At 34.5% G+C, this 72,089-nt stretch overlaps 3 protein-coding genes across 6 annotated transcripts; 2 read left to right on the top strand and 1 right to left on the bottom strand.

Annotated features, from left to right (window-relative positions):
- Positions 1-14,938: 14,938 nt before the first annotated feature.
- On the bottom strand, positions 14,939-31,927 carry LOC106766785 (E3 ubiquitin-protein ligase UPL1). 3 transcript variants are annotated; one of them, XM_014651542.2, is made up of 15 exons: positions 31,698-31,927; positions 28,709-28,804; positions 28,421-28,627; positions 20,350-28,248; positions 19,943-20,254; positions 19,538-19,739; positions 18,858-19,431; positions 17,557-18,685; positions 17,254-17,400; positions 16,738-16,818; positions 16,323-16,548; positions 16,098-16,237; positions 15,777-15,883; positions 15,500-15,670; positions 14,939-15,285 (listed from the first exon to the last, which is right to left on the bottom strand). In XM_014651542.2, the coding sequence occupies exons 1-14, from the start codon at positions 31,728-31,730 to the stop codon at positions 15,568-15,570; spliced, it is 11,256 nt and encodes a 3,751-aa protein (XP_014507028.1). In that variant the 5' UTR covers positions 31,731-31,927; the 3' UTR covers positions 14,939-15,285; positions 15,500-15,567. The 3 variants fall into 3 exon arrangements, with proteins under 3 accessions (XP_014507028.1, XP_014507029.1, XP_022639014.1); XM_014651543.2 differs by having other exon boundaries at positions 14,939-15,282; XM_022783293.1 differs by having other exon boundaries at positions 14,939-15,282; positions 20,350-28,245.
- A 2,792-nt stretch (positions 31,928-34,719) lies between these two features.
- LOC106766228 lies at positions 34,720-35,076 on the top strand. The gene has a single exon (XM_014650975.1). It carries the CDS (start codon positions 34,720-34,722, stop codon positions 35,074-35,076), a length of 357 nt encoding a protein of 118 aa, XP_014506461.1.
- Positions 35,077-58,726: 23,650 nt separating this feature from the next.
- Positions 58,727-66,066, top strand: LOC106765608 (6,7-dimethyl-8-ribityllumazine synthase, chloroplastic). Of its 2 annotated transcripts, XM_014650286.2 has the most exons (8): positions 58,730-59,041; positions 59,148-59,269; positions 61,437-61,532; positions 62,418-62,513; positions 62,639-62,717; positions 63,123-63,169; positions 63,264-63,323; positions 65,776-66,066. In XM_014650286.2, exons 1-8 carry the CDS (start codon positions 58,897-58,899, stop codon positions 65,812-65,814), a joined length of 684 nt encoding a protein of 227 aa, XP_014505772.1. In that variant the 5' UTR covers positions 58,730-58,896; the 3' UTR covers positions 65,815-66,066. The 2 variants fall into 2 exon arrangements, with proteins under 2 accessions (XP_022639013.1, XP_014505772.1); XM_022783292.1 differs by lacking the exon at positions 61,437-61,532 and having other exon boundaries at positions 58,727-59,041.
- Positions 66,067-72,089: the final 6,023 nt, after the last annotated feature.

Genomic DNA, 72,089 nt, shown 5'->3' with positions numbered 1-72,089 from the left:
ATATATATATATATATATATATATATATATATATATATATATATATATATATATATATATATATATATATCTACGAATGGAACAACATTGGTAACATCAAACATCACTCAACACATATACATACAAGATAACACTAGCTACTTCCCTTACAACGACGATGTATAAGCAAAGAACAAATATTATACCACATCACTAGAAATTTCCCTATAACATAAAAACACTTATCAAAACCATAAACCAATCATGTGTTACAATATAACCGGTTCTCCCTTACCTGATGTCGTACTATTTTTTGTTTCCAAAACCACCAAGAAAGCTTCAGAACGTCACCGATGGTTCTCCTATTTTTGATGCCTCGTTCTCTATTCTATTTTCTCCCAGAAAACGTCTTTTCTCTCCCTTATGTTTCTAATTTTCGTTTTTTGCATTTAGGGTAACAAAATGTCAACCCTTTTTCACTCTTATCCTTTTTATCCTCTTCTATTCTATCTTTATCCTTTTAATATAAATAAAATCTCTCAGTTTATATCTAAAACCACTAAGATTTCCTCTTTATTCTACCTTAACTACTTTTTAAAATATCATCAACCACCAAATCTTTTTAAAATCTAAAATATCTAATAATGATTTTCTCTAAATATAATATTTCTTTTAATCTTTAAATCCACCAAGATTATATCTCTTATTCTCTTTTAACTAATTTTTAAAATAACAACAACTAAATCTTCTAAAAGATTTACATAATATTATTTTATTAAATATCCAGATTATTTAATTTGCAGACTTTTTCTTTCTACACCCTCTCTTAATTAATTTCTACACCAGTTAAATAAAAGTAAAAGACCATTTTGCCCCTAGGCAAAAAATATAAAAATAAAAAAATAACATAAAAATTATGTTCTATAACAAATTCAAAGTCTCAAAATTACTTTATTTTTAAAACTCCTATTTTCCTGGATCTTACAAAGATTGGACAAGTGGGGAACAAGGCACTTGATCATTTTTGGAGCTTACGTAAATATTAGCTTTTATGGATGTGGAGCTCGATGATGTAACATTAGACGCTTGTTGAGGGGAGCATCTAATCACTAATCTCTACTTCTTTGGGGTAGGTTCTTCAACAACAACTTTGATGAAATAATGGGGAAATTTAAAAACGAGTCCATCATAATAATATTGAGACCCTTCAGGACGAGTTGATACAATGAAAGACACCTTGGTCTTCTTGGCTTTCTCGTTGGTGTTAGAAATAAAGAAGCTTGTTTCTCAACTCCAAGAGGGGGGTGAATTGGTGGTTTATAAAAATGTATGCTTTTCAAATCTTTTTGCAAAGTTATAATGATCTTTAAACTTTCTTATGTTGTAAGTAAAGCGCGTATGCAATGAAATGTAAAGAGATAATGAAAGAGATACAAACAACAGATTTATACTGGTTCGGCATCAATGCCTACATCTAGTTTCCCTTCCAATCAACCTTAGATTAAAGGATCTTTCACTATAATGATATGACTTTTACACCAAAGGTTTTATAGAGCTCTCTCAAATGTAAACACCATTCCCACTCACAATCAAATATAAGAAAGAAAACACCTGCATACACAGAACGACACGTTCTTGTCGTAGAACCCCTTTGAGAAACACCTCTAAAAGTCCAAGAGCTTCTCACTCTTCTTCCTATCATGCATGAACAGGGAAACAGCACAATCAACAATTGCAAAATACTCTTCTGGTCAATGCAGATACACCTCAATAGTTTGGATAAGATCAGCCAATCACATTCTCACAGCTTCTTTCAAGAATCCTTCAAGTTTCTTCAAATTCTTTACTTCTTGATTCTTGGAGCGTATAAGCAATCTGTAAAACTTTTCTCAAATACAAGATATTAGATATGAAAATGTACAAATGATCAAAAGTTGTTACAATTGCATGTAATGCGTCAATTTTTAGAATTCATCGGGCAGACGCAGAATAATCGATTACATTACATTAGTAATGTAATCGATAACATAAAAAACAAAGGTAATAGAAATACAACTAACAAAAGTCTAATTGAATGCAAAATTAATGTAATCGATTTGTATTTAGTGCTAGTCAAACATATTTAAAAATATGACCGTTAATATTGTTATGACTAAGCTGAAAACAGTTTTCAAAAGATAACAGACTTAGTTAATTACATAAATTGTGTAATCGATTAAGTTAAGCACTTAAACAAATTTTGAAAACTTTTTCTCTTCAAAAACTCATCACAGCACATTGGAAAGTGATATATGAAAAGACACGAGTTTTAATCAATTTAACAACTAATGTAATCAATTCAAAACTTGTTGTTTTGCCACAGTTTAAAACATAAGTTGTCTGATGAACTTAATTGATTACAACTTCACTGTAATCGATTAGGTCATGCATATTTGCTTTTGTGCTTATGGTTTTCATCATACAAAAACATATAGTATGCATACAAAGATATAAACACATCATGATCAGTAGTATGCAGAATCAACAGTATATCAACATATGTATTAATCACAAATACATATTTTTGTTGTGTCATGACAACATCCATGTGTTGTTACTATCAATGGGTTGTCATCATCAAAAACCAAACACATTAGGGATTGGGTTCAACACTCATATTGCTCCCCCTATCAACAGTTGGCAACCAAAGACTGAAAGTGTTTAGAAGGAGGAGGAGGAGTGTCGATCTAAGGCATATCTTTAGTAGACAATGCTGGTGAAGGTTGAGGGGTAGATGCTTGTGCCTTGTTTTTGAGCATCTACCCATCGACGTCCTTCATCCTTTGTCGAGTGGTGATCTCCACATTCATGTTCGACAAAGTTAAGCTAAAGTTTGTTAACTTCCATTTAACTTCTCATTCATATGGGGAGGTTCTAGCTTGTCTCTTCTCTCCCTTGAAATTTTCTTCGCTTCGAAGAGGAGAATAGTTTTCAGATTTTGAATCTTCATCTCTATATGCATCTACTTAATGTTATTGATGTCAAAGCGTTGGCCTCTATATGCACCACACAATATAATTTGGTTCCTTACCTACAAAGGAACATCAATAAAAAAAAATATATGTTCAAGAATCCCTTAGTGTCGAATAACTCAAAAGATAAGGGGATCAGTAATAACTCTAAAACATGTCCTTGTGCAAGTTTTTTATAGACATGATCAAATTGTTGTAGATGACGTGTGGTAGGTTAAAGGGCACCCTAGTTAACATATGGTACATGACATATCTACCCAACTCCATGACATGGTCCCTCGAGTTATTCTTGTGTAGAAAGGTCTTCGACACACCATGTTGCAACACCTTTTCATAAGGAATCATTTGTCGATAGACGATCTCCTTTTTTATGAGATCTCTATTGAAGCTTGTGCCATACAACACCCTTTCTACCATTCCATCATGGGCTTACAAATCATCCCAGCCTAGCCTTCATAAAAGAAGTTGTTGTAGTGTTCACAGTCGATAGCAATAGTGATGATGGCGATAGTCAGCTTCACCTCCTTTCTAAGTACCTTAGAGGTAAGTCCTTCTCTTTATAGCTCCATATTAGTTCAAATTGCCTCACTAGTTCAGGAAAGATTAGTGTATCTCAATCATAGTACCTCACCATTACACAACGGTGGATATCAATGAGGACATCAAAGCCTTAGGAGCAAAGCTCTTCAAGGTACACCTAGTGTTCTAAGACCAACTTGATAGGCTTTCAAAGGTGGAGTGGACGATGTCGATCCTCTTTTATACCAACATAAACTTCTTCCAGAGATACGAAAACTTCTTCGGTGTTTTCCATTGATGCAGAAGATAAGATTTTTTTTTTTTTATTTAGGGTTTGGAAGAGGAGGAGTTGTCTAAGAGAAACTTGGAGGTTAAGTTTTTGTACAATTGAGGTTATTAATTCAAAAGTGGATATAACATGTAGAGTTAAGGATTTTATGTAGGCTCAATTTTATTGGGAAGCATAACCGATATGGTTTTGTAATATCAATTCATATTTAATGATTTGTCGTACGTTATGCTGAGCTAGCATGAATTTGAATCATCTTTGACTTAGACGATCCTTATTAGGACAGTTAGATGGCTTTAACGTTGAACATATTTCATGCATGTATGATGATGTGTCCTCAAACTATGTGTCTTAGACGATACAATTGAATATGGCGTCCTTAGACAATATGTGTTAGATGCTTGGACCTAGACATTACATGACACACATGATAAATGCATTGGTTCTACTTATTCATTCAACGAGCTCATACCCAAAAGGGTTCGTAGATGAATAAGTATATCTTCAACTAAGGGTTTCGTAAAGATATCAACAAGTTGATCTTCTACGTTTACACATTGTAAATCCCCAATGCCATTTTGAACATGATCTCGCATAAAATGATGTTTGAAGTCAATGTGTTTAGCACGTGAATGCAATATAGGATTTTTAGGTAAACTGATTGCATCATTATTATCATAAAAGATAAGGATCTTACTTTCATAGACGTCATAGTCTTCGAGTTGGTTTTTGATCCACAAGTGTTAAAAGCAGCAACTTGCACTTGATATATACTCTGCTTCAACTATTGAGAAGGACATTATCCATTGTTTCTTACTTGTCTAAGAAACAAGGTTGTCTCCTATGAAATGACACCCTACACTGGTGTTTTTCCTCTCGATCATGTCTCATGTGTAATCAACATCACAGTTCCCTGCAACCTAAAACTTTCTCTTCCTATAGAGAAAAGACCAAGATTAGTTGTCCCACTAAGATAGTAAAAAATGTGTTTAATTACAGTCATATGGGTTTCCCTAGGGTCTGATTGAAATCTAACATATAAGCAAACATTAAACATTAGGTCAAGTCTAGACGTAGTTAGATACAAAAGTGAACCTATCATCAAACGATAGACAATATTATCTACTTTTGTAGAGCTCTTGTCTAGACCTAAGTTGGTTGTTGGATTCATTAGAGTCTTCATCTCCTTTGTCTCATCCAACTTAAAATTTTTAAGCAACTCTTTCACATACTTTGTTTGATGTATGAATATAGTGTCTTACTCTTGCTTGATCTACAACCCTAGGAAGAACTTTAGTTCTCCCATCCTGCTCATTTCAAACTCATTCTGCAATATCTTAGAAAATTCTTGGCAAAGAGATTCGCTAGTAGCACCGAAAATAATATTATCAACATAAATTTGAACAATAATGAAATCATTGTAGAGATTTTTGTGGATCAATGTGGTGTCTACTTTTCCTCTAGAAAAACCATTGAGTCAAAACGAACTCAACTGTTCATACCAAGCTCTGGGAGCTTGTTTTAAATCATACAACACTTTGTTTAGTTTGAAGACATGTTTAAGATTAGTATATCACTCAAAACCTAGAGGTTGTTCCACATAAACCTTTACTTTAATATCATCATTTAGGAAATCAGTTTTAACATCCATCTTTGTTCCTCACAACTTTTCCATCTTTGTCCAACTTGTTCTTGAAAACCCATTTTGCTCTGACGACGTGTTTTCCCAGAGGTAGCTCAACAAGCTTCCATGCATCATTCTGCTATAACTGATTTAACTCTTAATGCATAGCTTTGACCCATGAGTCATCTTCCAACGCTTCATTGACGTTCGACGACTTGATCTGAGAGATAAGAGTTGTTAGGTGTTGGTTATAAAACGCCCTGGTCTTGATATCTTTCTTGAGATCACCTATGATCTTCTTAGGAGGATGGTTCTTGACCGGTAGAAGATGCTACCTACGAGGCTATCTTTCCTCATCTTGGCACTCGTCTGCTTGTTGTCAATCTGCAAATCTACAAAAGCTTTGTCTAGCTCTGATATTTTATATTCAAGCTCATAGTCGTTAAATTTGACATGTATGGCCTCTTCTACCTTAGAAGTTCTTGAGTTATAGATTCTAAACGTTTTAGAGGTTTTAGAATAATCAAGGTTGATTCCTTCATCACTTTTGGAGTCAAACGTCCCTAAGTTATCTTTCATATTTAGAATGAAGCATTGAAATATGGATGAAAGTAGTGCTTTCTTGCAAAGACCGATTTTTCCTCTCAACAAACCATTTTGTTGTGGTGTCCTTGGGGTAGAGAAATTGTGTACTTATGCCAGAGTTTTTGAAAAATATTTGAAAACACTCATTTTCAAATTCCTCGCCATGATCACTTCTTATTGAAAGAACCTTACTGTCTTTTTTCATTTTCTATTTTCTTACAGATTTTATTGAAGGTGTTGAAAGCTTCATCCTTATGGGGTAAGAACTTTCCCATGTCCATCTAGTATAGTCATCTACAACAACTAGGTCATAGTGTTTTCCACTAATAGACGCAATCCTTATTGGACCAAATAGATCTATATGAAGCAGCTCAAGAGGTCTCTCAGTTGAAATTATGTTTTTACTTTTGAAAGACTATTTGACGTGTTTGCCTTTCACACATGTATCACAAAAGATTTTGTCATTGAATGATATTTTAGGAAAACCTCTTACGAGATCATGGCATAACAACTTTGAGATTAATCACATATTTGCATGTCCACAATTGTTATGCCACATAATAGCCCCATCTTTTATGGATTCAAGGCATGAAAAAGCTTCATTTAAATATATTTTCTACAAGTTACCTTGTTATCAGTAGAAAATACTATTTGACCTTTATTGTGTAAGACTTTACATAGGCTTTTATTAAAAAAAACATTATATCTATCACATAATTGATTTATGCTAAGCAGATTATGTTTCAGGTCATCTACTAGTAAAACATATCAATAGGAGGGGAAGCGTTTATACTTATCCTTCTAATGTCTAATGTCTTGCCTTTTCTATTTCCTCTAAACATTTTTGTTCCTCTTTCTTCTTCGTCAAGCTTTGGAATATAACTTTGTCTTGTCAAGTGACGTGCACACCAACTGTCCAGGTACCATGACAAGGGTTTCTTTTCTGCGACAAGCATATATGCAAGAGAAATATTTTATTCTTAGGTGTTCATCTTGCATTGGGTTATATTTTATTAGTCTTTTGTATCTTTTTCTTTTCAAAAGTAGATGCATAACTAGAGGTTTTTGTCAAAATATGTGAATTTATTAAGCAATAAATATTACAATTAATATGGCAATTATGTGTAATCCCTAAAATTAAGGGATTAGGATTAGTAATTATTGGGTAGATTTCCTTTCATTAAGATTAGGTATTATTGGGTAGATATCTCCTGATTTAAAGACTTTATTTCAGGAGATTTTTTACCTTAATTATACCATGGTTTGTTTCTTTTTAAACACCTATGTATTGTTTCAAAAGTATGAACGTGAGAATAATTATTTCCAGCATCCTACTTCTATTTTCAACATGGTATCAAAGCTCTAGGTTTTCCCTGGAGCCCTGGTCTTTGTTTTCTTGTCTCACAACCTTCATTGTCATTCTCATCTAAAAAGGGGGCAGTCTTAATTGCTGCTGTTATTTTTTCCGCTGTGTTAACCTAACCTCCGATTACGATGTCTGACGCTACATCAAGTAGAGAAGTCTCTAGTTCTTCACACAAAAATGGAGAACTCCAAGGTCTCCGAGCATCATACAGGCTGGATGGGAAAAATTTTCTCAAATGGTCACAGTTTGTCAGAACCTATCTCAAGGGAAAAGGATGTTTGGTTCATCTCCTTGAAAATGGTCCAAGCATGGAGGATCCAACATTTGCAGCATGGGATGAAAAAGATTCCATGATTATGTCTTGGTTATGGGACTCCAAGGAAGTTACCATTAGTGACACTTGTATGTATCTTAATACTGCTAAATATATTTGGGACTCCATAAACCGCACATATTCCAAAGCCAATGACGTTGCCCAAGTATATGAAATCAAAATAAAAACTGCAGCCACAAAACAAGGAAGTAGAGGAACCACAGAATATGTGGCACTGTTGTAGAATCTATGGCGGGAACTTGATCACTACAGAGTTTTTGAAATGAAGTGTGTTGAGGATGCAATCCTCTTGAAGAAATTCATAGAGAAGGATCGTGTGTATGATTTTCTAGTAGGACTAAATCCTGAATTTGATCAGGTTAGAGTGCAAATTCTAGAGAGAAAGGATATTCCTTCACTAGAAGAAACCATCTCTATTGTTCGTGCAGAAGAGAGTCGGAGGAGTGTATTGCTTGAGTCTCAACCAATAGATGAGTCTACTCTACTTACCAAACCTGATCTGATGTAGAAAGGAAATGAGCAAAGTACTAATTCTCTATGGAAAGGAAACAGAGATAATTTATGGTGCACCTATTGTCAAAAACCGAGACACACAAGGGAGAAATGTTGGAAATTGCATGACAAACCTCCAGGAAAGGAGTGGGTGAATCGTGGTGGACAACAAAAGTCTCAAGTGCATGTAACACAAGCAGAGATTAAAGAATCTCCAACAGTAGACAGTTTCAATATGGAAGAGATAAAGAAACTGAAAAAGCTATTGGGGAATATGGAGGAACCCTCTGGATCATGTTCTCTTATTTTCTCAGGTAAAACTTCTTGTATGAATACCTCATATAATGTGAACTCTTGGATTGTGGATTCGGGAGCTACATATCACATGACACACTTATTCCACTTGCTTCATTCTTATACACCCTCACCAAGTAATAGAAAAATTATTGTTGCCAATGGGTCAGTAGCTATTGTCGCGGGATATGGTAATATCCAAGTAAACTCCAACCTTATGCTTAAAAACGTTCTCCATGTTCCCAAACTCTCAGCCAATCTTCTATCCATAAAGAAACTAACCTCTGATCTCAATTGCTCTCCAATTTTTTCCCCATCTCTATGTGTTTTTCAGGAACGGGACTCTGGGAGGAGGATTGGACTTGCTAAAGAAAAAGATGGCCTTTACTACTTGGAAGTATCTCAAGAATCCCAAACCAACTAAGAAAATCCCTTCACAGTATAACAAATAAGGATGAACTATGGTTGTATCACTATCGTCTAGGACATCCATCATTTAAGGTGCTACAGTTTATGTTTCCACATCTGTATGCAAACTTAGATATCTCAAAACTTCATTGTGAAACTTATGAATTAGCCAAGCACACTCGTGAATCTTTTCTCAACAGCAATAATAGAAGCTTTCAACCTTTTCAATTGGTTCATAGTGATATATGGGGACCATCTCAAGTACCTAATATCTCTGGGGCCCGTTGGTTTGTAACATTTATTGATGATTGCACTAGAGTTACTTGGCTCTATTTGCTTAAAAAAAAAATCTGATGTAAGCACTATCATTCCCATATTTCACTCTATGATTAGAACTCAATTTGGAGTTAATATTAAAAGGTTTAGGACCGATAATGCTAGAGATTATTACAACTAAACCATATCCTCGTATTTCCAATCTAGTGGGATCATCCATGATTCTTCATGTGTTTATACCCCACAGCAAAATGGAGTGGCAGAAAGGAAAAATGGGCATTTACTCAATATAACTGGGCACTTCTTTTTCAAGGGAATGTTCCACAAAATTATTGGGGAGAAGCTGTTCTTACTACATCTTATCTTATTAATAGACTTCCCTCACATGGCCTAAGTAATAAGAGTCCAATTGAAGTCCTAAATAATTTCTTTCCTCACTTTAAGAAATCAAATGGACTGATTCCTAGAATATATGGATGTACAACCTTTGCACATGTCCTTGTTCAAGCTAGAGATAAACTGGATCCCAAGGTTGTTAAATGTATTTTTTTAGGATATTCAGCTACACAAAAAGGGAATAAATGTTATGATCCTATCATTAAAAAGTGGTATATCTCAGCTGATGTCACTTTTCTTGAAACTGAACCTTTTTTTAACAAAGCTTGTCCTATAGAACAATGTCTAGAAGACCCTCATGAAAATACTGAGTTCTTAATTCTGCCATATACCAACAGATCTGAGCCTCCAACTATATAACATAATTCTGAACGAGGATCAGAAGCTGAAATGGATACAAATTTCCCCACTGAAGCAACTCGAATAGAAGTTGACAAGGTTTACACCAGGAGAAAGAAGATTCCAGATATGATGCAAGTCCATGAATCCAATCCAAGTTCTGCACCAGAAAAGGAAGAAATACCTGAACCAGAAAATGAGATTGACCTTCCAATAGCCACCCGAAAAAGTACTAGAAATTGCACAAAAAAACCTTTTTATCCTCTCTCAAATTATGTGTCTTATGATAGATTATCAGCTAACCATAAAAGCTTTATTTTAAACTTGAATTTTTTGGTTATACTAAATAATATTACTGAAGCACTAGCAAAGAAAGAGTGGAGAGATGTTATGCAAGTGGAAATGACAGCATTAGAGAAGAATAACACTTGGGAAATTGTGGATAAACCCAAAGAAAAGAGTATTGTTGACTGTAAGTGGATATTCACAATAAAATATAATGTTAATGGGTCACTTGAACGATACAAAGCAAGATTAGTGGCCAAAGGATACACTCAAGCATATGGAATAAACTATGAAGAGACGTTTGCACTAGTTGCTAAAATGAATACTTTAAGGATTCTTCTATCCTTAGCTGCTCATTTTGATTGGAAACTACTACAGTATGATGTTAAAAAAGTCTTTCTTCATGGAGACCTAGAGGAAGAAATCTACATGAATATCCCACAAGGGGTTGAAGGAGATAGACAAAATAAGGTGTACAGACTTAAAAAGGCACTATATGGACTGAAACAATCTCCTAGAACATGGTTTGGGAGGTTCTCAAAAGTTATGAAGGGATTTGGCTACAAACAAAGCCAAGGAGACCATATGTTGTTCATAAAACATTCAGAAAAGGGGAAGGTAACAATTCTTTTGGTGTATGTGGATGATATTATAGTAACTGGGAATGATGAAAAAGAAAAGGAAAAATTGAAACAAAGACTAGTCCAAGAATTTGATCTCAAAGAGCTTCGAAAATTGAAATATTTTCTAGGAATGGAAGTAGCATACTCTAACCAAGGAATCTTTATATCCGAACAAAAATACATATCCGATTTGTTGGTTGAGACAAAGACTATTGGATGCAGACCCGCAACCATTCCAGTGGACCCCAATCACAAACTGAGTAAATCTAGAGATGAACCAGAAGTAGAAAAAAGGATGTACCAGAGGCTGGTTGGAAAATTAATATATTTGGCGCATACCTGACCAGATATTGCTCATTCGGTAAGTGTAATAAGTCAGTTTATGCATGAACCAAAGGAGTCCCACCTTCAATCTGCCTACAGGATTCTCCATTACTTAAAAGCCACTCCCAGAAAGGGAATCCTATTCAAGAAGAATGAAAGATTGAACCTTGAAGCCTACACCGACGCAGACTATGCAAGATCTTTGATTGATAGAAGATCGACTACTAGATATTGTACTTTCCTGGGTGGAAATTTAGTGTAAGATCATCAGCTGAATCAGAGTTCAGAGCACTTGCTCAAGGAATATGTGAATTATTATGGATAAAAATTATTCTGGATGATTTGAAAGTTGATTTGAAGGGTCCCATGAAACTGTATTGTGATAATAAATCAGCAATAGAAATTGCACACAATCTCGTTCAACATGACCGGACAAAACATGTTGAAATAGATAGACACTTCATCAAAGAAAAAGTAGACAAAGGTTTAATATGCATGGCATATGTCCCATCCAGGAAACAAGTAGCTGATGTGTTAACAAAAGGTCTCAATAGCCCTATCTTCCAAGATCTTATAAGCAAGCTAGGAATGACCAATATCTATTCCTCTGCTTGAGGGGGGATGTCAGAATATGTGAATTTATTAAGCAATAAATATTACAATTAATATGGCAATTATGTGTAATCCCTAAAATTAAGGGATTAGGATTAGTAATTATTGGGCAGATTTCCTTTCATTAAGATTAGGTATTATTGGGTAGATATCTCCTTATTTAGAGACTTTATTTCAGGAGATTTTTTACCTTAATTAGACCATGGTTTGTTTCTTTTTAAACACCTATGTACTGTTTCAAAAATATGAACGTGAGAACAATTATTTCCAGCATCCTACTTCTATTTTCAACAGTTTTATCATTAGATTTAACAAATTTAGATTTAGACATATAATGAGAATTTTCGCCTTTGAATCCTAATCCTCGTTTGTCTAAAGTATGTCTACAACCTTTGATTAAGAGGGCTAAACATTTGTTTTCTTTGAACATTTTATTCAACACCTTAAGTAAGGTGTCATTTTCACTTTGAAGGAGTTTAACACGTTTAGCATCTTTTGTAATGGTTGAGTTTTTCTCAAGCTTTTCATTCTTAGAAAAAACATATTTTCAACTTCTATTCTAGACTCTACTAGCTTCCTTTCGAGGTTCTATTCTATTGTTTCAACTAGTTTCTATATTATTTTCTTAAATTTTTGTAAGCTTCTCACAACTTCGAAGAATTCGACAATAGCTTATTATAAGCTTAAATTATAGAATGGAAGTCTATAAAATCTACTTCTTCGTTAGATTCGTCTAATGTACATTTAGTGTTGTTTGCCATAAGATAGAGATTAACTTCTTCTTCTTCTTCTTCGAACTTTGAAAAATCCAAGTCTTCCAAGTACTCATGAGTACCTTCTTTTTCTCATTTCTAGAAAAGACTATTTTCTTTTTTGACTTTTCTAAGTCAGGGCATTTGGTCCTAAAGTGTCCGAGCTTCTTGCACTCATAGCACATCACTGGCCCTTCTTTACAGTTGTCTTTTTTATCACTTATGGAGGTTGACTCAATGCATCTTCCTTTGAACGAAGTATTTTTCTTCTTGTTCCATAGAGTGAATCTTTCTTGAGATGAATGATAGTTCATCTTCTTCTTCAGCATTTGACTTCTCTAATGGGTCTTCCACTTTGAATGCTTTGGTAGGAGTCCTTCTCAATGACCTATAAGCCTTAAAAGTAATGTTCTTTTCTTTCCTTAGCATCTCATCTTAGCATTTCGACCTGTTGTAACTCTAACTCGTCAACTTTGAGGATGCCAACAAGTTCTTCGAGACTTAAGCCATCGAGATTTTTGGAAGGTCTTAAGGCAATCACTTACGGTCTCTACAATCTAGGAAAGCTATGCAAGATTTTTTCAATATGATCAAAATTATCATAAGACTTACCTGACAATTTTAATTTGTTTAAAATCCTTTGAAATCTACTAAGCATTGTTTGGATGCTTTCATTGTTCAACATTGTGAATAACTAATACTATCGGGTGCACAAACTAAACTTATTCCTTTTCACCTCGTTGAATCCTTCATATGTAATGACCAACTTGTTTTACATTTTTTTAACATCTTTGTAAGCATGCACTTTTATATACTTATTTTTAGAAAGAACATACATTAATTAATTACGAATTTTAAAATTTAATAAATTTGTTTGTTTTTACTCTTACCATTTGAAAGAAACACATTACAATAAGAAAAATAAACCAATACAATCGGTTCACTCAAACAAAGTTATGTTTAATTATTCAAAACTAATTAGTAATGAGTTTCAATAGTATTTATAAAATAAATATTATTATTGTCAATTATATAAAGTCATTTTTAACATCGGTACTTAAATTATCTCTAGTAAAATTCAACATTCAAATTCTGAATCAATTGAATTCATATACTAAACGGAAGCAATATGTCATTCATTGGTTCAGTTGAGTAAAGTTTTAGAATTTGAATTCAAGTGGAATCATGCCTTCAAATTCAATTTGTACAGTTTCACAAATTCAGGATTTTATGCTTCAAATACTTAGTTCATGCTCTCCATTTTATCAATCCAACAATGCACATCTGTCATTTTTTTCGGTTTAAGATTGATGACTGTCAGTATAGCAAGTTAAGCAGACCATGCCAATGTGAGGTTGGCGGCTTAATTCAATCCATTTTATCATTCTTAATTATATAAATTTAGAACATAATAAAGATTTGTGTAGTGCAAAACACTCTAAGTTTTATATACTCTTTAATCATGACATATGACATGAAAAAAGACTAACGATAAAATGCTTTTTATATTTAATTGTTCAAACTTATTAAACAGTAAATAAACATTAAGCAAACCAAAATTATCTTATTTGTTAACATTAAAACTTACGTATCAAAAAATGCAAGATTTAAAATATTCAAAACTTTTATTTAATATGATTCTTAACTCATACATACCTGAATAATCATCCCTTCTCTTTATTATGACAAGCTACATCAGTTTTATGAATGAAAGAATATGCATAACAATCTTGTGTAGACATCTTCTTTTCATGATTTTCTTTTTAAAATAAGATATTTCTTTGAATATATTATTTCAATTGTAGGAGAGGATTTTCTCCTATACTAAAAACACATTTTCAAGAATAGATCACATAATCACAACTAGTCATGGTTTCTCAAAATCCCACTCACATGATAGAAGATCCTCACTATAAAATTCCCATAAGATAAAATACTATAGGACCCTCTGGTACATATTCCAGTTACTAATAAAATATACACTAAAACATAAACAAAATCACAAATCACAAAATATATCACACTCATAAAACACATCAAACTAAATCACAACCCCGATGTCAAAATAAGTGTATATAACACCATAAAAAAAACTTCTAAAAATACATTTTCAAAACTCGGCATTTCAATGAAATCATGATTTTGTATATTAAACTAAATATATTTAATTCTTAAAAAAAAAATACCAACGGGTATTTTGTATGTATTTATTCCTTACTTTTTCAAGCAAACAAGTGCCAGTTATACACAAATTGGTAACTAGATAGATAGTTTATCTAAATTTGTGCATTACAAAAGAATTCTCTAATGAATGAACAATTTCTTTTCGAAAAAAAAAAAAGCATCAATTATGTATTTCAGAAGAATTCTCTAATGAATGAACAATTTCTTTTCGAAAAAAAAAAAAGCATCAATTATGTATTTCAGAAGAATTCTCTAATGAATGAACAATTTCTTTTCGAAAAAAAAAAAGCATCAATTATGTATTTCAGAGTATGTACATACTCAATCTTATTGGTAAATTCTAGAGCTATAAGAGGCTGTTTGGCCATAGAAACTACATAAACAAAAAAAAAAAATAAGATCGGATCAGATTGCAAAAGCTAGACAGAGTATAAAGGCTGTCAGAAAACTCCCAAACCAGACATGGCAGAATTATACAAGAAAAAAAATATTCTAGCCACTCTTGCTTGGAGAGAATCAGAATAAACCCAACCAACGCCAAAATGCCTCATTGTGATGCAATAGAGCCCACAACATATCAACAGATCAAACTCCTGATGAAAAAGAGAAGGGAACCATCAGTCATTCTTCTTACAAAATTAAAAAAAAAAAAAAATCAAATCTGCATCAAATACAAATACTAAAAGTCCCTATTTTACTTTAATCTTTTAGGAGAAAGTTAACTCTCCCATAGTATCAATGACATTTGAACAAAAAAACATATGAAGTTTGGAGATTTATTGGAATATAAAGAAAGAGATGTCTGACCTCCTCACACAACAGGTTGGAGACCCATGGTTGGATGACTGTGCAAAAATATCTCACCAAAATACTGATTAACCAAAACCAAACCCTTCACTAGCCTCATGAATTGCAAGTAACATGCGTTCTTGAAGTTGCTCTTTAGAGGTATACTCAGGAAGGTCAAGTTGATTGAAGCTGAAGTTGAAATTGATTAGAAATTAGCATGATAAACTAAAAATGCAGACACTGTAGTTGTACTAATCGCATGGATGTGGGCAGACCATATATAATAATTACTCACCAAGTATGAGCTGATGGCAGACGATCTGGAGCTCCATATGCCTTGTGAATCTGAAACCTTTGCGGACCAGAGATGCCCTGCAAGGCCTTAAAACCCTCCAACGGTACCTGAAAAGCAGTTGACATTGTATTTTAAATGAAATTAAATACCCCTAACAAAGTTAAGTAATTTTACCCTAAGATGGCAAACAATGAGAAACACCTAGACATATTATTCTCATGAAAACAATTTTCTTATATGTCCAATATGTTTAGAGTAACCTTAGCATGTGATAGAAATATTTATTTATTAGATGAAAATCTGATGTTTCCACTAGATCACCTTTGATGTTCCAGTCACAAATTGCAGTAATCTTGCCATGTCTTCTTTGTTGAAAGTTTTAACCACTTCCCAGAACCACTGAACAACATTTGATGCCACTGTATAGCCAGTATACTCAGTGTTGGCCTTCAAGTCATCCACTGTAGGGAGAATAACACCATTCAGGTGCTTCATTGGTGATTAAAAATATAGTACATAATTTAAAAAATGACGAAACCAACTCACAATCGATTTCTGGGAGACCACTTATGAGAAGCTCAAGCTCTTTGTCATTAAATATGGATATAAGTTCTCGTGGTACTAATTCATTAAAACCTTCCAGGAAGGAATTGATTTGAGGACGGATGGCATTTGTCAAGAGATGGTCAGCAACTAGATCAACATATTCGTGCTTTGTTTCTTCTGTGACTCTTATGTTCCTTCCTCCAGGTTTAAGCTCATAATCCGTGACCTATTTCAGAATTGTGGGAGAGACACCAAAAGCAAAATGGTAAGAAGAATTTATCTAGAGTTAATATACTGAAATTGAAAAAAAAAAAAGTCAGAATAAAGCCTAAAGATTAAATGCAACAAATCTACTTTTCTTTTTAACCTAGTACGCAGGTAAGACATGATAAGCCAAAATAAAATGCTCATTTACCTCATTCTTCTCATAAAGAATATGTTTTTCCTCATCGGCATCCATGCTAAATGTCAGATCAGGAACATCACTCACATCATTCTGTTATGTAGATACAAAAAACAAAATTAAACAAAATGCATACAGAAAACAAGTATGTCATGAACCAAAATGGACTGAAATAGGCATGTTCAGCAAAGTTTGTTAGAGATTGAAGTGGCGGCTTAAAATACCCAGTCATTTAAGTTTGTATACTATCCAATTATATCCATTGATTACCCTCCAACCTAGCTAAATTGACAGTTTCTAAAATCACAAAATTATAAATAACCTGCCAAAACACATGCACCTCCCAAGTCACTCTGTCCATCTCACTGCGAAAATTTTCAAGCCCACTTACCTCAATGATGAGGCTGACACCCTCAACACCCACAATCAGTCTTATCGTACCCAATGACACTCCTAGATGGCCTGGCCCATTCGTGTGTCTAAGAAAAATAAACAATAAAGTGTTAAAGATTGTAAATTGAAACTCACCTCCAACATCCATTTCAAATTCTTATAGTAATCAGGATCAACAGCTTCAATGTCATGGTATGTAACCTTAACACCCAGTATATGCTTATAGAAAGATCGAGTAAAGTAAACATCCAGCAGTTGCCCATCAAACAAAGCCTTCCCCACCTGCATGTAAGATCAGACAACTGTTAACCTAAGTTTAATATTGGTGTCACAGGCAGCTATAACCGTATATCACCCAGAAAAATAAAAAAGATAGGGGGAAAGCAGGGTTCTCTATTATCAGAAGACTACGTATAAAAAACCTTTTGAGAAACATACCACTCGGCCCACAAACTTGAAATATGAGAGATGTTCGGTCTGATATACTGAATTTGGGTTTGGTTGGAAAGTTGCATTGTTACCCACTGTTGTGAAAAGTAAAGCACCTTTGTCAAATATGACCCTTGATAGCAGCTGATACCATTCTCTGGTGAGACCACCTGCATCAATACCTTCTTCACCTTGAAATTGAACATTTAACCGCCCCTTTAGATCTTGAGTAGGACGCATCCTTAATTGATTATAAGAGTCCTCCAAAATATAAGCTCGCCTTACACTAATTCGCAATGGCCCAGACAAGTGCTGGTCATGTTGTTGCCTTATTCTTGAGCGGAAATAGGCTCTCTTGTTATCAAAGTCAATCAACCTCGGTGCCTTGAGCATCATGGAAAGTGATTTCTCCAACAAACCTGGGTTTTGCCTAATGAAAGCATTTGAAAGTCGGCGATGCTTCTCAGCAAATCTTGTGAAAGTGATACCCCCATCCAGTTTTCGCTGTGAGTCTCCACCTTTTACGCTCGTTGAAGCTGAACAACCAGCAGATTCCTTGACTTCTCTAGCAGTCACATTTCCATGGTCTTGTTGCATGAAGGATTCATTTGCTTGTAGCTTTTCACACAAAACAAAGAAAGCCTCGATAAAAGGCAATAATCTCTGTGTCCCAGGAGGAAGAGGTGGTGAAGTTGAAGAACCTTGCAAATTCTCAGCAACATTTATGTTTGATACGCTAGGAGAGAAAGAGCTCTGTCCAAGCTGCATCTCAGCAGCACTTATACAATTACTAAGTTCTTGCCACAATGGCTCAAGCGCGGTATTTAAATTCCAAATAGTTGCTTGATCATCATGTTGATCCACACTATTATCCATATCCATCTCACCCACAGTATTAAGTGAGGTGAGAGAACTAAGAGCTTGCAAAACACGTAGAATGGCTGCACCAGCCATAGAACCAGCACTCAAACCAAGCATATTTGTTTTCTGTAAGGTGACAAGCTCGCTTATGGCTGAGCCTGTCAAAGCATGAGCTGATTCTGAAAGCTCTAAAGTAAAAAAGTTCCTATGGGATGGAACAATGAAAGCCAACTTCTTCAGCACTTCACCAGCAAGCATATACATTTTATCCGAGAGCCTAAAATAATGTCAAATTAGTCACTTTTATTCATCACAACTTCAGAAAAATATGGAGATGGAAATGAGAATTAACAGGTGAGACAGTATAAAGACAGTTTTTCAAAGTCATCTATTCTGAATAGCATAGTTAAAAAAAATGAGTATAAATTTGAAAAGGTTAAGAGTGGCACCCTTCACGACCAAGAAGACTGCACAAATTCCGCAAATCAGATTGTGGCAACTGCAAGAAGATATTGTACATATCTATACTCTTCTTCCCTTCAGAATGGCATACATGCATATCTGCACGCTTATCTTGTTGATTAGAGTCTGACTCCACTAAAGCAGCATCCTTCTCAGTATTACTTGGGACTTCACTGGCTGACAATTTTTGGGTATCTGCCATTTCTTTTTCAGACTGCGATTGACTTTCTAATTTTGAAGCTGCAGTATCAACTATAACTTGAATCAGGCCCATTACCTGCTCAAGATGAGCATTGCTGCGTAAAAACAGGGGTCGACTCAAGAGCTTCAGAAAGAGGACTAGGGGAACAACCCCAGTCTGAGATCTAGAAGGATTTAGAGAAGGCCCCCCTTCAATAACCTTCTCTTTCCCTTTCTCATTTGTATGCACATTAACTGGACGTGAAGAATCGGGAATAATTGATTGATCAAAATGAAACAGCATTTTTGCAACGGCAGAATGATTTGTGGCCAAATAAGTCAGAATTTCAAGAATTCGGCGGAACACAAGGGGAGGAAGACCTAGAATGAAGACATGATGGGAATGATCAGTGATTCAGTAAGCAATAAACTATAATATTGAAATGAGCACATAATGATTCTATCCCAGACAAAGTACAAATGTTACCATCCAACAATTGAGATTGACCATAAACTGTGTTTGAGTGACAACCAAAAAGCCGCTGGGAATTTAGTGTTGCTGATCTACTTACAGAGCCTTCAGCTTCAGGTTCAATCATGTCAAGCAAAAGATAAATAAGCGTGGCCATTGTAACACTATGCGCACATAAGTTTAACAAGAGCCTCTGCAGAAGGCCCTTTCCAAGGGGCTGAAAAGAATATGGAAAAAAAATGTTACGAATTTATTGAAATCACAGATACGAACATCCAAACTACAACCTATAAGTCTGATACACATACTGATTCTTGTAATAAACATCAACAGAATAAACGGTAGGCACAGCATTAGGAATAAAAACAATGCATCTTCATATTTAAAATGAGGTAAGACAGACTACCACCAGCAAGTTACCTGTGATAGTCGCAGAAGCCGGATCAAAGCTTTGAGTGCAGTTGCATCAAGTAGTGGCTCACCTTCAATCTCCTTCACCTTTAAGCTATCTGTAAGGACAGATCTCCTCCCTATTGTAACTCCAACACCTCGATCCATCACTGGCCGCCTATCAAATCCAAGACCATTTCTTCTATTGTTAAGCCTGTGGCTGCTACCAAAAAGGCTTCGAGCTTGGTAGTGACTCATTGCTCGATCCCTCAATATTTGAGCTTCTGCAAGCAATGGAGATGGCAGTGCTGACAAAACAGCCTCTGAAGAAGTCAAAAGAACCTATAACAGAAAATACAAGGATAGAAATCATCTTGTCATATTTCATAAAATAGAACTTCCTCAACAATTACCCAGCAAAATATTAAGATTTAAACCTCTTCACGCAAATCAGCAGGAAAAGTGGCAATTATAGAGGCATTATCCATGTCAACTGGCTGTCCTTCGGCCTGCTGAGCTACCCTTTGAGCTCTTTGTTGGGCCAACACCTCTGCTTGAATATCAGGAGGAAGAGCAGCTAAAAACTCGGGATCAATATCTTCTGCAGAAGGTGGCGCATAGGATGGTGGTTGAACAGACTGAGCTTGTTGGGATGCTAGAACTTCTGCCCTTAGATCTTCAGGCAGAGCCTCCAAAAAGGTAGGGTCAATTGTATTAGCACCAGAAGCTTCATTATTTGCACTAACTTGGTCAGCCTGAGAAGCATCTAGAGCAACCTCTGTGTTCTGAGCTGATAACAACTCATCCCTCCTGTCTTCAGAAACAGCTGGTTGCTCTGATTGATTTCCTTCAGCATCAGTACCACCCATATCAACATCAGCACTAGCATAAATTGATGCAGCATGGCAATCACCTGAATTAGGAGTTTCAAAACCAGAGCCGCCCAAGTTATGATTAGTATGTTGCCCATCAGCAGTTGATGATCCATTGCATTCCATGGATTCAACTGGTACATCCTGGATGGTAGTCTGTACATCAGCAGCCCCTTCACATTGTATAGCAGCATTAGAATTAACAGCCGAATTAACAAATATTTCCACATTCTCATCGGGAGTGACATTTCCTTCGATTACTGTGCAATCAATACCATTTGGCATGATGTTCAATGAAACTGGTTGAACTGACATAGGCTCATTAGCTGGCAGGTCTTCACCAGTATCTCTAGCAACTGAGTCAACATTAATTTCTTCACCATTACCATTTTCTTGCTCCTGACTTTCAATCTGCTGACACGTAGAGTCAGTTCCTGCAGTTAATATTGGACCATCATGAGATGCAAGAGCATCAGACCTATTCTCTTGTTCTCCAGAATTTTGTAACTGTGGCTCAACAGGACTGCTTGCGGGAGCTATACTGTTCAATTGGGCAAGGAATTGTTCCTCTACTGCTTGCGCAATGGATGCCGCTTGAGCACTTCCTTGTGGCTGACCATCATCAGTCCATCTACCATTACCTAACACTCTTCTTCCAGGTAGGTGCAATGAGCCCATGCCGACAGAATAGTCTGTCAAGGGAGGAGGTGCTGCACCACCCAGACGGTCACCAAACAGACTACTTGGCACATGATCATATGGAAGAATAGGTGCATCAAACATGTAAAAATGAGCCACGTCAAGATTCCCAGATGACATGGTTTCTGAATCTCGGGATGTAGAATTACCACCAGATGACCACATTGAGACAAAATCACCAGATGGTGGTGGTCTAACAAGAAGAGGATGTTGAAAACCATTAACTTCAGTAGCAGATCTCTCAAATGAAGACCTACCAGTTTGACGACGACGCTCAAAACTCTGAAGACGAAATAGGTCATCCACATTAACACCTTCAAAAGGCTCAGCAGCCACATCTATAAATCCAGGTTGTCCAAGTATTTGCAAGTGATCCAAGCCATCAAGAGCCTCCCTCCACCTTACCTCAATGACACGATTCTCATGAAAATCATCATCATCTTCATCAATCATCTCATCATTATATTCATCTCCAAAGCCAACATCATCATGATCCTCCACATCAGTATCTGCCAAGGACATCATGCCCCCCCCATCTTCAGCAATGTCCTCATCCTCATCCTCTCCATCATCGTCATCTTCATCCTCATCACCATCGTCACCCATATCATCATCTTCATCACCCATATCATCATCGGCCCTATTTTCAACATGAAAAGTCATCTCAATTTGATCTGGGTTGTGCAAAACACCACCCTCTCCCATCTCTTCACGCATGAAGTCCATTCCAAGTTCCATTGGTGGGTTTTGAGACAATGTCCCATCTTCTTCGACTCTCATATCTTGCTCCACCGACTGATTTGGATTATCAGCACAATCATCACCTTGAGAAGTTCCTTGATCATGTGCATTATCCATTGTATCTATGATTGCTTCTTGGCTGCCCACATTTTGATCATGGGCCACTGCTTCAGTTGCAGATGGTGCTGTTATTTGATCATCAGATCGGTCATTTAAACCAGAAGATCTTTTCTTTTCAGTCCCATCAGATTTAAATATTTGTTCGCTTGCATTAGCAGCTCTTGTAAGACCTTCTAAACCTTTGAGTATAAGATTCACAATTTTGGGCGCATCAGGATGATCCAGATCAACCACTTGTAGAATACTAGTAAGACACTGAATAATTCCCCCATCTATCATGCTCTTAGCAATATCAGGTGAATATCCAGAACCAGGTAAGCTACCAGATGACGAATTTTTTGACAAGATAGAATACACTAGATCAACAAAAGTGAATAACCTCTTATCTGGCAATAAGCTGATTCTCAAGGAATGGCTCTCAAAATTTGAAAAGGACGTCAATTCTTTAACAAGTTCATTTGTCACTCGTTTACGCCCTTCACCAGATCGGCCACACAAAACTACCAGGAACCATGAAGCCTTTTCAGATAACTTACCTCTCCAATCATCAGGTCCTGCAGATTTATCAACAGAGAGCGGTAACAACCGATGTAATACGTGGTGGATAATACCACTTTGACCAGATGGTTGATTAGATCCACGAAATTGACACATTTCAGAATCACGTCTAAGTATAACACCCACTGCATGCCCATACATCAGAAGAATGTCACTCAGTAACTTGAGAACAAAAGTCACCTTCACTAGTCCTGTAGACCTTTCAGACTCAGGCTCTAATGACCCAGCCTCGTCAACCTTAGACTTACCCTTCACTTTCAGGGTAGGTTCATCTATATCCATGAATGTTGAGTCACGCTCAGATTCTTCCTGACCTTTCAGAGGTGGATACTTAAGCACAATCTCGAGAAGCTGATCAATTACTTGAGTGAGATTAACAGGAACCTTTTTGTGGCTTTTCAAACATTTCCCTTGTCCATCATGAGACTTGCTTTCAGATATGCGGACACATTCATTGGAAGATAACCCAGCCTCAACACTAGATGACTTTGACTTTTCTTTATCTTTCTCCTTTGACAAAACAACAACAGTCCTTCCCCCTGATGTTTCTAACTGACAAACTGCTGCTGCAGCTTTCATAAAAACGTTAGGATCCCTGGAGATAACAGGTGCCAATGAGGTCAAAAATGATCGAGGAGAAACACGCCCTGAATGGCGATTTCCGCTTAAAGTTTGCCGTATCTCCAACTCCATGGCTGTCTGCAGTGTTTGAGGATCTTCAAGGAGGTGTCGGACTATAGCTGACACAACAGAGTCATACCCAGGGAAAAAGCAAATCCTCGGAAGATTAAAAAGAGCAGCCAGACCTCCATTTTCAAGAAACTGCAAAGCTAAAGCATGTGTTTTTGTTAACCTAGCACATAATTGCAGAACTGCCTGCATGACTACAGCAGGAACATGTTGTTTTATCAAATCACATGCAACATCCAGCAATTTATGACTCTCTTCAACAGTTGCAAATCCAGTAGATTTTCCCAGTATATTCTCAAAAGCCATTGAAGGTTCTTTCTCGTTCCCATTTGAATTTTTTTCCTTCAGTAAAACTGTATCAGAAAATTGCAGAGAACCATGCTCCCCTGAAGAATCAGGCAGGGAACCAGTTTGAGTTCCTTCCATATTTTCAACTTTTGGTCTTGACTGCACCATTTGATCCAATATAAGTAGTAAAGCACTAATGCATTTTGGAACTGGTAGTTCTTTTCCCAACTCTTGCCTGCCTTTGAAGTTAGTCAAGATATCTATAATTGTAGATATAATGCCATTCTGGGCAGCAATTTCGCGAGTACTTACATCCTCAAAAAGAAGAAGTGCCAAGATATGTGCTAACACACTCAATGCACAATTATCCTGGGAAAAATCCAATGGACAAAGTTTTAGCTGCTGCATAAGATAAGATATTACCTTTGGACGATCATCACCTTTGTTCTGACTGCAAAGTGTCACAAGCAAATCTGTCAACTGAAATGACACTGAATCACTAGTCTGAAACAACTTGACAGATGCAGCAAGTATATCATCAACCGGAGGTTTCTTTACATGTCCCTCTTCAGTTAGCACGTCTATAGTCTTCTCAGCACTCTCAGCTTTAGTAGATTCCGAACTGTTTCCTAGGGATAGAGCAAGTGCCCGAGCAAGTTCATCATCCTCCTGGACAGGATCATCAGCATGACTAAACAGCCACTCCATGGCCATTTCAACACTGTTTGTTTCAACTCTTCTCAATGCTTCCTCGGCCCTTGCCCTTGAAAAACCCATCTCAACAATAGTGGCAATGGTTGCCTCATCAGGTGGAGGGGGCATTCGTTGGTTTGTGCTTCCCCCAATGGTACCACGACTTCGCTTGACATCTCCAACACCAGAGTATACATGTGTAACAAGTGAAATAATAGATGCAATGAAACCAGGACTACAGCTACAAAACATGGGATGATTCCAGACTGGTAGAATTACATCCAGAACCTGAGATTGCAACATACGTACAAAAACTTCTGGGTCTCGTGGGACTGGAAAGAGTCCAATTGAGAGACCAACTGCAACTGGCTGAACAAGAAGCTCTGCCTGAGATGCCGAGGTTGGGGACAAAAGAAGAGAAGAATTTACAAAATACTCAAGCAAACGACAGTAGCTTTGCAATGTATCAAGTAGCCATGTATTATGGGACAATTTACCTCCTTCTCCTTTTTTACCAACATCAATGTCTGATGAAGGAAGAGAACATGGAAGTGTCCATAGCAACTGACTAGTAGCTTCAAATGTTGTGAGGAGCTCTTTAAAAGTTCCATGGACATAAAAATTATTAACCATTGCAGTATAACAACTCCGGCGCCTGCTGTCAAATGTGAGTGCAGCCATATCATCCACAACCTTCCCAAGATATCTACATTTTACAGAAAGTGACATTTCAAGTCCAGAAGCATAAGTAGAATGCCCAGAAAAACTAAGAGCCTCAAGAAAATTTGTAGCTAAAACAGCTCCAAGAGTCTTTGAAGCTGAACTGAGTGACCCAGAATCAGCTCTGCGACGATTTGGTGAAGTGAATCCCTTCACAAGGGCAGTGAAGAAAGAGCGCAAAGTTGATGCCAATTTGTTAAGAATCTCTGAAACAATAACATCAGGGCTTTTCTTTTTCAGATCTTGGGACGAAGGTGCTTCCAGTGCACTAGGAGGTGTTTCTGAATCAATGTTTAAAGCTTCCAAATGACGACCAGCCCTTCCACCTCGGATGCGGGATATTCCATGCCGACTTCGGCGATGCAAACTTTCTCCAGCACGAACAACAGAAAGGAATTCCCGTTCCCCACTCCACAGGGAATGTGGACCATTCCTTGCAAAAACTGGGTTTGTGTATCGTACTGTCTGGATATTTGAATCATCATCACTCTCTCTCTCAATTGTCGTAGATGGAGGTACCTGTGAAACCTCAGGCTCTTGATCAGCATTCTTCTTTTCCTCAGCCTTAGAGTCATTGCACAATGATATTTGCCAAATTATTTCCTTGTATGTTTTCCCAAGATCTTTCAACACATCGGCATCTGATGTGCTTAGTTCAGAGACAACAGTACTTGTTCCCTTCAACAAAAATACAGAAAGAGTTAAGACAGCTTCAAGACTAGCAAGATATTTCAACACCTTTGTCTGCTTTGCAGATTCCACTAGAGCAAGTTGGGTCCCTCCCACCAAATCTAAAAGCTCATTAGTAGATTTTAGATGTTCCCTCAAGAAAGAGCATACGGCCCGAGCAAGCGAAACATAATGCTGCGGTGAGAAATTCTTGAAGGCAACAGATATACTGTGCCCAACAGAAACAGATGCTGGCATCAAAGGTAATGTAACTAACTGGAGAATAGCTTCAATTCCTTTTTTCTCAACAAAAATTCGACATGTGTCAGCATTCTGAAGAACTGTCTCAAGTAGACGAGCAATATTGTTAACGCAATCTGGAAGAAACAACTCAACATTCACTATTGACACATCAGGAGATGGCTCAGAAATATGCTCTGTGTCATCAGCCTTTGAAGACTCATTATTAGGTAAGATCACATTCTTGTCCTCACCATCCATTTCCATTGGAACCAATGATGAAGAGCTTGGGTCAGAACTCGAGGATGAGGATTCCACCACAGAACCAATTTTTGTGATAGTTTCCAGAATTTCAACTAACATTTCCACTCCAGGCCCACGCAATGAAGAAGCGTGGCGCATTAATTCATCCAATCCACTAGACAAAGACGCAGGTGTGTCCCCAGCCAGAGCACGCAAATATGTTTTAGAAGTAAATACTTTCACAAAACACCTCAAAGAGTTCCTATCTTTCACAGCCTGCAGGCCATTACTATTTAAGCACAAGGCATCCAAACACTGGGGGATGCAAGTAATGGCTTCTGAAGAGTTGAGAACATCATCCATTATAGCATCCAAGAAGGCAGATGGAAGACCAGCGGCATCCAAAACAGGATAACAAGTAGGATCCTTTTGTATTAAGTCACTCATAACAGTAGCTGCAAGAGAGAAAACTCCACCACCAAAATCTTTTGCCCTTCTAAAAATTATGCATAAGCAATGAGGCAGAACATTCTCTTCAGATCCATAGATACGAGCAGTATTTCCAGGGGCATAAGTTCCAAGGGATATAGCACGCAATAAAGCTTTCATTAGCAACCTACGGTGATATGAAATTAATGGTTCAGAATACAATTGTTTTTGCACATCATCCAGCCCAGTTGAAGAACTTCTAACCATATTTACACTTCTTGCACTAGACTCAGATTTTTCATCTGGCTGTTTTCCACCATTTTCTACATAGGAGACTTCAATCTTTAAGCGAGAAATGGTATCATCCAAACCTCCCAAATCTCTGAATAGAGCAGCTGCTGGATTACTGTAATCCATAAAAGCCTCCAAAATGCGCACAGCCTTTTCAACCAAATGCAAATGCTGTGGGTTCGTATCTTTAAGGAGGGGTAGCAGAGTAGGAATAAATCCTGCTTCACGCATGGCAGAGCACCCTGATGATGTTGAAACCAACACGGTGACAAGAGACAAAAGAGCTTCAGCAAAATGAACTGACCATTTTGAGGTATCACTGGTAACAGAGTCAATGGCTTTTTGCATCAGGCTAGATAAAATGCCACGATGCCCACCAGATGTAACTGCAGTCTGCACTGACTGCTGACGGGAACGATCTTGGCAAAGAGCAGCTAATGCATGCAAACATAAAATCCGAATTTTCTCCAAAACTGCATCTTCATAGCTCAGTAATGATACTAATTCATTGATAAATCCAGGCTCAGCATTGAAGAATGAAACCAGGTCATCAGCATCAGCACATGCTTGAATTAGTACTATGAAGGCATACAAGCGAATGCATGTATATTGCTGTCTAGAAGCCAAAGAACCAAAAGCCCTAGCAAAACGTAGTCTTGACAATAAAGAAAATCTTAAACTGGCAGGCACCTTATATTCCGTAACTAACTTGTGCAAAAGCTCAAGATCAGTTTCCACACGTTTGTCAATATCACTTAAGTGTATAATTTGCAAGCCTTGGACCAAGGGTTCAGCCACTTTTATGTCACTCTCTGGCTCATTTACAGCATAAAATTCAAAATGAAGGGTACAACCCAATTCACATGCAATACGGTCACAACCATCTGGTACAGCAGATGCAATCAATCCAAGTCCTTCCTCCTTTCCACCCCATCCTTGGGCAAGAGCATATAATTTTGAATTCAAGGAAGAGTCTCTTATGGAGTACTTTCCAACTGTTTTCTTCAAAAAGGTAGCCAAAGTGTCTAGGCTAGCCTCAACCACATCTGGATCAGTAGATGCAAGCAATGCAGAGAGATGCTGCTGCAGACACACAAACACATGCAGCATCAGTACTAGAGGTATGAAAGTCATATTTCAGAATAAAATACATAGGTCACTGATAAAAAAAAGGTAACACACAGAATCAATATGCTTATCTTAGGTCTCATTGTTATGAAGATGAAAAAGTATTACAGAAGGGAAGATGCCATACCTCATATGAACTATAGAAATGTTTATTTGTGCAATTGTCCAAAATTGTTCTGATGACGCGAAGAATTTGAAGAATGGCTTCTCTAGGGAATGGAGGATCCAAATTAAGAAAATCGTCATCAATCAGCAAATCCTTCCTTGGTTTTATGTACTTCTCAAAGTATGAATCAAAATGGTTAAAAAGGTCAACCCAGTGATGAAAATCTCCCTGTACAAGAAAAAAAAAAGCTATGAATCAAGCACCTCAAAACAAATGTGTGATCTGCCTAAGACAACGGCACAAAATTACCTTATCAAACTCCCAAATAAAACCCTTCAAAGGTTCTTCTATCTTCTCAAGTGGAACTGAAGTAACACGATCAATGAAACATCTAATTTTGGGAGGCTGAAACCAATCAACAAAAAGGTAATTCATACACTCTTTCAATTGATCTATCAATATGACCATCTCATACTGAAATTAAAATGACAAACTACTAAAAAATATATACTGAAATTAATTAAACACATAACTTTGCATATTAAACATTGAAACTGATTTCCAGCTGATAAATAGAAATTGCAACAAGATCCAACTCAAAAAATGCTTTACCAATTGCGAAAAATGCAAAGTTACTTAAAGAACCCTTGTAGAACGCATTATTCTAGTTCTCAAAGGAAACCTCTCATCAAAGTATGAGACGAATTCACTGGTAATGCATTGACAATATGAATTTAGTCAACATGGCTAAAATGAATTAAAATAAAACAATAAAAACACGCAAACAACAATTAAGAACCCATTGAATATAGCCGTTGGCGTCCATCAAGACCAAAATATTGAGAGAATATAAACAGAAGCTTTAAAAGTAATAACATCACATCTTGCGTCTTCAAAATTGTCATCTCCAATCCAATTTAAGCAAATTATGATTTCCAAGTCCATAGAAGTATGGAGAATACTATATCTATGAATAAATTTGTCTACAGCAACAGGATTACTTTCCTTCTGAAGACATTTTGGTTTAATATTCAGAAAAAAAAAATATCAGTAACATATTATAAGTGTTTTTGTTACGAAAAAATAAAGTGTCAATCTATTAAAAGGTACATGTGTAATATATAAAAGTTGTAACAAGGAAATCTATAGGTGTGACGTTTTAGAATTGTGAAAAGGGACTAGATATCAATGGAAGAAGCAAAAGATAAGAAAATACACATCCTATATTAGGACATTAAAATAGGAATTAATCAAACTACAACCAAGTCAAATCAGAAACTAAAACATTTATTAATCTTTGAAAATCATAGTGCATATTCAACATGCCTACATGATTGTGGCCATTTGTTGGTTCGTCAATAACCAGAACCTTAGGCTACACTATTGCCATCAGTTGACACAGTATCAATCACTTTTTTTCTTCACTTGAGAATTTCTAAAATAAAAGTCATAGTACCTCCTATGAGGAGAAAAAATCTTCTGCTAAAAATTATATCATAAATAAGGTGAAAGAATAAGTCACTAAGGCTCCAATAAGAACTCAACAATATGACACGGAACTGAAAAAGGGTAAAATTCATCTTAGAAAAATCCTTGCTTGCCAACACCAACAGTAAACATCAAAAGTCCCCCATCAACAAACCAAACAAAATTGCATATAACAATTTGCACACAAAGTTGTATTTAAACAAGGATAGCTAATATAAAAATGACAACAAAAATATTTCATGCTATGCTATTCCCCGATTTTCAAGTCAATTGCCTCTTTAATTTCAATGCAAAATACAACAATACCAAATTTTCATGAATCCATGCAAAATAAGAAACATGCGATTCAGACCAAAGAAAGAGTCACCATGTTTTTCTTTCTTTCACTTTTCTAAAATAAAAATTGTAGCATCTCCTATGAGGAGAAAAAGTCTTCCACTAAAATTGATCAACAAAAGTTATATCATACATAACATGAAAGGATAAGTCATTAAGGCTCCAATAAGTACTAAACTATGAACTGAAAAAAAGGATAAAATTAATCTCAGAAAAATCTTTGCTTGCCAACACCAACCATAAACATCAAAAGTCCCCATCAATAAACCAAACAAAATCGCATATACCAATTTGCACACAAGGTTGAATTTTAACAATGATAGCTAACATACAAAATGACAACAAACATATTTCATGCAATTCTATTCCCTGATTTTCAAGTCAATTGCCCCTTTAATTTCAATGAAAAATACAACAATAGCAAACTTTCATGAATCCATGCAAAATAAGAAACATGCAATTCAGACCAAAGAAAGAGTCAACATGTTTTCATTGTTAAGTTTCGTTCACTTTTTTTCTTCACTTAAGAATTTCTAAAATAAAAATCATAGTATCTCTCATGAGGAGAACAAAATCTCCGGCTAAACTTGATCAACAAGTTAGATCATACATAACGTGAAAGGATAAGTCATTAAGGCACTAAACAATACCACAGCCAAGGGAACTGAAAAAAGGGATAATTAATCTCAGAAAAATCCTTGCTTGCCAACACCAACAGTAAACATCAAAAGTCCCCCATCAATAAACCAAACAAAATAGTATATAACAATTTGCATACAAGTTGCATTTTAATAAGGATAGTTAATATACAAAATGACAACAAACACATCTCATGTTATGCTATTGCCTGATTTTCAAGACATTTGCCCCTTTAATTTCAATGCAAAATACAACAATAGCAAATTTTCATGAATCCATGCAAAATAAGAAACATGCAATTCACACCAAAGAAAGAGTCACATGTTTTCATGGTAACAGTGTAGGTTACTTTTTTTCTTCACTTAGAATTTCTAAAATAAAAATGGTATGAGGAGAAAAAATCTTCAGCTAAACTTGATCAACTAAAGTTATATCATACATAAAAGTGAAAGGATAAGTCATTAAGGCTCCAATAAGTACTCAACAATAGACAGCCAACAGAACTGAAAAAGGGTAAAATTCATTTCCGAAAAATTCTTGCTTGCTAAGACCAACAGTAAACATCAAAAGTCCCCCATCAATAAACCTAACAAAATCGCATATAACAATCTGTACACGAATCAGTGAAAACTCAAGGAAAATGAAAATAATATAAAATAGTTGCAACCAGAAATTGAAAAGGACAACCAAAAAAAATTAAAAATAACCCATAAACCCCAACAACAAAAAGACTGAATTAAGAAGAAGTAACCTAAAATCGCAAAATTGATCAATAAACAAAAGATTCGGCGCCATCAGAAAAGAAAGAGAAAAAAATAGAAAACCAAAAACTAACCACTTCAAGTGCCCTTTTCCTCTTCAACTTCATCTTGGAACTAAGAGCATCGCATGGAAGAAAAGAAAATAGATTGTGAAAGTTGATCAATCCCCGACCAACAATCGAGAATTGATCCTAATTCTGGAAAGGAATGAGAAAATTGAAGTGAAAGTGAGGAGAGAGAAGGAGAAGATTAGAGGAAGGGAGAAACCCAACTGAGAGAAGAAGCTGCACACAATAACGTGGTTTACAATTCCAATACCCTTCTATATATTTACAACAAAACTATCATAAATTAAATTATATTAAATATAATAAATAGCATTACCTTATTATTAAACATAATAATTAACTATTATTATATATTAGATATTATTATTAGATGAAGATTGAAAAGGCTTATTAGATGAAGATTGAAAAGGCAAAAAGAGAAAATGTTGGCTGATTACATAATTTTGTTAAAAATATGTTCCATTACTAATTATATTTTCTTCCTTTTTTGGTGGATTCCTTGCTTTTTCTTATTTTAATATCTTCTATACTCTGCATGTTAAAAAGACTGTTATTTTTTTAATCTTTTACCTTACACTGAAATTAAAAAACTATTTTTTTTAATCTTTCAGAAATGGAATATATCCATGAAGAGGAAAAAGGAATTGGCAATCTTTTATAAATTTTATAAATTTCAATTATCAAAGTTTTGGTTAGTTTCCCTATCAAATCGTGAATTTGATTTTTAAGATTCCAAGTTTTCAGTTTTTGTTATAAACCAAAACAACCATCAGCATCGGTAGAGCTTTTCATGGTAAAGCACTGACTTTTCTGTTTTTACAAATACTTTTTTACTGTGAAATCATTTTCTGGATTTATGAGTGCAAAAATAGTGTAATTAATTTAATGGTTCATGTTACTAAAATTAAAAAATATACTTATCTACGTTAAAATGGATTCATCTTTTAACACATAATTTTGGTCATATTTCACTTATTTTATGATCCAGTCCGGTTGTTGAATGTTAACACCCGCATATGTTATGTTCAAGAACCAAAATAAATAAATAAATAAAAATATATATATATATATATATATATATCAAAATTAAATAATACTTTTAATTTTTTTTTAAAATATGTATATAATAATAAATAATGAAAGTAATTGTAACAGTCTAGGATAACCAATTTCCAATAATCTATCTTAAATAGGTAAATTTGGGTATTGTATAACCATTTTTTAAATTTTAAATTAAATAAAAATATATAAGAATGCAAAGTTATATTAATATTAAAAATATGAACTTCTGATATTCAAACTAAAATAAACACGGATTATCAGAAACCGTTACTGTATTATTTTATTAGGTGAAATAAATATTAAATACTGAAGTCTTTTGTTAACTAAAGTTATAAAATTTTCCTTTATTTGAGATGTATTAACTTGGTTTGTATTCCTAGGATTAAATATCTGTTTTTGTGATATGAGTTCTTATTATTTTGTTCTCAAAAATATGTTTTATGGTTTTCTTTCTAACATTTAAAAACAATGATTTTAGTTATATTTTTAATTTCTCTTACAAAATATTTATAGTGATGAAATCATATTAATGATATCATAAACTAAAAAAAACAACTCAAAAAAAGGTTTTAAAAATATTAAAAAACTAGCACACGTGTTTAAGTGGCCAATTTACAAACATTTTATCAAATGTGTTAGTTATACTTTTATGCAATTTTATACTAAATTGTTAAATTTTAATCGCAACAACTCTGTTTTATCCCTAATGTCAAGATTAAGATGAAATTTAGAGATGATGGTTCCTTTTTCTTTGCTAATTCATACCCTCATGATGTGGAGTTCTATTTTTTGTCTATACTCTTCCACACTCATATTTTCTTGCTTCAGTCTTTGAAATTTATTCATAAGCTCTTTTTGGTAGTAGGAATGGACGTGTCTTCTTCTTAAGGCATTTTTCAAGTCATTCCAATATTAAACTTAAGAGGGATTAATGAGTCTTCTTTCTCACACTAGGAAAATCCACCAATACATTGCATTCCCTTGGAAGCTTAGGGTGGTTAGGGCTACTTTCCTTTCCCTTACTATTTTATGGCACTCAAAAAGTTGTTCTACTCTCATATCTCAATCTAGGTAGCCTCTACATCTTCTTTCCTATGGAAATGAGGAAGGTCTACTCTAATGGTTCATGCTCTTTTTCACACTCCCTTCTATGCACTCTTGGTAGAGGAGGTTGATAGTATTGACTAACAATTCTACTATCTTCCTCTAATGTGTGATTTGTATAGGATTTTTGGAGCTTCTTTTTCAGTGGCTCCTAGTCCTTAAATTTTCTTGAATCTTTTCGTCTTTTTGATTGAGTATTCTTAACTATTCCTCTAAGAAGCAAAATACAGACTAAAGAAGTAAATAGACAATGTGCAACCTGTAATATCTCTACATATTCCATGGTGCATTGTATCCTTCTCTCATAACTTCTTCCTTCTTATCATTCCAATTCCAATTTATATAATACTCATCTTCTACATGTCTACTCCAACCACACATCATTTCACTATCCTAAAAAAACCTATCATTTAAAATAGTGTAAGAGATATGCACACCCTTGGAAGGACCGAACGGGTTAGTAGTGGAGCAATCCCTCATATTTCAATTCCAGATCAGCAATAACCAAGTTGAGTATGAAGCTTTGATAGTCTGGCTGGAGTTAGCCAAAGACTTGGGAGCGGAATCTGTGGAGTGCCGGACGAATTCATAATTGGTGGTTGGTCAGATGAAGGGCGATTTTAAGATCAATACTTCAGTATTTCCATAGAGCTATAAACTTAACGCAATAGTTCAAAACTGTCGAGGTAACACACATTCCTCGGGAAGAAAATACGAGGGCAGATATTTTGTTAAAACTATCCAAAAGGGCAAAGACAGTGGACAACTAAACTCAATAGTGCGGCGAATCATGACAAAACCCACTATATACTGTATGTTGGTGTCGACGGAACCCGCTTGGGAGGATTGGAGGTATGAAATCATGACGCGAATAAGGGAACAGGACGCAGGACAACACATTCCGGCCAAGGACGTCAAGCATATAGTGCGCTACATTTTGGTCAGCAGAGAACTATATAAAAGGGGATTTGTAATGCCTCTACTTAAGTGCATCTCCCGAGAAGAGGTGCAATATGTGTTGAGGAAGTTACATGAAGGTGTGTGTGGCATGCATATAGGCAAAATGGCCTTGAGGGCTCGAGTATTAAGGGCAGGGTATTTCTGGCCCACCTTGGAGAAAGACTGCAATGATTTCGTCCAAAAATGTCTTAGCTGTCAGAAGCATGGCAACATGCAGAATCTACCGACCATCGAGCTTCATGTCTTGACATTTCCTTGACCATTCGCCCAATAGGGAATGGATATCGTGGGACCTTTCTCGACCGGTAGAGCACAAAAGAATTTCCTCTTGGTAGCTGTCGATTATTTTACCAAATGGGTGGAGGTTGAACCGCTTGCTACCATTTCCAAGCACAAGTACAAAAATTCATGTGGAAAATTGTGTGTCGTTTTGGTTTGCCAAAGATGATCGCACGAAACTACGGGGGAAACTCCTTTCAACTTAAATTATGGCACAAATACAATGTTGTTAGTGGAAGTGGGTGAACCAACCATAAGGAGAAAGATAGTTGACCTAGAAGTCAATGAAGAACAGTTAAGAATGAATTTGGAGACCCTTCAGGAAAGGCGAGACGTAGCAGTTATCCATGTGGAAGCCCATAAAAGATTAGTAGCTCGGCGGTACAACACAAAGGTCAGATCTCGCCAGTTCAGGGAAGGTGACTTGGTATGGCGTAAAACGGATCAAGCTAGGAAAAATCAAGCTCACGGGAAATTGGCAGCAAACTGGGAAGGACCCTTCAGAGTAAGAGAGAATTTGAACAATGGAGCATACCGATTGGAATATCTAAACGGCAAAGTTATTCCCAACACCTAGAATTCGTCGCACCTTAAGTTTTATTTCAATTGAGTGTCAACATCCAATGTATTTCCATTTATTATTAGTAATACCAGATTTTGTTGCCTATAGTTTTATGTTGTAACTTTTAGCTAACTAGCGATCGTGGACAATCGGATAACGATACCAACCATGGTTTTCTTGTGACCAGCTCACTAGCAATCCTGGCCAGCCAAGTGACCAGCTCACTTGTGTCTTCTAGTGATCTACTCACTAGCAATCTCGGGCGGTCATACGATACGAAGACGTCAACCGTGGTCTTCTAGGGACCAGCTCACTAGCAATCCTGGGCAGTCAAGTGACCAACTCACTTGTGTCTTCTAGTGATCTACGCACTAGCAATCCCGGGCGGTCATGCAATACGAAGACGCCAACCATGGTTTACTAATGACCAGCTCACTAGCAATCCTGGGCAACCAAGTGACTAGCTCACTTGTATCTTCTAGTGATCTACTCACTAGCAATCCCAGGCGACCATGCGATACGAAGATGCCAACCATGGTCTTCTAGTGACCAGTTCACTAGCAATCCTGGGCGGCCAAGTGACCAGCTTACTTATGTCTTCTAGTGATCTACTCACTAGCAATCCCATGCCACCATGCGATACGAAGACGCCAACCATGGTCTTGTAGTAACCAGCTCACTAGCAATCATGGGCGGCCAAGTGACCAACTCACTTGTGTCTTCTAGCGAGCAATTCACTAACAATCTCGAACGGCCATGCGATACGAAGACGCCAACCATGGTCTTCTAGTGACCAGCTCAATAGCAATCATGGGCGGCCAAGTAACCAGCTCACTTTGCCTTCTAGTGATCTACTCACTAGCAATCCCGGACGGTCATGCGATACGAAGACGCCAACCATGGTCTTCTAGTGAGAAATTCACTAGCAATCCAGGGCGGCCAAGTGACCAGCTCACTTGTGTCTTCTAGTGAGCAATTCACTAGCAATCCTGGACGACCAAGTGACCAGCTCACTTGTGTCTTCTAGTGAACAATTCACTAGCAATCTCGGGCGCCCATCCAATGAAGAGCATTTATGGTCTTCTAGTGAGTAATTCACTAGCAATCCTAGGCGGCCAAGTGACCAACTCACTTGTGTCTTCTAGTGACAATTCACTAGCAATCCCAGGCGGCCAATTCAACGAAGAGCACCTATGGTCTTCTAATGAGCAATGCACTAGCAATCTCAGGCGATCATCCAATTATGGTCTTCCAAGTGAGAGATTTACTAGTAATCTTGGGCGGAAATGCGATGATAGGTATCAAGGATCTTTTACCGGCTCACTAGCGATACTGGACTACCAGGTGATCTGTAGTGGTTTACCACTAGCAATCCCGAACGGTCATACAAGACTAATTGGAGATTTACATGTATTCATAAATATAGACGAAATGCAGGAAAAGGAAACAAAATAAGATTACTTCATTCATAGATAATGTTCTTAAAAGAAAGGAACATGTCATGAGAAAGCAAAACTAAAGAAAATATCAAAAGCTAAACATTCATAGGGATGGATTCTCCAATTTCAGTAGGAGCGTCAGGATGGTTGATCGGAGTCGGCGACACTTCCTCGATCTCTCGGAGAGTAAGATCAACCAATTCCCCGTTTACTACGTCCTTTATGACATCAAAGTCGGGAAAGTCAAGAGGTACTTGGAAGAAATAATGACACTGAGCTATACCCTACTCAAACACTTTAACCCGCTCGTTCCAAATTTCGTCGCCCAAGGCTTTGTTTTCAGCAATCAATTTCGCCTGGATAGCGGTAAAGGCATCTTTCTCTTTGGTAAGGTCAACAATCTGAGTGGAACTTTTTTGAATATATAATTTTAATTCGTCATTAGCCTTCTAAATCTACCGAGCGACATTCCGAGCCTTGGTCAGTGTAGCAGAAGCCTTCTGTCACTCGTCCTTTGCCGCCTTCTAAAGCTCTTCAACACGACAGGATAAGTCTTCGTTGGATTTTTGAACTTTTTCCAGATCCAACTGAGCTGCTTCAAGCTCTTCAACAATTATCGACTTAGCCGAACCTGCAGCGTAAGCCAAACATAGATTGGACCGAACGTTCAGCTCATATGTCAGATCCACGACTTCATCGATTGTCATCCCGTGGAAAAGCTTCTCCTCGGGATCAAGGAGATACTCCAGGCGGTCTGCCATGTGCAGATTCAGGTCAAACGGTCCAGCCAACAAAGGACCTTCGAGAACTTTTCTTTTTTCTTGCTCAAAGACACAGATTCGTCCTTGGTAGCCTTCCTTTTTTCCCCACCTTGTAGAGAAATCGCATCTTGAATTGGAACAACTGACGGAGTAGAAGAAGATGACGAGTACAGAGAAATTTTGAAAGTCAGATTTATTGTACTAGGAGCAATTTTAGGCACCTCTTGCCGAGCGGGATTGGCACCTGGTTGCACTGGTGCGGAGGAAGTTCCCGCACCACTTTTCTTTAACTCTGCTTTTCTTCGGGACATCATTAGTAGAAAGGCCTTGTTTTTCTCCATCTTCTCGAAGATATCTGAAACACCAGAAAAAGTTCCATTAAATAAAAAACAAAAAATATAACGAAAAATAAGAAAACCTTACTAAACACTCTAGTACACAGGGATCAGGAACCCAAAAGCCTGATGAGAGCTCGCGACGAGGTCTTTCGGGGTAGCTGATCTAGCTGACTGATTACCTCCAACTCTTCAGAGGTCAAGGACGACTTTGCTCGAGAAACAATCTTTTTGGGATGCTCCATCTAGTAAAATTGAAACTTCGACTATCCGTCACTCAGTTAAAAGCTGGACTGACCCTCCTCCTTTATAGCTACCTTGAAAAATCTGGTTTTGAACTCTTTATAGGAGGAGTTAAAGAGTGTAAAACCATGTTTACCCTTCATAGGAGACAAAGAGATCCAAGATTTGTTAGCCTAAGAGATAGCGCGGAAGAAATATAGGAATGTCAATGAGTTGGGTGTTAAAGCAAGTGCGGTGCAAACCACAACAAACGCTTGCATATATCCCCACCCGTTCGGGTGTAATTGGGTCGGGGCTACGTTTAAATCTTGTAATACACTCGATTGAAAATCAATGAACGTTAATCGGACACCCAAGTCCGGAAACAGAGTGTATAAACATAAAAGAAATCAGTGTCATGTCCTTCTCGTCCATGGCAAGCGCGTTCGATCAACACACTATCATTATGATGTCGTCGGCATCCTTTACAGTAGACACAATATCAACCCTACAGGCTAAATATTCAAGTGAGGCGTTAGTAACATAATAGGGCGCATACAAGCCTACCTCATGGGGAGCCCAGCCATATTCACTGACGGTGGGAGGCGGAGCAGAATCTGTCCATGCCCTGGCCGCATCAAACTCGAGCACAATATTTACCCCTTCAACTTCTCGATCACTTGCATCAGCAGAACCCAAGATGGAGGATCCTACGGAGGCAGTGGACTCTTTCTCGTCATCAGCGTACCCCTGACCTTAGTCGGCAGCTTCATCGAACGAGAGAGGTAAAAAAGACATGGTTACCTAAAACGAGACCTCTTGAAAGCTTGAAGGTGAAGAGAGTGAGGAAAGTGAAATGGTCGCAGCGGCGGTTCTAATAACCTTTTATAGCGTGACGAGACGTTTCCAGGAGCTCACTATGGCCATCCATCGTGGTGAGATCAGACGGACATGGGTGCGAGACGCTTCACATCCAAAAGACATGAATCCCATGATCACACATGTCCCACGATCAACGGACATGACGATAAATGTTGATCCCTTTTCGCGCCCTTTCCACGACTGTTTATTTCAAACCCTTCGTGCCTAATTAGCCACTCGGGCTTGGGGGGCTTGTGTAATATATGATACGATCAAGCGATCGAGGCTGCCAGCACAACGACGGAGCCGATCGGTGGGAAGCATTGGGGAGTCGATCAAAATGTATTTAATGATGTTAATAGGTAATAAAGGTGAGTAATTACCATATTATGTGTTGCATTTATGAGTGATATCAGCTAGATTAATGCGAAAGTAATGAGATTGACAAATAATGAGGCACAAAATATATCGCATTAAATGACATTCAATGGGCTGAAAATATTGTAAAGCCAATAAATACAAAGCTGATGACCGGGTAAAGTCTAATTAAGACCCTTTGAGAGTATATCACTAACTTGAGCATTAGAGTGTTTTCACCCCTTGTAGACCGATCGGGCAGGAGGAGAGCTGAGTTATTGGTCGAAGCACTGAGGTAGAAAAAGGAAACGTGAAGAGTGTTGATCTCGGACCCCATTCAACCTAAACAAACTCCTTTAGGGTTCAATGAGTAACGTCATATCATATGTGTGATTCTCTTGTACTTTTAGTATTTGTTGCCATCTTTTATTTTTCGTGTTCTTTATTGATACCATGTTATTTTCTAATGTTTTACTTAGACTTCATGGTGGACACCAAATATTCTTACAAGAACCAAAATAACCTTATAAGCTTAATTCTTCTCTTTAATTTTCTCTTTCATGTCACTCATATTTTTGGTTCTCTGTATAAACTTTTCTAATTAAAATGAAGTGATATGCTAAAACATTCTAAAATTCAAATTAACAAAACATATAAATACTATAATAAATAAGTAATAACATGAAATGGATATGCCTCACAAATGTTAACTTATTTATAATATTTCACAAATGTTGACTTATTTATAATATTTTAGTAAGTATATCTTGATTAAAGTCAATCCAATAAACTCATTATTCTATTTATAATAGTTTAATAAATATGTCTTGATTAACTCAATCAAGTAAAGTTAATAATATGATTGATAATTGACATAATCTTAAACTTAAATAGTACAATCGTTCATGAGATGAGTTTCACAAAAAATAATAATTAAAGTTAATCCTAATATACGGTATAGACCCAAAATTTAGTTAAACAATGTAGTATATTCTTTATCATTTTTAAATTTTATTTTTTATTTGATATTAATTTTAAATTAAAATTTTCAATCTCAAGTTAAATTTAAATATGGGATGTTGTTACTAAATATTTTACTTACATTATATTTCTGTAAATGTGACTTGTAATAACATTATATATACGATTCATATTAATGGCACTATATTGTCCTCTTTAATGTTAAGAAAAAAATATAGAAAAGGAAATACTAAAGAAAGTTATTAAGGTTGTGTTCGTTTGAACCGAATGTATTGTTCAAGGTGATTTGCGAGGAAGAAATTGCGAAATTCACCACATTTGTTTTCAAGGATTTAGAAGCAAGTGATTGAAAGGATTTGAGGGATTGGAGGAAAGTGAATCATCGCATGATAAGTCGGATTTATGATGATTGAGTAAAATTACCAAATGCTCCTAAAGAGCAAACAACCATATATGCATCCATACTCGTTAGCCATTGAAGTGGATTTTCGTGGTATTCGTTAACGTGAACACTGAAGAGGTTAAAGATGAAGGGTTGTCTTGTGATGGAAGTTGCAGGCGAAGTGGAAGAGGAGGACGTTGTTGGAATTGCAGAGGCTGAATCTGATTCTACTTGGCATTGTATTCGGTTACGCGACCTTTATTGGATTCCACAAGGGCTATATTCAATTACAACCCCTCGTATTTGGTTCCATCACGTGGTATTCGATTTCACAATTTGATATTCAGTTCCCACATACATTAATAATAATAATAATAATTATTATTATTATTATAATTATAATTATAATTATAATTATAATAATAATAATAATAATAATAATAAATAATAATAATAATAATAATAACAAATAATAATAGTAATAAATAACAACAATAATAATAATAACAAATAATAATTATTATAATAAATAATAATAATAATAATAATAGTAATAATAAATAATAATAATAATAATACAATTTTTTCATGTTAAAAATTAATTTTTATTTTTTTCTCCTTATAATAAATTTTACAATTATATATAATATTAATAATTAATATTTTTTATTACTTATACTATTAGGTATATTTTGGTAATTTTTAATTTATACTAATTAAATCATTTTTTTATCTGTCACATCACTCAAATCTTATATTAATTTTTTCAAACTTTACTTTCAAATTCATTTTCACTTACTTTCAAATCCTCTAAAAAAATAATAATTCACTCATTGTCAAATTCTCTCAAATTCATCCATTTTCTCTCCCAAATTCATCTTTTAAAGTGAACACAGTCTAAATGAAGAAAAATATATTTAGAAAAATTAAATAAAAGTATGTGAATTTATAATCAAATAACAAAAGGTGAACCTTTTAATATTTTGCACAATTATTTACACATTTCTTTTATTCTAAAATTACCATCCATTGATATTTCTTTCATTTTTAACCTAACTGAATACGATTTCTAATTGACATTCTCTTTTACTTTTATTTAAATAGATTATTTTTCATTTATTTTAATAAAGAGCTAAATGAAAAATATTCCTATTATCTCCGCTTCTTAATGCTAAAAGAGTCAAAAAAAATAATTATTATTAAAATAAAAATTTACATAAAGTTATAATTTGTTTAAATGAAATGTTATTATTGAAATATAAACACACAAACCAATTAATAATAAACACACAAACAAATTTATAATAAACACACAAACCAATTTATATGTTCGTATTGATGAATTCTTTTTTTTCTATTGGTTTCTGAATTTGCCAATCATAATGTGTTCCTTTATACACATTTAAGTTATGATAAAAATGTATTTCAATAACTTAACCTATAACTTTCTTTTTCATGTTAAATTGTTATAATTGTATTACATATAAGTGTAAGTGTAGGAGTTGTATTTAGAAAGATATAAAGATCTATTCTGGATTTTTTTTTAAAATATATATTTATATATACTTTGTGTATGTTTAGGAAATATTATTATGACTTAATGGTTTACTGTTGGATTATGTTATATATTTTCATGTTTTCTGAGGGTGTTTACATGCTTTATGTTACTCTTTCACCAAGAAAATTATGATAATGTTTTAATATGCTTTTAGTTCAATGAACAAATATAACTTTAGAGTGAAACTTATATTATTGTATAAATGTGATTAATGGAGATTGGACGGTTACAATATATAATTACGTCATAAGAACAATCGCAGTTATCATTTTGAAATCAAACGGTTATGACCTATATATCTAACAATCATCTTACAAAATGATTATATTTAAATACTAATTAAATTTATGACAAAGCAAAATCATTATAAATTGGATCATAATTAGGTTGTGGTAAATCTGAAACCCATTCCAAAATCTATAAATATATATTTGAGATAAAAAGGTAAGTGATGACATTTAATACACATTAATTGCTAGAACTAAATCTTTATTGACTTTGGCATTGAAGTGCTTCTGTAGGTAACCTCTAAGCTTAACCAAACAAACAGCTAGGATGAAGAACGGAGTGAGGATAAGTACTTAGACCTTCAGGACATTCATTATATTGTGACACGCTAACCTCGATCCCATAACAACACATTTTGGCATCCACCGTGGGGCTAAAGATTTAGAAGATAACCCAATGATGACCACAAGGAACATGAGCAAAACAATACTAAGAGAGTCGTACATTCAACAAGATCCTATGGAGTTGATAAGGCAGATGCAACATCAGATGTAGGAGATGCAAAATGAGGCATGAAGAAGAACTGACAACTTTGAGGGCTAAGAATGTGGTCGCATGCCACGAGAAGACTACCTAACATTCTATGTCGGAAGGTCCTACTCAAACAAACTTGAACAAGCAAACAGAAGAATTGGCCAAAATGGTCTAGGAAAGTAGTACAAGAGCCAATAATGGGGCTCCCTCGATACAAACAGTTCACACGGTCGGTTTGTTGTCGTTCGCCCTAACAATCATGCAGATGTCCATGCTCGAGTGGTGGACGCCTCCTACCTTTGACAAGTATGATGGGTCATCTAAGCCCAACGAGCACATGAGAATGTTCATTAACCTGATGGCATTCTACACAGTGAGTGACCTCATGTGGTGCATAACCTTCTCCCTGTCTCTGAAAAGAGAATCATTAGCGTGGTTCAACTCTTTGTCACCCAATTCCATAATCAACTTCTCAATCATACACGTTCAGTTCAGTAGGTAGTTTGTAGTGAGTCGAACATAAATATGACCACCTTAGCTTTGATTAACATAAAGCAAGAGAAGGATGAGCCTCTACGAGCTTTCATGGACCGACACAACAAGACTACTCAGTAAATCAAAGACTTGAGTCAGGAGCTTGCCTTACATCACGTTGTCATGGCCCTGAGAGTTAGGCAATTCGCTGGTCACAAGGAGTGATAAGGGGAATTACTTTCCATCGAAGGATCTTCCTCGGAGGTCATGATTCTAACAATGCACTCCCTATAACACACCATAGGCACAAATCTTGAATGACACATTGAATGCAGATCTTCTCCTGCCCTTCAAGAGAAAGCCAACCCCATGGAATTCCAAGGATAAGAAACATTGTCAGTATTACCAAAATTTGGGCATACAATGAAGTAGTTTACTACCCTTTGGAATAAGATAAAGGAGTTTATACGTGAGGATCACCTTTAGAGGTACATAAAATCGACCAGCCTGAAAGGAGCTCACCTCACAAGCGAAACCCTGAACGACGTCCTCATCATGTCGATCATCAAAGGGAGACGAGGTGTAAAAGTAATAGTAGAAGTAGATGTTGGGATCAGTCGTTTCAAGGCCAAACAAACACCACCTCAAGAGGATTCACTAGTAGTAGGTCCTCATCATCTACCCAGAAGAGGCACCTCAAAAGCCTAAAGACAATCCACTTGGTGGACAGGAAGCCCAGGCCCAGGCCCCTGATAACTTTCGTTGACAAGAACTTCAAAGCGCTAGATCCCGATCATGATGACCCCATGGCAATCACGATCGAGATCGCTCGGTACAAAGTCAACGAGGTCTTACTAGACCAAGGAAGCTCGATCAATACCCTCTATAGGAAGACTTTCCAGAAGATGGATTTTTCAAAAGACCTAATTGTTACTTACAATGAATAAATTGTGGGTTTCACTAGCGAACGCGTGGACACACACGACTAAGTTGATGTATGAGTAAGGCTGGGTGTCGAGCATGATGGAAAATAGATATAGGTGAGGTACCCGCTAGTGGAGGCAAAAACCTCTTACAACATGTTGATTTGACGATCGTGTCTGAACGCATTTCATGTCATAATTTCCACACCTCTTACAACATGTTGATTTGCTCATGGTCATGTCAAATCATTGGTTGGATTCACATCATAAAATGTGTCTCAACCCCTCTAAATGCACGTTTGACATTGGAGCGGACAAATTCCTAGGTTTCATTCTCACCACACAAGGCATTATGACCAACCACGATAAGTGTGTCCTCATCTTGGATATGAGAAGCTTACAAAACCTGATGGAGGTGTAGTGATTTGTTGGTTGACTGACCTTGTTATCTGGTCATCCCCAAGTTATTCGAGAGGATTCAGCCAATCCTTAAGATAATGAAGAAGAGCTTTGCTATTAAGTGGGACGAGGAGTGTGAACCTGCTTTTGCGAAGGTGAAGACAATCCTAGCCAGCCCACATGTAATGGCCTGACTAGTCCAAGGAATGAGTTACAACTCTGCTTGGCTGTCTTTGATGAAACGATTAACTCGACTCTCGTGCAAAAGGCTCTGAACTTAACAAATTTATTTTATTAGTGGAGTTTTGCATAATCTAGAGACGCTCTATCAACAAACCGAGAAGGTGGCATTGGTGATGTTCATGATCGTTCGTCATTTAAGATTTTATTTCCAAAATCACTAAGTGGTTGTCCAAACTGACTACCTAATCACTAAGATTTTGAGGAAACCAGACCTCGTAGGACGAATGGTGAGCTGGTCAGTCGAGCTGTCATAATTCGGCCTTCAATATGAACCTCGCATTTTAGTGCACAAACAACACTTGGCGGATTTAACTGTTGAACTCCCCTTACTCGAAGAGATCCCTGATCGAGTGTTGAAGTTGTACGTCAACGAGTCATCAGATAAAAATGGTAGAAGAACAAAAGTAGCGCTAAAGGAGCCAAACAAGGCAACCATTAAGCACCCTTTTGTGTTCAGATTTAAGATTTCAAATAATCAAGTTGAATATGAAGCATTAGTCACCGACTTAGCTTTAAAAAAGGACTTAGTGTTGAACGAACTCACAACTTGTTGTTAGGTAGATGAATAAATAACTCTAAATAAAGGATGATCAACTCCTCTAGACTTGTAAATAATTTTCACATGAACTATATTCAAAACTTAATTTTAAATTTAAAAATATTTATTATTTATTTTTTCAATCTCTAAATCTCTTTTAATAAACATATAAAAAACACCAAATGTATACATAAGTTTAAAACTAGTAATATAAGAAAATAATGAAATTTATCTTATTATATATGTTTATTTTGCTGACAAGTGTCCAAGTGTGGTTATTAAGTCATTTTACATTCTAATTTACTCTTTTATCCATATTTATTTTGTTGTCACGTGTTCAAATAATTTTACTCCTTTGTTTTAAAAATATAGACTTTAATTCACGACATGCTTGCTTAAAAATGATTTATTTTTAGAAGTTTTTTCCTAAATTTATGTTAGATAACGTTTTAAAGGTATTAATTTTTTCTATACTATTTTTTATTCTATCATTTTAAGATTTCTAGTTACTTGATTATTTAACAAAATTAAATTTAGAAAAATGTGTTTTACTTTTATTTTTTTAAATAATATTATTTCAAAAAATAATATATACTTATTAATAATACAAATTATTTATAAATAATTTTTGTGACATTCCAATAATATACGGCATGTATATATAATTTAGATGTCATCAATTATAATAAAGGAAAACAGTAAGAGATGTAACTTAAAGTAATTAGGATTACAGTCATCCTTGAAATAGCTAAAAATTTAAAACTTAAAGTACTAGAGAGTATCCCAAAATAACTCAAGCTGAAAGTATTTCAAAAGAACATAAAAGAGCTAAGAGGGTTCTAGAGAATCTAGGCAGCTGCATCTTCATTTTCAAACGCGTTTCTTAGTTAACATTGAAGCAAAAATGTGTCAAAGAGTGTAAACAATCCAAATGCTATAATGAAACGTGCTTGAAATAGCAAATAAAGTTAAAAAAATTTGGTAAAAATGACTAAAACCAGAGTTTTCTAAAGTTGAAGGACTAAATTGTACCTTAGTTTGAAAGAGGGACTAAAACCAAAATCGCCCCAAAGTATAGGGACTAAAAACATATTTAACCCTATAATATATATCATGCTTTCCTAACTTATATTTCCATATTATTTAATATATATATATATATATATATATATATATATATATATATATCATACTTTTCTAACTCGAGCACTACTCCCAATACTAACCTAACTTCTAACACCCCAAATTTGTGATAGGCAACTATTTAAACTTATCTAGATGGATTTTACCAATTATACAGTGATTCTAAAGTTGTTTAGGCTTGAATTTAACTTCAAAATATCGCATCCTATGACTTATAGACTCTAATTCAATTCTGTTATTTTTAATGTGTTTTAGTTCAGTTTTATCTGTCTAACAAGTCACAACTGACTTGCCTAAACTGCCCAAACAGACCAAATGCACTCAATACCCCAAACTCTCAAAATCACTCCTTCACTTTCCCCAATTGGTCACCGGAGAGGACCCAGATGTCTGAACGCATCAAACTCACCTTCGATGCTAGCACATATGACTAGTCACAATTGACTGGACCAGTCCAGGGCTGCTCTATGATCAGGGATGTGCCAACTCAAGTTTTTAAGGTTCCTCTATCCTACAAACAAAGAAAGGCTCTCAACAACCCCATTTGATTTATCTAAGTTATCTACCCTGTTCTCTTATGCTTTAAATCTGAAATGCCTATTTTAATATTCCACTTCCTCTCACAACAACCTTAAATAGTACTTATACACGTGTTTAATACTCATATACATGTTATCATAGAGCCCTTACTCCAAACCCCCCAACCAAATCAATTTCAACCAAAACAGATTAATTTCAATAGAGACACTTACAAACATAAATTTCCACATGTAGCAGTTCAACACCAAAGCACAAATTATTTAAGCACAATTTCACAGTCTTAGTTATAACATCCAATAAAAATTAAAATCGTAGAACAACTTCACAAGAACACACCAGTTCAACATTCAACCTTCACATATTTTTATAACATAAATTCATACAAAATAATTAGCTCCCCTTACCTGGAAAGCTTAACAGTAACTTGTCAAGAATGCCCTAGGATCATACCCACACCGTGTTGAACTTACAGAACCTACAAATCACCAAATTTGTGATAGAACACAGTTCTCAAAGCTCGAATGGGCAAAGAATGTAAGGAAAAACGTACAAAGCACATGAACTCAGCAAAGTTGCATGCCCTAGCTCAAGAACGGTGAAGAGAAAAGGGGAAAAATGACTCACCAGTCAGAATGGAGAAATGTTCGGTTTGAACAAAAGCTCTCTATGCTAGGAATGATTTGGCATCACCCAATAAAAAATTGCCCGGTTCAAGGTTCTGGAAATGTAGAGAGAAGGCAGGGGATTTAGGGCACAAGAGTTTTAGAGAGAAGGAAAACTTAACAAATGAAATCTGACTTCTGAAAGGAGCCTCCCTCTAATACTAAGACACCCTTAGCTTATGGGCCTAACTGTCCCAATTATTAAGACCCAATGACTTTAAAATAATTTTCAAGCCTTTACAATCTTCATATTTTTAGTATGTAAAAATTAAATTAATATTACTTAATAAAAAATTATCATTAATCACATGTCTCCTAATAATGCTTTAAGTAAATTACATTTGTAATAAGATAAATTAAAAGATTGTATTTAATAATTCATTTCAAAGTTTAAAATATATATTTGTAATGAAAAACAACACACTTTTTAATATTATAAATTTTATTTTATATTTTTAATTCATATTTTACTATTTTCAACTTCAAAATGTAAGAACTTATTACTTTGTCTTAAAATATACATATAAGGATTTATGTTCTCATTATGAATATAAGAATATACATTAGATATATGTTGATTAAACAAATATAATAATACACACTAGATAAATATGACAGAAAAATTAGTCTTGTAATACACATTAGATGTGTCTCTCCATAAACTAATTAAAAGAATATAGCAAAAAAAAACATTGACAAATCTAACAATACATAATAGAAAGTTTCACATTATATATTAGACGAGAGTATAAAAAAAATAGATGAGTCATATTTAATTAGATGAGATTAAAAATAAACTAATTGAATGATTATAACAAAAAAACATTAAACAAATTTGTTCATACATTTATTAAATAAGTTTGACAATACACATAAAACAAGTTTGTCAATACAATCATTAAATAAATAAAGCAAAAAGTTTTAGTCAAAATTTTTATACATTAATTATTAGACAAGTATTTATATAAATATTCATTAGACGAATATATTGATACGTCTAATAAAAAAATACTAAACTCGTCCATAAACTAATAAAAAGAGTCTAATAATTATACTTATACTATTTTTTTTTTCATCTTTCGTTTGTTTACAAAGTAATAGAACAAATAAGAATGCAGCCATTTATTCTTTTAAGCAAAACTTTTTTTGTACTCAGAAACATCTTTTAATCTATGGATGTCAGCCTCGTTCAAACATAATTTTCTTTAAAAACAAAATATATTGCCGTCGTGTTCCTCTTTTAAAAAAATATGGTGTTTTATTGTGTTATTACTGGAATACCACCACATCTGCATTTAAAAAAAAATAAAAATTAACACCCGAGTTGACTAGTTTTTCTTAATTATTATTTTTCTCGAACCAAACAATGTCTTTGTATTTTAATAATTATATTCGTGATAAGTGTAAACATAAAATGAATTTCTTATAGTTAGTGCAAATTCTTTTAAGCATTCGTGTTTTTCTATACGCCTATGCATTGGTTGAAAATATATTTCAATATTGTTTTTGTCAAAGGCATGCATATATCACATGAAATGAAAGAAAAAGTAATCAAACTATTTTTGAAAAGTTATGACATCCTTTAGTGGAATCAAACTTGTCTTTATCTTAACCCTTTTACTAAAATCAGTCAAAACTTTTACTAAAAAGCCAGTTTTACGATTCATTTAGCAACAAATTATTTGATTGATTACTTTCCTTAATTAGTTTATTGAACTCAACTTTACTAAAAATTGAAACCACAAAAGCTTACCATTGTTTTTGAAAAGGGTAAAATAAGATAAACCCATAAATCATTTTCTTTATTTTAAGGTGACAATTTTTTTATAAGAAAAATAATTCCAAACTATTTTAAAATTTTGAAAAGCATCTCAGCTTAATCACTTATTTTGAGTTGTATTTATCTACTCATAAGTTTTGCATATGCTAATTTGCAGCGTGTATGTCAGGTAAACTTTAGATTCCAATTACGGTAAAGAATGGAAAGAAGAAATAGGTACTATGACGTGTTTGTTTGAAATAATTGTTTTGGAGATTTTCAAAAGAGAAGCTAAATTTAACCATTTTTTTTGTTGATTGAAAAATAAGTGATTAATTTTCATAAAATAAAATTTAAAAGAAATACCTTTTTAGTAAATTAGAGCCAAAACACTAGCAATGTTTAACACATATAGTAATTATTTGTATTCCTTAATGAAATTATTTTGGGTTGAAATTTCTATCATGTGTATGTAATGATAAATAAAATTTATATATACTTAACTTTAATTAACTTAAATTAAGTGTGAAAAAAATGAATTTTTCTTTTGTTTCAATTTTGATATAGTTTGATTCTAAAATTTTAAACATCATAAAATAATATTAAAAATTTATTGTTATGACAAATGATATTACAATGTATGTCCAAATGTTATTAGATGTGTGTGTCAGTGACTTGAAAAAAAAAATTAGTTTCAAAATTTAAGAATAAAAACTATTCAAAATTTAAAAACAAAAACAAAATTTATTTCGTATGAAAGACTAAAACATATTTAATATTTTAAAAAAGTATATAAATATTATATATATATATATATATATATATATATATATATATATATATATATATATGTGTGTGTGTGTGTCACACCCCATTCAATACCCCTCATTAGTGGGGTACACTTGTCAAACCATCCGATCTTCCCTAGTAAGTGGGAGACCAACTCTGCCAAGTTTTTAATTCCCTTCCTTCGTGATTCGTGTAGCAGCAGCCGAATTGTGAACTTCCAGGAAGTGGAAGTCAGGTGGCAAACTAGGATTGGTCCGGACGTTCTAAATGGAGGCAGTATATAAGGTGAGAAAGGAACCTGACGCCACTTTTCCCATGCAATCTTCTTCTTCCTCAAACTCAAACTTTCTGAAAATCTCAAATTCTCCTCCTTCTCTCTAAAACCTCCCAACCTTCTCTCTAGATTTCTAACCTCCAATTCTTCTCCGATCACTTGCATCTGTTCAGAATTGTTGCTGCCGGCACCAAGGGCTTCAACCTGTTCCAACCAAATTCACATTCGGAACTGGTAAGTGTCCGGACCCTTGAAGCTCATTAGTTTTCCTGCATGCATGCACCATTAAAGCTTGCATGTACCTGTAAACCATTCCTCTGAACCTACTTTTGTATTTCACTCTAGACTTTGGAAACCTTAGAAGAGGTAGTTGCTGCCAATCAACCTTAGACGTACTAGCTGGATTTAGAAGTAAGGGAAGCTTATAAAGTTTAATTATAATTTCTTTGTATGGTTTGAATGTGTGTCTGATTTAATGTATGATTCACATCTAAAGTATGTTGCTTGATTTCTTATGATTGAAATATGGTATGTTGTTGTATGAGTTGTATGATAAGTATGAACTATAAATTCTGCACTGATATGAGTATGTATAAAACTGAGAGAAAATATGAATCTGAGATCGAAGGTCATTAGGACCGTTCGGTCCTCCCTTTTTCCGTTCGGTCTGACTGATCGGCCTAGTGTGTTTGCTAAACTTAGTTGCTTTCCTTTAATTATTTCATTGTCATATACTTAAGAACACTGGTCATAAACCAAGCGTTCGACCTTACAAGTGTTCGGCCTTAGACTGACACTTAAAATATAAAACTTGCAAATCTGATATTCTTCCTTTTGAAACTGTTCGGTCACTTAGTGACCGAATGGTCTAGTGAGCTTTCGTTTATTGAAACGTCCGGTTTGTTTGACTAAAGTCCTTTTGAGAAGTGTCCGGTCATAGACCAGCCTTCGACCATGATTAGTGCTTGTTTCATAACATTCTTTGCCAACCGTCCGGATGACAATTACTTATAGTCAATCCTTTGGGGTACGATCTTATTCTTTGTCGGACCATTCGGCCAACCATTTGACATTCTTCTGTTATTCAGTCTCACCCTTGATCAGACCGTCCGGTCATTATTAGTGTTAAGTCTTTGATGATTAGTTCTATTCATTGCCGGATCGGCCGGTCAACTATTATAAATGTTCTATGGCATCCAGTTTTAGTTCTTGTTGGACCATTCGGTCATGTATCCTTGTCTCATTCCATCTTTTATTCTATCGTTGATAATCCGATCATTTTCTTGACACCCTTCCAGGATGAAAGTAATAATGAACATATATTGAATTTGGTTGAGTAAGGGAATTCCAATGGAGGAATGTCTCATGAAGTGGTGATGATTGGTAAAGTATGAATATGGTCAGACCCAGTGTCGTCCTGATCCTGATATTCCGTGATGACTCTTTCTCAGGTAGAGAAAGGTTACTCATGTGTGGGAATGGCGGGAGGTCCGCGATCATACGAACAAATGATCGTTTGAGGACTAACCTCGGATGGCAGCTGATAAGTAAAGGCAGCTATTACACCATATCGGGTGCTAGGGACGTCGGACTACGTGGTTCATACCGTCCGGACAGTGTCTTAGTGGTCGGTCATAAGTTGATGAACTTAGTATGCATGTGTAGTAATTGTGTGTATAACATGTTGATTTGGTTCTGTTTATTTGCTTACTTGTATGTTGAAAGGATTAATTAAATTTACATAAGCTTACCCTTATCTGTTCTGTCTTTATTTATGTTGTCGTTCGGTATTTGACCGTCCGATTATTCCCTTCGTTGCAATGATCATCCTTTTGGGTGTGAGCAGAGGGTACTTTGGAGGATACCTTGGAAGCTGCTTTAGAGGACACTCTGGAGGATGCCGTGGAAGCCGTGCCTGAGAGCTGTGCAGGACCTTCCGGTCTTTAGTATAGTTATTTTTAAATGGTTAGGTGGCTAGTTAACCGTCCGGTTAGTAGTTTGTAAAATCGTTCTGTATAAGGAACCTTTTGATGATTGGCCGTTAGGTCAATGAACTCTATCTAAGACCGTTCGGTCTATTTTGTAAATGTTGTATTCAGTATGACTGTTGTACAGTTTTAAATTTTAATGATATTTTCCTATCTCTTTCACCTCTATGCTTATTCACTACTGTTCTCCTTTATTGTTCATGTTAACTCCTAAAATGAATTATAGCTTTGGTTATATTTATTGGGATGTTACAAAATATATATATATATATATATATATATATATATATATATATATATATATATATATTATAACATACCTTATTTTTTGAAATAATTATCAAAATTCATTCTAATGGACTTAATTCAAGTTTAAATAAATTAATAAGTAATACATATTAATATTTAAATAGTAAAAATTATTACAAAAAAAATCTAATTTAATAAAATAAAATTATATATATAATATGAAAAAATGTTCATTGGAACTCTTTTTATTAGTTGCAAACTTTTTTATATCAAATTTAGTATAATATGTATAATATGAAAAAATTGTTATTTTTCGTGGAATCTGATATAGTCCAGTGTAAATTTATATATCCTGAATTAACGTTGGACAAATGTAAAAAATTCAGAGATAAAAGGCCATTATCTCAATTTTATTACCAAGAGATAACTATTTGACTATTGTAAATCTCATACTTCATCTCAGATACACTTCATATAAATCTGATAAAAAAAAACCAAAAATAAAATCCCCATCTTTATTTATTAAAAAAATCAATTAGTCCGATAATATTATGATCTAAACAAAATATCTCAATAGATAACATGTGTTAATGTTTTTCCCTTTTCTTCAATTTTCACGTTTCGGAGCTTATAGTACATACTTATCTGTTAACGTATTTTCTCCTCTTAGATAAAATAATATTGAATTCGATTTTCTTAAATAGAATATTAAATTAAAAATGTTCTATTAAAAAATCGGTTAGATTTCAAATAACGATTAAAATAGAACTATTGAATTCTGTGTTAATAACATAATAGAAATACAGGGTGCATGTACCTTCGATCTATACACTATTATCTCTAATTATTTATATAGTTATTATTATATATCTAATTATTAAACGGACGTTAATCAGATATTAAAATGAATTATGGGATGAAGTATTTGAATAGGAACTTACTTACGAGCGAAGCAAATGGATTTTGTATGGTAGCTTTATTCCACGTTTAGACAACACTTAGATTCTTCTTTAACAACAATCGCAAGTTCCATAATTTAATCAATACCTTAAACAAAGAAAAACCCTACTTTAACATCGTTTCGATACTTTAAGCATACTTTTTATCAAGCAAATTTTTTAAATCAAGTTTTTACTCCTAATGTGTGTCAAAATAAAATTATAATTATAATTAAGATTAAATGGTTAATTAAGTCCTTGAAAGTGTTTTATAAAAAATAGTTGTCGAAGGTGTGAGATAATATTAATTCAGCTTTTAAAAAATATGAAAAAAAATAATTTAGCTCGAAATAATTATGTTAACAATAATTAGAGATTGTTTGTTATTAAATTATAATAATATTTAGGAACTTTTTTATTTTAAATTTATTACATAATTGAATGTTAAGTGTTTTAGGTTATAGGATGGAGGTGAACGTTTATAGTATGTTCAATAGTTCAAAAGATTCTTTACTCTTTGTTTGTCGTGACGTTCGTCGAATATTGTTTGGAGAACACCTGAAGATACTCTGATGTCAATGTCAATTCGAGTTGAGTTTCAATATCATTGTGATACGTCGTCTAATTGAGTTTCACTTATTCCTGGTTGTGAAATATTCTTCACATTCCTAGTAACCTTGATCAACAAAAAACCTCTAGTTACCCTGGACCAGTTGAGTATTCGCACCATTCCTGGTTTCCCAAACAACAAGTAGTTGTTAATTACCTTTGGCTGGTTGAGTATTCGCACCACTCTTGATCTTTAGTCAACGAATAACCTCCTGTTACCCTGAACTGATTGAGTATTCTCACCATTCTAGTCTCCTCAGTCAGTGAATAAATCATCTATTACCCTAGACTGGTTGAATATTTTCACCACTCTTGGTCTTCACAGTTAGCGAATAACCATCTGTTACCCTAGACTTGGAGGAGTATTCGCACCACTCCTGGTACTAAGCAACCTTGTCTAGATTTCCTTAACTCTCCAGAGTCAAGTTGTAAGTGTTTTGATTCTCTCCAGAGCTGTAATCAATGATTGCTCACATGTCATTTAGACTATTACTCTCACAAAGAAGATTTGGTTACAATGCAAAGCAGTCTAAACACTCGCAGGTGTTTCTCTCCTTACTCTTTTCTCTCATCTTACAAAAGTAAGCAAATAATACAATGAACTTTAAAAGTATTGCTTAACTTTTTCTTTTTCTCTTCGCTCACAAGATGAGTGAATATAACAATGAGGCTTGAAAGAATCTTTCTTTTCTTGAGCTTTTCTCTTCTACTATTTTCTTGGTTAGAGGAGTTTTGCCTTAGTAGCTTCAATAGATTTCCTTACTCAACTGATGATGGTATATTTTCTTACTTAGCTTATATTCCTTATAATCTTGTTCTTCTTTCTTTTTGTATTTTATTTATACACTGTGATGATATAACCATTATAATGATGATTGTCTTGAGATTTGATAATATGACTGTTTGATGAAGCTTGTCTTGAGATTTGATAATATGACCATTTAACGAAGCTTATCTTGAGATTTGATAATATGACCGTTTAACGAAGCTTGTCTTGAGATCTAGACTTTTTTGGCTATTGATGTAGATGTCTGTCATAAGATGAAGTCTTTTGTCAGAGCATACATGCTTTGCAGAGTTCTTTTCTAGAGCAAATTTGTCTTTTTTTTTGCACGACTTTTGATAATCTGATAAACTCATTTATGTCTTTTTCTTCCAACGTTCATGTTTGATACTTATAAGATGAGGTAGATGAACATTTGTAGCAATTGTCCTGCACAAGATAGAGGTATGTATAACAAATATCCCTATTTCATGTTTGTTTTGGTGTTTTCAAACACTTTAACCATTGGTACAAGATTCAAAGCTTTTCCATTGTTTTGTTTCTGTTTTTGACCGATATTGCTTAGTCCATAAGAGACTTCTTCCTGATTGGTGTTTTACCTAATGTTTTCATGTTTTGTTTAGGCATAGGTGTTATGTTACGATTTCCTAAGATATAAACATTCTGTGAATGTTTGCCTTGTTACTGACATCTACTACTGATTTGTGTAAACTACTTTGTCAAATATCATTTTTTTTTTTTTAATGTTGAACATTTAATGTCATTTAATGCTTGTTCAGAATAACAAAGTGCTTTTCGATTTCCTATCAATGAGGTAGTGTTTGAAAATTCAGATCTTTCTTCCAAAGATACCAAATGTTAATTAAGGATTTCATCGTCTAACGAAGTAACATTTTAGCTCATGGTATCGTTTAGGCAAGTAAATGTTTCTTGTAATATTGTCTTTTTAGACAGACAACGTTTGACTTTGTTTGTGTTTTAAGTTTTAGTCTTTTAGTGTGTTTTGTCAATGACATCTCTTTGACATTGTTTTGTTTTTCCGAGAGCTAACCTGAATTCCCTTTAGGTATGATAAGCTTTACACTTTTAGCTTTAACTCTCTTAGACGCTTTTGACTTCTTTTATCATTGCGTCTGAGTATTTGACTTAGTTGTTTTTCTATTTCCTAAAATCCTGAGTGTTTTCCTAAGGTTTTCTATGTTGGAGATTTTGGTTCTAAGTCTTTTGTATTTTCATCTTATGTTGTTTTCTTGTTTCCTAAAGTCTTGAGTTGTTTGTTTTCAGCTAGTGTTTTGAGTTTCTTCTTATCCCATTTCTCTCTAACTTCCTTAGCCTGGTTCGACCTTTCTATAATTTTCTGTGTGTTCAGTCGTTTACATCCTTTCTTCTAGGTGAGTTCGAATTTGTTTTTTCTGACTTAGAGTTTTTGCCCTAACACTTGTTTTCTATTCTTTTATTTTTTGAGGTAGTGATTTTTATTTGATCTTTCTAGTTTATAGTTTTATATTTTAGTGTTTTTTTTTTTATCTCAACCTAGAGTTTTTCTAGCTTGAAGTTAGTTTTCTAACTTAGGGTTTTCTATCCTGGTGTTTGATGTTAGCCTAAAGTTAGAGTTTTCTGTATAATGAGACTTCTTTGTTTCATGTTGATTAGTTAAACTTCAAAACCAAGATTTCTATTAACGAGCTTGTCTTGTCCTTTTTATTAGATTAGCTTGTCTTGTCCTAACAAGTTATACCATAATAGGGTTAATGCAAAGGGGGATGAGGGTAGGGAACAAAGTTATGGTATTAAGGTTTTACCATGCAAACCCATGATGTAAAGATAACATGATAAACATGTGTAGTGTTTTTGAGTTTTGTTGGAGATATAATATGTGTAGTGATGGGATTGGATGAATAAAAGGATGTAAAGTATGTGATTGAGTGTGTTTACAATGGTTTGTGATTGTGGAATGTATGTATGACTTCTTAAGCATGTTTTCATGTGATTTGGGATTGATACATGGGAGTTGGACCTTAGGTTTTGGTCTAGAAATGTGATTATTTGCAAGAATAATCGATTATTTGGGATGATAATCAATTATCTCTTCATGCGTGATGAATTATGATGGTTTGTTGTGTGGAACCATTGAGATAATCGATTATCTTAAGTGATAATCGATTATCACAGAGTAATTTGTGTACATTTGTATGTTTCGAGAATAATTGATTATCACTTACGACAATCGATTATCCCAAAATATTTTTACTAGAAACAATGTGTTTTTGGGGGGTTATTTATATCTTTAGCACATATACTAAAAACATCATTTTGTATATTATTTTGCAAGATATAGTGAGAACTTGTTTAACAATGCACAACAAAAACGTGTTTAGCAAGGTGTATACGATAGTCCAAAGGGTCTCACAATTGTTCTTCACTCCTTGTCTATCGTGGTCGTTTTTCCAATATTACTCCTAGGACACTTGTAAAAGATGTCCTGTTACCAAAGTCAGTTCGAATTTGATACTTTAGATATTAAATACATAATAAATGCAATTACCTACCTCATTTTCTCAAACTTGTATTTATAAATTTCGTAGTAAGTCTTTAATTAACAACAATCTAATTCCGACCCAATAAATACTAATCACACTTTATCTTTAAGTCACTTAATATTAGAACTAATCTCTTTAAAAGTTAGTCATTCAGTTCCATCTCCTGACCACACATTTGCAAAGGTCGTCTATAAAAATGTTTGACTAATGATTTACTTTTTGGATGTTTATTCCACACTGTGTTTTAGAAAATTGTTATTACTTATTTTTTTTTTAAATTTTGAATAATATACTATTTGGTTAGACATACAAATGCACGATGGTTTATGAATCTACGATTTTTTTTTTAAAATAATGTGATGTAATTTAAAAAATATATAAATAAATAAGTTTACAAAATAAATTGAGAATTAGAGGCTTATGTTGTCTTTTATTTTTTTATATGATAAAATTATTTTAACGTAGGAAAGATTAAAATTGTTTTATTAGAAAATCACGACCAAAGAAAAAGCACTTAGGAAGTGGTATAATATAGCTTATGATTTTATAATGTAGAAGTAAGAATCTTAGCATTTTAATGGTTTCAATAAATCTTCATTGTAAAATCAAAATCCGCCATCAGCAAAACCGAGTACTTAGTTCACAATTGTTTTGCATCTTCCTCTGCGCCGCCGTCACCGCCATCACCGCCCTCCATCGGAAGAAGCTCTCATCTTCAGAGCAAAACAATGGCCTCCTTTGTTTCTACCGATTGTATCCTCCCCATTGGATTTGTGCGTGCCCAAGATGGTTCCTTTGCTCCAACCAGCATTTTACATTTTCATAATTCTCCTAAAACCCTAAGCCCTCTCTCCTTTTCGCACTCTCTGCGTGGTTACATTCCTAATCCTTTCTACCATTTTGGTTACTGGTCATATTCGTGGTCAACGAAGAATCTGACTTTCCTGTTTTTGTTTAATTCTCTGATTTCTTTCTTCAGCTTCAGAAATTAAGCCGCGCATTGCTGTTCAGTGTAAGGGTGGATCTTCTTTGGCACAGACAAATGCTGTGCGGAATCTGACAGGTTCTGTTACCAGAACCCAAGGACTTCGTTTTGCTGTGGTATGTATCCATGTATTCCAAAATTATTAGGTTATTTATTTAGTTTTTCCCAAATATTTGTGGGAAAAAGGTTTTAAAGTTAGCTTTATAACAATAACCTTTTCAAAAAGCTGACATGAATGAACTTTTATAAATTATCTTATACACTAGTTATTTTTAATTTATTGAAAATTTTATCTCATGTTTTTCTTATGGCATAAGTACGTATGCCGAAGTTTATCTGAAAAGAAATGCAAACTGATTCTGGCCTTTTGTCTTAGCCCACGAGTTTGTTCGTCTTACATTATTGTCCTGCGTTGTTTTTCAGTTAGGCAGCGTGTCTGCCGTACATACTGTGTTAGAAGGGGGAAAAGAGCGTCAACATGAATGAAATATTATTCTGAGTTAGGGCTTCTTGCTTTTAGTTTTTTAACAGAAAACCCTTTACATTCAACACTGTTGTTGGACAGAAAGAAGGTTAGAGAACTTAGTGAGTCTTTTATATTTGGGGTCCATAGTATAAGACTTGGCAGGGTGGAGTTTCACTGGAGGCATGTCAGGATAAGGACTAAGGTGATTGAAACCTTAGGGATGGGTGGTTTAAATAATCATTTAGGTTTTCATTTGCTGAATTATTTATGATGTCTTCCAGAAATTGGGTCTGGTAGAAAAGCTAAATAGAACAAGATAGTTGTTGGAAGTCCTCACATCGATTAGAGATAAGGCTAATTTATAATATATAAGTGGGTACAAATCTCACCTTACAAAGTTAGGCTTAGAGTCCATTTCTTAACATGGTATTAGAGCTATGGTTAGAGCCTATCCTAACAATATCGGTTGTTTGTTGGGCATGCTCTTATACTTTGGCATGAGGGGGGGGGGGGGGGGTGTTGGAAGTCCCTCATAAGGTCAATTTATAATATATAAGTGGGTGCAGATCTCATCTTACAAGCCGATTTTGTGGAGTTGATAGTCACTTGGAGTGGCATAATCTAATCAAGGTATTAAGAAGTTGGGATGCTAAGTCAAGTGATTGGATTGACTGCTAGCATGGCATAATAGTCTTCTAGTTGGAGCTTACATACTCTATTGATGTACATGACAAAAAGATAGATAGATCTCAATTGGATATAATGATTTTAGATAAAACCAATCCTCGTCAAGCTATTTGCAGATGTGTACATTCAGGAAAGGAATGGGTGGATGTTCAAAGAGGTCGTTTGCATAAGCCACACAGACAGCCATAAATAGATGGAAGTATGGATCATTCGTGCTGGATGCTTATCAGAGAGCTTACTTGTCACCAATTCGGGTACTGATTAATTGTTTACTCTTAGCATTTGATATATGCTGTAGACAGAAGCTTTCCATCAGTATCCACACTGTTTATGTTATGTACTAAATTTTGACAGTCCTTTAGTAGAGAAGACTGAAGAGGAAGTAAGTAAAGGGGTAGAGAATAAGACATTATCCTAAAGAAGGCACCAAAAATATGAGAGAACATCTTAGGAGAATCTGATGAGCACACTGTTCTCTATGTATTTGACACACAGTTCCCTCTAAAGCCATTGCAGACAAGAATCACAAATTGATACCACCAAATTACTCCATAGGAGTATACACCGTCAAAGGATGTTTTCATAACACGTTTGGCCACTAGTAATTTGTCCAAATCTTTGAACAAGAAAAACTCTAATCCCCCCCCCCCCCCCCCAAAAAAAAATTGTACCTAGATGTTTGTTAACGGCACAAAACAAACATCTTTGTGTACAATAGGTCAAATGAAAGACTTCCCCTTAGAAGGATTGCAAGAATAAAGTTCTCTTTTTGGAGTATGCATGAGGAACTCCAACATAGTGCCCAAACCCTTTTCAACAGATGAAGATGATAAAATGATGAAACACAGCAAGGGTGAATTCCGATTTTAAAGCTTTTTGGTGATTGATTAAGGCTTTGACAATAATGAAAATTTTAAGAGGTGGAAGTATTTTGGAGAGAGTGGAAAATGCAAACGGAATGGTGTTGATAGAGGAATATGAATTAGAGAAACGTGGTAGTGAATCACGCAGAAGTTATGATATTCTGCTTCAAGATTTTTCATTTATTTTCTACTTCAAACTGGATTGTACTTGTAAGTTTTTCTAGTTCTCTTATGTTTCTTCCTCATTTCCATTTTCTCTTCTTTTAGGTTGTTGCACGATTTAATGAAATCATTACCAAGCAGCTCTTGGAGGGAGCTTTGGGTACTTTTAAGAATTACTCAGTTCAAGATGAGGACATTGATGTAAGTGAGCTGTCTTGTAAATTCTTGGAATATTGATTATTTGTGATATACACTGTTTCAGTGTAATTTGGTTAAGTCTCCACTTAGCATACTTTTTGAAATTTATTTTTGTTTTTCTCACTTTTTCTGTTATGTAAATTATTCAGTTTTACTGAATATGAAGTAAGGCAAACTTATGCACCCGTAATAGGCTAAAACCTTGAAAGCACATATGGCATAGAACATGGATATAATATGGAAAATTTAAAAAGTTCTAGGACATGATATGGCTATAATTCAAAATATAGAATTAAAATAAAACAAAAAATTTAAATGAAATAGAATCAATGTTATAACAACCAAGTCCTAGTAGATACAATAAATGCAACTATTTATCCAATTTTTTTATTTATTTATTTTATTTATTTATTTATTTTTTATTTTTTTATTTTTATTTTTGGCTTGTAAGAGTTTAAGAAATAAATGTATAATCAAAATTGTAAACTGCAGCAAGTAGAATTTGAAATGTCTGACTAGAGATGTGTTTGACCCAGGTAGAACATGTCACAACTACTTTTGAAGGGCCCATGCTTCCTTGGCTAAAACAAGAGGCCGATCTTTTCATTTTTTTGTCACTCTCATATTTTTCTCTAATCATGTATTGGAGATTATAAATTATTGACTTCTGTATCTTATTGCAAACTTTTGCGTTTATTTCGTTTAGTTTTAGCTTGGAGTGTTAGCTGTATAATTTTTTCACCCTTGGTCATGATTTTGGACACAAATATTGTTCAATTGCTATATTTGAATACTGAGGATTTATACATGCTTTGTTCAGAATTTTCACATCACCTTCTGCTGGATATGAATACTGACAGAAATTTGTTACTTTCTCTTCTCCCTTAGGTTGTCTGGGTGCCTGGTAGTTTTGAAATTGGTGTAGTTGCTGCAAGACTAGGAAAATCAGGCAAATATCACGCAATCTTATGCATAGGAGCTGTGGTATGATAAATCTTGATGTATAGTTGAAATCTTTTAAAATTTTTTTATGATCAATGGGTATCCATCATCTATCTTTATGTCTACTAAGTTTGAGTTTCTACTGTGACCAAACTTCTTGTTAACAGATACGGGGAGACACCACCCACTATGATGCAGTTGCTAATTCAGCAGCATCTGGAGTGCTTTCAGCCAGTCTAAACTCAGGTAGTATTCTGTTAAAGTTAATTGTAATCTCAAGATTGGAACAGATCATATTTGAGTATTCAACTGCTGTCTGTTTCGTTGAAAATGAAACATTCATGCAACATTTGTATCACAACTTGTTTTTGTAGAATCTAGAATCAAGGTTGAGAAGAAACTTGAAATTTGAGAATTATTTTTTAAATGGTTGATTATTTTTTTCTTTTAAAGTCAGTAATACAATGCCTGTGTAAGTTAACTTTGACATTGGTCTTCACTGAATAGATTACTGAAACTATATGTTTCCTCTAAGCTTATGAGTTAAGCTAACGCCCATTTTATTTATTACTATTGTCACTTTGTTAGTATTTTTTTTCTTCATTAATTAATCAACAGGCAAAATTAAAGCATTCTGAGATGCCTTTGCAGGTGTTCCGTGCATATTTGGTGTCCTAACATGTGATAACATGGATCAGGTAATTATTTACTGTGAAAGTTATGAAATATGTTCTTGCAGATGAGACAAATGATTACTTTGATTTCTATTTGTTCTTCTTTGGCTAAATGCAGGCTCTAAATCGTGCTGGTGGAAAATCTGGAAATAAGGGTGCTGAGGCTGCGTTGACTGCTGTAAGTTGATAACTTGATATTATGAAGTAATTATGCAATATTCATTTGAAAATTTTGCATGAAGCTATCTAAAGATTTATACTCATTGTCTATTATAGTTTTCATGTATCTTGTCCTCTTATCTTTGTATATGTCATGAACTAATTACAGGAAAAACTCAAATTGTTAGGTGATGGTTAATAAATAATCTGAGTTTAGTACTTCGTACATAAAACTCATTTTTATAGCATGTCATAACTCAAACTACCTGAAGAACATAAGATGTTAGGCAAAGGCTCATGAATGATTTTATTACATCTCTGTGAATGTATCTCTTCTTTCTTAATGAATTTCTTTATCTATTAAAAACTCAGCATGATTGCACTTTTGGTTCCTCTATTATGCATAAGGCACTATGCTTCTTTTTAGTGTTTGCTCAAATTTAATTTATCATTTTTTAGAATTACTAAAATTGAGCCCCATAGTTGGTTTCCTTCTGCCTTAAGGCTTATAATATAAGGCCCTTAAATACTTATTTTCTTTTCAAATAATTTGGGTTGGGTCTTATTTTTATGGAAAAATATTTGAACGCATCCCATTTAAAGGTTTCGTAGGAACCGATTTTTTGTTTTGACGAGGGAAAAGTATTTTGATATTTCAATTGATGTGTTTTGATCATAAGAGGATTTAAAGTGTCTCAGTGAGATTAATCTCTGGAGATTTTAAATAGAAACAGGGGGTTTTATGTGGATGAAAGCTCAAAAGGACTTAATAATAGCAATTCAAAGAAATAGGGATTAAGTTTGAGCAAAATGTTTTACATTAGTCACATAGGAGGCACTAGAGGTGTAATACAGCTAAAAGAGGTTATAGAAAGATACCTCTGAATCGTTTACTCCAAGTTTACATCTTCTATTCAATAATTAGACGTGTTCACAGTTTGGTTGGATTAGTTGAGACAAAAGAAACATTTGATTTGATCATAAAACAAACTTATGATTTGGTGGATCAGTTTGCAATTTGTATCGCATCAGTTATTTCTGTTTTTGTCTTTTTATTTAAGGGAAACACTTATTTTTTAATTCGGAAAAAGGGAAATTTCATCGAGTAGAGGGTGAAAGTAGAGCCTCAAACCAATACACGAATTTTTCTATTGGATCTTGCAAGGGAAAAACATTTATTGAATTAAAAGTAATATACATAATAGTTATTGGTTGAAAACTTGTTCAAAGTATTAAAGCTCATTTCATAAATGTCAGTATGATCTAAATTACAAATCACATGTCAATATAATCTCAAGTTTATTTGAGAGTAGTGTAGGAAAACTTTCATTATTTTTGTTATTTTTGTGGTTCGCATTTTTTAGGTTCGTTTTAGACGTGGAACAGAATAAAAAGGTGTGGATTTTGCAATTTTCACTATTTTAAGTTAATTGTTGGGCTTAGAATGGTTTGGATTGATTCTTCGACACTATTCATTATATCGGAATAAAGTGTGCTTTGAGAAGGGCTGGGTTTAGCATAGAGCTTCATCCAAAGTGGTCAATTATTGGACATTTTAAAGGTTATTTCTACCTGCACTCCCATGGTTTCTTCCCAAACCTCCATGGTGGTGTGTAAAAGACAATAATGCCCTTAGTCTCTGTCATCTTCTACATTGTCTGTTGGTTCTTCTCCGTCCTCTTCTGCCGCTGCCCCTCTGATCTTGTCTTATTATGGTCGCACATTTTCTACTTTCACGCTTTCTCTACTCAGAAGATGTCAAAATACTACTGCATTCTGATGGAAGAAGCCCTTCTGATCTCAACAACAACTTCCGGATTGTGTAATTTGGAAGCATTTGTTGTGTGATTTTAGATTGTGCAATTTTGAAGGTTTTTTTATGCAAAAATTGACTAGCAGATTGTCCAAACTCAGTCAAATGCTTTTGGAGTACACAGTCTAGAAGTAAAAAATGACTTTTGAATTATGTAAATCAAAAGTCAATTTTGACTTCCAGATTGTACAATCTAAAGATCTTCCAAATTATCTTGAAGTCATTTTTTGAATAAAAGAAGAGTTTTCAGATTGGACAATTCTGAAGTCAGTTTTTCATAAACCAGAATGATAAAGTGGGATTGTCATATTGATAGGGGTGCAGAGGAAAAGTAGAGGGTGCAAAAAGAAATTCTCCATTTTTTAAGAATGTGGTATATGTCGAAAGTTAATCTAAGCCCAAGTAGGCAACCATGTCTAAAACTCTTACTCCAATGAGATGAATTCACATTACACGACCATTTTCAATGTAATTAATTATCAAAATTGCCTTGTGAATTGCAAGTCAGCAAAAAAATTAATACACAAGGCACTGAATCCTGAATCATTCATAAAATTTCTTGAAAGATTGCAATAGGTATTAGTCGAGCTACTAGCATATTTACCTTACTCTTTGTAGTTGAATAAATGTTTTATGTACTTAAGTTATCTGTGTACAGATTGAGATGGCATCTTTGTTCGAGCACCATCTGAAGTAGTTTGTGTTATAACCAATCTCTGAGAGTTTTTGTCGGAACGGCATGCAATTCCCAATTTTCAATTTTTCATCTCCGGATTGCTTTTGTTGTAGTTTCTATATGTTCTCAAACTATTTAGATTATGTTTGGATATTCAATGGTAAGTAGAATGTAACAGGATGCAATGGAAGGAAATGGAATAAAATAAAATAAAAATATCATTGTATTGTTTAAATATATATTTTTGGAACAAATTAAGTTTTCATTGAATTATTTCACTGTATGATATGATAGTATAATTATTACTGTGTTACTCTTGCCGACAAATGTGAAAATATTAGACCAGTATCAAGGTATGGAAATATATGGGAATATATTATGGAAATGGGAATATATTTGTTACAAATTGATAAGCTATGTCACTGATTCTTAAGATGCTTATGTCTTCCCTTTCTTCCTTATGAGTGTGAGCTTGGTTACATGTTGATGATTCTAACCATGGAGTAACATAATCATCAAGGAGCCTTTGACTCATAAAACTTTTGAAGAAGCTACTGGCGAATACGGTTTAGCAAACCTTAAAGATTTGAAACTATATTTCTGATATTTTTAATCAAGAAATGGTATGGATTACATAATCTGAAGTTCGAAATACAGTTTCAAATCTTCTGATTTAAAACATTACTTTGAAAGAGTCATAAATGACCTCCTTCGTGAATTTCTATTAAAACAATAGCTACAAGTTTTCGGAAATCAACAAATTTGGAATGCGTTCCTGAATAAATTGTTTTAGAATCTATTTGAAACATGTAGTTCAGAAGATCTTTTGCATATTTCAAAAAGAGTGGGATTTTTTATTTAAGTAATGGACATGACTATTTTACTAAATGAATTATAGCTATGGGGTGCGAGAAGAAAGTATGAGGTGGAGCAATAATTAACCAACCTCATGTGTAAGAAGTGCCTTTGTGAATTTAGGTATGCTAATGATAGCAAAGAGAAAAATGCCCTGATTTCGAGTATCAAGGAACCTCCTAGAAAGGTGAGTGGCAATTCTTCTTCTTGCCTTTTCATTTTTTCTTTTTTGATTTTAATAACTCTTCACGTAACCAATTGGTTGTATGTGAATAGCAATAGTAAAAACAGAAAATACATAATAGAGAATCTAAAACAAAAAAAACTTCAACAAAATATGAAATATTTAATAAAATGGGTTATTTTAATTTGTGACGTAGTCATTGAGATAATTTGACAACTTGTATTCTTTTTTGCCTTTCCATGATATTCTCTCTGTTGTCAACCCTTAACCTAATCAACTTGTCAACAATTAGCCATGAATCAATAGGGTTGTTGCCATCAATACCCACCGCCATGAAAGATACCTTGTCCTCAAGGTTAAAATTCAGATACTAGCTCAGGCCAAATTTTCCATGTGGTGTCTTCAGGAGCAAGACCTTTCCACTGGACTATTGCAAACTTTGTTGGTGGAACTGTGGAAACATCCATCTTTGTGTCCAAAATAGCAAGTGGTTCAATGATAGACTTGTTATCTTGTCCAAGAGGGGGAAGTTCAGCTGAAACTGATGGAAGTTGGCGTTTATGTAGCTTCAAAAAAGAATAATGGAACATAGGATGGATGCATGAATTCGGAGGGAGATCAAGTTTATAGGCAATAGGGCAAATGTAGAGACCAACGAGGGAAATGTAAAGACCTCAATGGCAAGGTTAAACGTGAACAAAAGAACAGAGGTACTTATCCAAGATACAATTAAGAACCTCATTTTGTCCATCGGTCTCAGGATGGTAAGAAGTACTCATTCGTAGCTTGGTCCCACATAAACAAAACAACTCCTGCTAGAACCTGCTAATAAAGATGGGGTTACAGTTGGAGACAAGGCTGTGAGGAATGTCGTGGTGCTTGTAGACCATATCCATAAAAAGTTGGGCAACCCGAAATGTAGTAAAGTGATTAGGAAGAGTACCAAAATGAGTCCCTTTTGAAAAACGATGAACAACAACCAATATCACGGTGTGATCCATAAAGGGAGGTAATCTAGTAATAAAATTGAGGGAAAGATCTTTCGATGAATAATGGGGAGTAGGGAGTACCTGTAGCAACCCTATTGGCTTTTGTGTCTCATACTTAGTCTATTAGCAAGTGGGACACTGAAATACAAAAGTACGAATAGTGGAATGCATACCCTTCCAATAGAAATTGCCCTGAATATGTGCCAAAGTCTTGACAAAACCCATGTGACCACCTAATGGAGTAATATGGAATTCATCCAACAAGAGGCGAATAAATGGGTTATCCAGGTTCAACCATAGTTTGCCATCATATAACAAAAAGTCGTTGTGAATGACGTAGAGAGGAAAAACATTCGGGTTGTTAAACACATAAGCCAACAATAAAGAGAACTCAGGGCTATCATGGAGAGATTTGCGCAATTGATCCAAAAAATGAAAATGAGGCATAAAAAGGACCAAAAACTGATCCTCTGTGAATTCAGTAGGACGGGAAAGGGCATCTGCAACCATATTGTGTTTTTCGACCTTGTATTGTATGGTGTAATCATAACCCAACAACTTGGAAATGTAGACTTACTACTCAGGGTCTGAATTACTTGTGACATCAGTTCCTTCAAGCTACGATGATATGTAAGAATAATAAAATGGTAGCCTAGTAGGTACTAACGCCACTTCTTCATCGCAAAGGTGATAACATGGAGCTCACAGACATAACTAGAGGAGCCTAGCAACTTGGGATAGAAAGGTTACTAAAAAGGAAGGGTGAAATCGGGAAGGGCCAAAACATAAGCCTCGGTCATGACCTTCTTGAGTTGTTCGAATGCATATTGAGCAGTAGGACACCACACAAAGTTGTCCTTTATTAAGGTTATAAGAGGGGAGGTAATTGAAGCATACCCCTTGATGAAACGTTTGTAAAACCCTGTCTACCCCAAGAATTCACACAAAGACTTTATAAAGGAGGGAGTTGGCCATCCTACCATGGCCCATATCTTTGAAGGATCAATTGCAACTCCAAAAGTAGAAACAATATGACCCAAATATTCAAGTTGTTGTTGAGTAAAGACATTTGGATTCCTTAAGGAAGAAATGACCCTTAATCAATGTCTTAAATGTACATTACAAGTGATGCAAGTGAGCTTCGAAAGACTTGCTATAAAGAAGAATATCATCGAAGAAAGCGATAACAAATTTGCGCAAGAATGGCTTCAATAGATCATTCATAGTAGCTTGGAAAGTGGAAGGGGTGTTATAAAGGTCGAATGACATGACCTTATATTCGTAATGACCCATATGGGTGCAAAAATTAGTTTTGTGGATGTTGGCCTCATTCACACATATATGATGGAACCCTTAACGAAGATCCAACTTGGAAAACCACTTAACACCACTTAATTCATCCAAAAGTTTATCGATAGTGGGCAAGGGAAATCTGTCCTTCACAGAAATTAAATTAAGAGCACGAAAATCCATACAAAATCTCCAACTACCGTCTTTTTATTTGACCAAGAGTACGGGTCAAGAGAAAGGGTTGTGGCTTGGCTGTGTCAACCTCGTTTGGAACATCTCATCACTTTGCCTTTCAATTTCACATTTATGAAAGTGTGGGTAATGATATGGCCAAACATTGACTGAGGAAGAATTAGGCAGTGTCAAAGTACGACAAGTTCGTTACAAGACAAGCTCGTCTAATAGAAATACTGGTCTTGGTTTTGAAGTTTAACTAAATAACATGAAACAAAGAAGGCTTTGTGTATGGAAAGCTACTCTAACTAGAAAAACACGTAAACCAACCTTAGGATAGGAAACCAACCTTTAGCACATTCTGATAGGAAACCCTAAACTAAAAGATCAACGTTAGGATAGAAATCCAACCTTTAGTGCATTCTGATAGGAAACCCTAAACTAGAATACCAACCTTAGGATAGAAAACACTAGGCTAGAAACACCTTAACTTAAGTCAGGAAACCAACCTTAGTTCAACGTCAAGATAAAACATCCTAGAAAAAACAACTCTGAACTAGAAGAAAATAAGAGATTAAGAAAACCTAGATTAAGATAAAAGAACACTGAACCGTGAGCCAAGTAGAAATTTAGTAAAAAGCGTTTACTTGATCAAACGATATCATGAACTCAACAAATACCTCATCTTTTGATGAAGTATATATCTACGCTTGGTATCTTCAAATGAAAGAAGTTAATTGTAAAACATTACCTGACTATAGGAAATCAAAAGCACTTTGTTGTTATGAGCAAGCATTAAAATACATTAAATGTTCAATATTCAAAAATAACAAAAGTGATCTTTGATCAACTGATTGCACATTAAATCCAGTCAGAAGCAGGTAACAGGGAAGACATTCACGGAATGTTTTCTCCTAGGAAACAAAAATATAAAACCATGTCTAAGCAAAACACCAAAGAAGTAAAATATTAAAATACTCTAAAACAATGACAATACACATGAAAACATAATATCCTAAAAAAAAATAAACAAACATTTTAAAAACATCAAAGATAAATAAAACTGTTATGCATGTTTTTATCTTATGAGGACAATCACCACGAACACTCATTTTATAGATACTAAAATGAACATTGAGAAAAAGACCAAAAAGAACACTGATCAAATTATCAAAAGATGTGTCAAAAAACAAGTTAAGATCACATAGATATTTCTTCTTCTTATGTCACTTAAGCATAACTATATGATGTTCGTATTTTTTTTTTTAAAATGCCTACAACTGAATTAAAATTGCATCATATCGTATTCGTAAAGTTGTTTTTGTTTTTTTTAATGATTTAGATAATTAAGTTTCATTATGTATTAATAGAATGACTGATTTTATGCATTTAAATTTGACGAAGAATCTACAAAGAAATTCACTTTATTTTATTATTTTTTTCATATATATATATATATATATATATATATATATTATCATGCTTTTGTAAAAATGAATAAAATTTGCATTTTATGTTACCATCTCAAAAATTTACAATTTTGTATACCTTTTTTAACTATACTTTGATTAGTGGCGTACCCATCAAGAATATGAAATACATATCTTCTGCGAAACTTCATTCTCATAAATGACATATTAAAAAATATGGAGTTCAAAGATGATGCCATGTTCTTAAAAGAATACATTTTATTTTGCATGTGCAATTAAATTAATGCAGTTGAATTAGAGTGATTTAAAGAGTGATGGATGTAGTTAGTACAAAGACAAAGTACACATGGTTTTTAAAAACAGCTATATGACTTGAAATTATGTTTGGTTTTACTATGATTTTGACCAAGACTCCATTATTTGTTTGCTGTTTTGAATAACTAATATTAAGAGATGTTGCTATTGCTAAGCTTTCTGGGTGTTGACCAATTCTTGATTCACTTGTGATTAAGGTTTTTTATATTTAAATTTTAAAATATAAATAATATGTATAAAAAATAAGAACATTTTATAAAAAATATTTTTATTAAATTAAACAAATAACATAATTTTAATAAATCTTAAAATCAAGTTTTTGGAAAATTCAGAACTAGGAAACACAACTATTTTTAGAAAATAAAAAATTAAACCAGGATTATTGTAAGAATAAGAGAAGAGAAAAGAACAAATAAATTTATATTTCTTCTTTCGAAAACACAATAATACACAAATTAGTTTGATCCTCTTGGTTTTCTTCTCCTTTTCTTATTCTTCTATAATTTCATGTTAATTTGTTATTGTTTAAAAAGAGTTTCTCTTCCTACTTCTGAATTTCTTGAAAAATTTGAAAAGTTCTTGTTATAATTTTAGAGATTTACATAACGGATAAATCCTTAATATATCTATCTATCTATCTATATATATATATATATATATATATATATATATATATATATATATATATATATATATATATATATATATATATATATATTTAGAAAATTCATCTAATTCGAATTTAAGAAATATGGATTCAAACGGTAATAAACTTACCTTAATTCATTATTATTAAGTTATTTATAAAATTTAAGTATTTGTTTTAATTTAATGTTTTCTTTTAGTAGAAAATCCTTAATAAAGTATTTCAGAAAGTTATACTAGTAGAAAAATGCTGTTTAACGTCGATTATTTTGGACTTTTAACGTCGCATATGAAACCGACGTCTATTTGGATGACGTTAACTATACATTGATCAGGTTATCACAGACGTTTATATAGATGTTAGCTGTGTACATAGCCGACGTGTAAATAGACGTAGTCATAGATACAATAGAC

Source organism: Vigna radiata, chromosome 7 (genome assembly GCF_000741045.1).
Source record: "Vigna radiata var. radiata cultivar VC1973A chromosome 7, Vradiata_ver6, whole genome shotgun sequence".
Taxonomy (NCBI): domain Eukaryota; kingdom Viridiplantae; phylum Streptophyta; class Magnoliopsida; order Fabales; family Fabaceae; genus Vigna; species Vigna radiata.
The sequence above is the reverse complement of the archived record's forward strand: the minus strand, read 5'-3'. Positions and strand labels throughout refer to the sequence as shown.

Coding starts and splice junctions, on each gene's coding strand:
- LOC106766785 (XM_014651542.2), bottom strand. CDS start 31,730: ATGAAGTTGAAGAGGAAAAGGGCACTTGAAGTG. Junction 16,549..16,737: donor TTCTTTATGAGAAGAATGAG/GTAAATGAGCAT, acceptor ATTCTGAAATAG/GTCACGGATTATGAGCTTAA. Junction 16,238..16,322: donor TGGTCTCCCAGAAATCGATT/GTGAGTTGGTTT, acceptor TTCTCCCTACAG/TGGATGACTTGAAGGCCAAC.
- LOC106766228 (XM_014650975.1), top strand. CDS start 34,720: ATGACGCGAATAAGGGAACAGGACGCAGGACAACACATTCCGGCCAAG.
- LOC106765608 (XM_014650286.2), top strand. CDS start 58,897: ATGGCCTCCTTTGTTTCTACCGATTGTATCCTCCCCATTGGATTTGTG. Junction 59,270..61,436: donor AAGGACTTCGTTTTGCTGTG/GTATGTATCCAT, acceptor CTCTTCTTTTAG/GTTGTTGCACGATTTAATGA. Junction 63,170..63,263: donor CATGTGATAACATGGATCAG/GTAATTATTTAC, acceptor GGCTAAATGCAG/GCTCTAAATCGTGCTGGTGG.